Source organism: Nicotiana sylvestris, chromosome 10 (genome assembly GCF_000393655.2).
Source record: "Nicotiana sylvestris chromosome 10, ASM39365v2, whole genome shotgun sequence".
NCBI lineage: Eukaryota > Viridiplantae > Streptophyta > Magnoliopsida > Solanales > Solanaceae > Nicotiana > Nicotiana sylvestris.
Genome location: NC_091066.1, coordinates 140,747,921 through 140,820,009, shown reverse-complemented (window position 1 = coordinate 140,820,009; position 72,089 = coordinate 140,747,921). Strand labels below are relative to the sequence as shown.

The 72,089-nt window shown below is 37.1% G+C and overlaps 4 protein-coding genes and 1 non-coding gene across 7 annotated transcripts; 4 read left to right on the top strand and 1 right to left on the bottom strand.

Moving 5' to 3' along the window:
- The first annotated feature begins 35,708 nt into the window (after positions 1-35,708).
- On the top strand, positions 35,709-40,461 carry LOC104217356 (protein TWIN LOV 1). 3 transcript variants are annotated; one of them, XM_009767581.2, is made up of 8 exons: positions 35,709-35,944; positions 36,098-36,800; positions 37,396-37,603; positions 37,715-37,779; positions 37,955-38,034; positions 38,197-38,252; positions 38,345-38,408; positions 40,166-40,461. In XM_009767581.2, the coding sequence occupies exons 2-8, from the start codon at positions 36,221-36,223 to the stop codon at positions 40,310-40,312; spliced, it is 1,200 nt and encodes a 399-aa protein (XP_009765883.1). In that variant the 5' UTR covers positions 35,709-35,944; positions 36,098-36,220; the 3' UTR covers positions 40,313-40,461. The 3 variants fall into 3 exon arrangements, with proteins under 3 accessions (XP_009765883.1, XP_070016256.1, XP_070016255.1); XM_070160155.1 differs by lacking the exon at positions 38,197-38,252 and having other exon boundaries at positions 35,820-35,944; positions 38,308-38,408; XM_070160154.1 differs by lacking the exon at positions 35,709-35,944 and having other exon boundaries at positions 36,095-36,800.
- An 8,321-nt stretch (positions 40,462-48,782) lies between these two features.
- Positions 48,783-54,608, top strand: LOC138880049 (uncharacterized). The gene is made up of 5 exons (XM_070159700.1): positions 48,783-49,712; positions 51,825-52,092; positions 52,954-53,127; positions 53,493-53,693; positions 54,565-54,608. The coding sequence occupies exons 1-5, from the start codon at positions 48,783-48,785 to the stop codon at positions 54,606-54,608; spliced, it is 1,617 nt and encodes a 538-aa protein (XP_070015801.1).
- Positions 54,609-55,203: 595 nt separating this feature from the next.
- On the top strand, positions 55,204-55,893 carry LOC138880048 (secreted RxLR effector protein 161-like). Its single transcript, XM_070159699.1, has one exon. The coding sequence runs from the start codon at positions 55,204-55,206 to the stop codon at positions 55,891-55,893; it is 690 nt and encodes a 229-aa protein (XP_070015800.1).
- Positions 55,894-59,111: 3,218 nt separating this feature from the next.
- Positions 59,112-61,746, top strand: LOC104228416 (aldehyde oxidase GLOX-like). The gene is made up of 2 exons (XM_009780880.2): positions 59,112-59,568; positions 59,932-61,746. Exons 1-2 carry the CDS (start codon positions 59,195-59,197, stop codon positions 61,346-61,348), a joined length of 1,791 nt encoding a protein of 596 aa, XP_009779182.1. The 5' UTR covers positions 59,112-59,194; the 3' UTR covers positions 61,349-61,746.
- Positions 61,747-69,046: 7,300 nt separating this feature from the next.
- Positions 69,047-69,119, bottom strand: TRNAA-AGC (transfer RNA alanine (anticodon AGC)). Its single transcript has one exon. It is a non-coding gene; the product is annotated as a tRNA-Ala (tRNA).
- Between the last annotated feature and the right edge of the window lie 2,970 nt (positions 69,120-72,089).

Here is a 72,089-nt window from a genome sequence, read left to right as displayed (position 1 = left end):
CTACGAACAATCTCATCCAACCCCTCCCAAAATTGCCTTTTAATATCCTCATCCAAGCCTGCTTGTGGTGCGTACGCGCTAACGACATTTAAAGTACCCTCACCCACCACCAACTTTATAGTCATTAGCCTATCATTCACCCGCCTGACCTCTACCACAGACTCCCTAAGATGGCTATCTACCAGGATACCCACTCCATTCTTACCCCTCAGGACACCAGAGTACCACAACTTATACCCATCCACGTTTTTCGCCCTCGATCCGACCCACCTAGTTTCCTGGACACACGCTATATTAATCTTCCTCTTCTGCAGGATTTTCGCCAACTCTATGGATTTACTCGTTAGTGAACCTATGTTCCATGACCCGATTCTCAACCTATATGCTCCCTTGCCCCCTCTACCTACCCTGCTACCCGACCCACCCCCTGAACCCCACCCCACACTCTGCCCCACCCGAGGACATGCCCTTATTCTATCATCCCAGACTGCAGCCACTACACCTACAACAATCTAGAGAAGTCTCGCTAGTGTACAACGTACACAAATCAAACTTGAAGGAAACACGTGGTAGCTAGTATCCTAGTTCAAAGGTTTAACTATTGCGAAGTAAAATAACAGTAATTTAGCTAACACCAAAAGGGAAACAGTAAAACAGGAGGTACCAATTCCCGATAACAAAACCTGTGGCTGATTTGCTGTGCTCGATGTAGTTGTACGCTCCCGCCCACTTGCTGACACTCGCCCAGGTTGCTCTCCTTTGCCAGTGCTCGTGCGCCCAACTTGTCTCCAATACTCCGAGAATTCCTGAAAATACAGAAAATACCACGACCAAAAAACCAGAAGGAGCTATCACCGCTACCTCTTTGCATTAATGAATCAAGGACGGAGTCGAAATGTCGGCCGGAACAATTGAACAACGATCGGAAACTCGGAATCACCACCTTGAGGGAATGAAAATAGTTCCCGTTTTTTAAACACAGGTGGTTATAAGATAAGATAAACAGAAAAAAGGTTCACCGTCATTTAACACTTCACTGTCGGATCACATCAAACAGATCTCTATCCAAAATAGTCAAAAAAGTATCGCACATACAGAAACAGCTGATAGAGATGAGGAAAAGATGAGAGGAATAGCAATGAGAGAGTTGAAAGGAGAAGTGGGTAAAAGCGATTGGAAGTGCGGAGACAAAACTCAGACTGATATATGAAGTGAAGCAGCCGTAGATCAGCAAAAAGCTGTGGATCCCAAAATTCGAAGCAGATCTTGACCAAGTCAAAATCACTAATGTGAAATGACAAACTCAAAAAACAAGTACGGAATTAAACTTTTACAAAAATTAAGGTTCAAAACGATTTATAAGAAAATGAGTGAGTTTTTTGAGTAGAAGATTGTGGCGGCTGACGGCGGCGTAACGGCGGAAGATACTGCCGGAAACACCAAAGAGTAGAAGAGGGTGGTAGATCTATCACAAGGAATACAGCTAGTGAAGCCACTCAAAAACTTCAAATCACAAGGAAACGGTATAACCAGTTCACAAGAATAACCACAGTAAGGGAATGAAAGGCATAAAGGGAACAGTTCAACAAAAGAGAAAACTAACATGTAGTGACGATCCCACAATATACAAGGAAATCAACACGAGCCTAGTAGTCCCAAATAAAGGCAAGTCAACAAGATATAGGTTATCTAAACTCCGTTTAAGGTTGGGAAGTTATGAGAATATTCGACAATTCAATTAAGGAAAGGTGATCTTAGCTGCACTTAAGACTAGGCAATTATAGGAGGGATGATAATAAATCTCAATAACAAAGGCAGTTATGAGAAGGTAGCATGATAATAAGAGAGACGAAATTCTACAGTTAAATCAAATAGGTTGACAATTAGGCGATAAGAGTGAATCATGAAGCAATTAATTTCAATTAAGCATGTAGAGACGAAACTAATAAGCAGGAACTCGGTTATATCAAGAATAACTCCATACATAGTGAATATAAGAACCTAAGAACCCTAAAAGGCCAACTATCCATAATTAAGTTCGAGCACGAACTCGTCCCCTCGCGTACACGGATTGCAATCAATATAGAAGACTCAATCCTAATGGGAAGTCCTCCCCCACAAGGTTAGGCAATATACTTACTTCAAAGACGACAAACCGATACTCTAAAATGCACTTATCGGGTGAAAAGACTTCCGGACGGCTCAAATCTAACCAAAATAACTTCAAAGCACAAACAAAACACATAAGAAGCTATTCCGGATCATAAAATCTCAATTTTTAACAAAATCCAAAAATCGATCTACAAGTAGACCCCCGGGACCGCACCTCGGAACCCGACAAATTTTACAAAATCCGAATATCCTTTCCCATATAAGTTCAACCATACAAAAATGATCAATTTCCGACACCATTTGGTCCTTCAAATCATGATTTTTTATTTTAGAAATTTTCTTCAAAAACCCACATTTCCCTCAACCCAAAACACAAATTAAAAGATAAAAATGAAGGTAGATTCATGGAATATGTTAGATTCTAGGTGAAGAATAATTACTCAATCGATTTGCTTGAAAACCTCCAAAAGAAGCTCCCAAATCCGAAGTTTAAAACTCAAAATATGAAGAAAATGGCTAACCCTCGATATAAAAGGATTCTGCCAGGACTTCCGCATCTGCGATCAAGAAACCGCATCTTCAGGACCATATTTGCGAGAAAGAATCCGCATCTCCGAACTTTGGCTACTTGGCTTGGGACCGCATATGCGGAAATTCAACTGCACCAGCAGCATTACAGGAGCAAAAAGTGGAGCCGCAGAAGCGAGAAATTACCCAGGCCTGCATGACCACAGAAGCGGCCGGGCTTACGCAGAAGCGGAGTTGCACCTACGCTCCAAGGTCGCAGGTGCAAAAACACCAGAACCAGACCTGTTTAAAACTATGCAAAACATTCGAACCTCGTCCGAAACACACCCGAGGCCCCCCGGGTCTCATCTAAACACACAAGCAAGTCCTATAACCTAAAACAGACTCGCTAGAGGTCTCAAATCATATCAAAAAATGCCGAAAATACACATCGCGCCAAGAATCGAACTATGAACTTCCAAATCTTCCAACTTTGAAAACTCGTGCCGAAACCAATTAAATCAACTCGGAATGACGCCAAATTTTGCAGACAAGTACAAAATGACATAACGGAGCTGATCCAACTCTCAGAATTGCATTCTGACCCTGATATCACAAAAGTCAACTATGGATCAAACTTCTCCATTTTCCAAACTTCAACTTTTCCAACTTTCACCGAAACGCCTCAATTTAACCTAGGACCTCCAAATCTGAATTCGGACGCACACCTAAGATCCAAATCACGATACGAAGCTATTGAAATCACCCAAAACCCATTCCGGAGTCATTACTCAAATGTCCAATTCCGGTCAAATTCTCACCGCTTAAGCTTCCGAAACTAGATTTCTTCTCCCAATTCGACTCTGAATCATCCGTTAACTGAATTCAACCATGCACGCAAGTCGATATCTATATTATGAAGTTGTTCGGGACCTTACACCGTTGAACGGAGCTTAAATTCCCAAAACAACCGGTCGGGTCGTTACATCCTTCCCTTCTTAAAACCAACGTTCGTCCTCCAACGTGCCAAGATTCGCCTCGAAGTCCTCAAGTAGCTGAATGCACACTTCCAACATTCACCCGTGGTTGATCCCACATCACCCCAATACACATAAACCTGTCAACACCATCACAACTGAATTTAGCCTTTCTAGCAATACCCAATAAGCCTTAGAGCTAGAATTCTCACATTCCATCCATTTCCAAAAGACTCGATCCTAAATCCACATCCGATATCAGTCTCAACCAGCTGCATCAACTAATACCAACACCCACAGAGTACAACCACACAACATGACACATCACACCTAGGATCACAGGAACATTTCTGATCACAATATCCGCTTGAAATCTAATCTATCACCGGCCATAAGCCTCATATTCAATAGGAACCCGTTTCAAACCTTCATAGCACTAACGGTGATACAAGAACCACAAAAACCGCATAACTAACATCCGAACCAACAAGCCACAACTAACACCATTGAGCACACACCTTGCAAAGCTAAAATTTAAGAGCACAAAACGAAAATGATTGGATATGAAAAGAGAAACACATAAAGGGACATCAACAAGCCCGACATGCAAAATTTTCTATCAGTACTAACCTACAAAGCAATATAACAAGAAAGAATTAAAGCATATAAACAAATCACAAGGATCTCATACTAATATAACTTCCACCGCGGTTCACAGCCCGGTCTCAACCCATCAAATCACATGAAATCACAAGGGTTACGCCCTCAACTCTGAATCACAAGTAGGGTACACATCAACTAGCTGGAAACTCTCACCAGATCAATTCCGTCAATAACAATACAACATGTACTGGCTCCCACACTGGTGGAGCATACCTAAATAACTTCACCTGGCATAGCGGCCTTAAGCCTACTATATGAAACACATTAATAGGCCGGGCCTCCCCCTCTTGGGCACCCTATATTCCCCTTAATACCTCACGGTGACATATCGGCCTGAAGTCTGGATCAATCTCTCACCATATGGCTAATATCTCCACACTCGAAGCAACCTCGCTGTTGATGTGGCGACGTGGTTGTGGGAACTATGCGGTATGGGTACTCTGAGATCTATGAACACCTGAATCACTATGCGAAGCCTGTATCGCGAACTGAACTGGCTCACCCACAACCTCTACCATGACGTACCCTGCCTCTAAAATAAGGACCAGCAGATCTCCCCGGTCTACAGGGCCTCCTCGCCTCCTTTTACTCTCTCTCCTAATCTCGTCCGCCCTCTCTCTCACAACCTGCATCTCCTCTCTCTCCTGGACTCGCCTAACCTCTCTCTCCTTTCTCTCTCTCGTGCCAGCATGCCCTCCACCCTCTTAGCAATACTCACGGTCTGCTGATACAAATTATCTATCTCTAACTCCCGGGCCATGCTAGTCTTGATGTTGGGATGTAGTCCCTCAATAAACCGACGGACCCTCTCCCGAACAGTAGAAATCAAGGTTGGTGCATGTTTGGTGTTCACAGCCTACTCCGCACCACTAAAAAGTAGTGAGAGAGGGTCGCAATAACTTTTACCCGATTTTGGGTTGGGATCGATTTCCACAGAGAGCTAGAAAGGGAGTTGAGTATCTATTTAGGTTGGGATTGCGTATTGGTTCCAAATTGCACTTCTATTCATTTTTGGGTTTTCGTTTATAATTCTACTATTATCAAACTACAAATTATAATTGCAATTAGATTAAGCTAAGAGTAAAATGCTACAAGTTGTTCAAATTTTCTAAAAGGCACTAGGGTAGTGACTTTCACCTAGGTGACCAATTGACGGTTAATTGCGTCTAAGACACGACTGATATAATTGGGGAATATGTTATAACCGTTGCTCGATATTACCCATTCTCACACCTTTCGGTAAAAAGAATGATTTTGCCCAATTGACTTTCTCAAAACCAATTGGGTATGCATATTTGCTCAAGCAACTAAGGTTCAAGTCGGTTATTACTCTCTCAAGGTTTAACCCTTTAATTGGGACTATCAATTCTCTTGAGTCCATCCCAATTCCTTGTTGGATCAATTTCGGAGACTTAGGCTCTCTTTCTCAAGAAGAGCCCAAGTCAACTTAGCACAAACTAGTGTTTGCAACCACTAATTCAGTAATTAAACCATGAAATTGACCCATATAGCAAACACCCATAGTCAATCTAGCCCTAAATTGCAACACCCATCAATTACCCACACTATAGTTGAGCCACAACCCTAGCTAATGGTTCTAGCTACTCATACTTGAAGAGAAAAACAGAGAAATAGATGAAGATGAACACATATTAATTAATTGCTAAGATAAATACAAAGATTCAATGACAAAAAATAAGTAAAAATACCCAAAATGGCTACAAGATACGTTCTCACGAGCGCAACAACTATTCTAAAATGTCTGATGCCCTAAAAATGGAAAAAGGATCTATTTATACTAAGCTGAAAAAAACTGAACAAAAATGCCCCTACGGGGTTAGTGCGGACTGCACAAAATGGTGTGCGGCCGCACTGGGCTCTTGAACTTGAAAACTTGGGTCTCTAAACTCATGCTCCGCGGACCACACAGAATGGACTGTGGCCGTGGAGGATTTTAGTGTGGTCCGCACAAACTGGATCGTGGACCGCACAGGCTTGAAAGCTCCACTTCACCCTCTCTGAACCTTGACTCTGCGGATCGCACAAAATGGTAGTGCGGTCGTATTGCCTTCAGTGTGGACCGCACAAAACCTTCTGCGGCTGCACTGCCTTGATGCCTGAAGTACCAACTCTATGAATCTCCCTAGTGCGGCCGCACTAGGCCTGTTTTTCCTGAGTTTGTCTTGTCTTTGGTACTTGTGCAAGTTTCGCTCCTTTTGAGCTGATCTTTGACATCTTGTCACTTTATTGATCAAACCTACAATCAAGCACAACTTATGAGCCTGTTGGGACTATTTTGTATGAATTTATAATCAAAGCGTAAGCAAGAAGGAGTATAAAATGCATCAAAATCCCTAGTTATCATATGGCCAAATCACTACATCTGACGGCGTACTCTGATACTGACATAGTGCCCTGGCACAGCTGCTCAAACTCCACGCGCCATACATCCCAAAGAAACTGAGGTACGAACTCTCTCAGGAACATCTCTGAAAATTGAACCCATGTAAGTGAAACTGACTCGACCGGGCTACCCGACTCATATGCCCGCCACCACTGATAAGCCACTCCCCTAAGCTGGAACGCAGTAAAAACAACCCCACTTAACTCAACAATACCCATAGTGCGGAGAATGCGATGGCATTCCATCCAGAAAACCCTATGCACTCTCTGAAGCCAAACCACTGAACGTAGGAGGGTCGTACTTCTTGTACCTCTCAAGCCTAAGTTGCTCTTATTCAGATGCTACTTCCCTGACTACAGGATGAGCTGGAACCACAGGCTATGCCACCCTGATGCCTGGAACCTGACCAACATGAACTTGCTGCTCTGGAGTGTGGGCGGCGGGAGTTTGAGTCCCTCCCCTGGTTTGTGAAGTAGCTGGTGCAACCAGAATCACCCCCGCCTGAGTCAATGTACCAAACATGCTCAGGAACTCTGCTAAGGTCTCCATAAGTCCGGGGGTAATAGCAGGCGCCTCCGGTACCTGCCCCCCAACTGGAGCTACTGGCGGCTTCTAAACAGCTGTTTTGGTAAGTGATCTAGTTGTGGAACGTACTCTTCGTTGACCTCTGTATCTGCCTCCAGCGACCCCTGCTCTAGGAGCAGCATTATCAGTAACTGCAGCGTGTGTCCTCACCATTTGTGAGAGAATGGAATGATAATAGTTCAGACACCGAGATCAATAAGCTCGGACGATAGGAATGAAAGAAGTGAGATTGTCCTAATAGTTCTGTAGCCTCTCGAAGATAAGTACAGACGTCTCTGTACTGATCCTCAAGACTCTACTAAACTCGCTTATGACTCGTAGTACCTATGAACCTAAAGCTCTGATACCAAATTGTCATGACCCAATTTCCCCTCCTTTGGGTTTCATGACGGCACCTACTCTTAAGGACTAGGTAAGCCTAATATTTATGGAAGAACAACAATAATGAATAGCATAATCAAATTCTTCTGGAATGAATCCTTTATACAATGAACATATTCCAAAAAAAACTGGTAGTACAAGTCATAAGCTGTAAAGAGTTAACTAGCACTTCTATATAAAATGTTTGGAAAAGAGTGAAAACAGTTGAATACAAGTAAGAAGGTGACTCCGAAGCCTTCGAACGCATCAATAGATTTACCTTGAGTCTCCTCAGCTATGATTCTCACAACTACGAACGATAGATACCTAAGATCTGCACAACAAAAATGTGCAGAAGAGTAGCATGAGCACACCACGGTGGTGCCCAGTAAGTGTCAAGACTAACCTCAGTGGAGCAGTGACGAGGAACAATCAAGACACCTACCTGTCTAATAAACTGTACAAATATACGCATAGGAACAACGAAACATGATGTATATATAAAGACTGCACGATATGGCTAACAATACAACAATCACAATGAGGGAAAAAACATCAAGTAATAGCGGAAATACCATAATAATGACATAGAAGAGCGAGCGAAATCACAAACCTAAATCCTAATTCACAAATGCGGTAAAGGTAAGCAATAACTCAGAACCTACGGTAGTGTTCACATCAGGTCTTAGCCAACAAACTCCACGAAGTACCGAACCTCGGACAAACTTACAGCTCACGGGTCCCAATACCCGAACCCTAATACCTAGCATCATGTGCCCCCATCACACCCCACGGTCACGCTGACAACTCACTTGCTAACTAGAGCTACTCTCACATATATGACAAGTAAACGAGGGTGTACATCTATACTCAGCAATATTAGGAGAACTTCATATCCAATGGTAGTGTTCAACTACGTGTATGCTTGTGCAAGTGCTCTAACATAGTTCCCACTAGCTAATAAGCATAAGGAAAAGAATGGACAACATGTAAGATGTTTTCTCACAACTTCCACGAGATAAAACTCATACAGGTAAGCATACCACAACACAATATCAAACAGCAAGAATGCCCCCAGACCATACAAATCATCACAATCAATCACTGACATAGACCACCTTGTCTCGCCATGTGTGCAAATAATTACATAATAAGTGCCCGCCTTGTTTTGCCACACGTGCATCATAATGTTCCCACCTTGTCTCGCCACATGTGCAACCCACATATAGGTTATCTAAACTCCCAGATATACAAGTCAATAACAAGGAAATCAACACAAGCATAGTAGTCCCAAATAAAGGCAAATCAACAAGATATAGGTTATCTAAACTCCGTTTAAGGTTGGGAAGTTACGAGAATATTCGACAATTCAATTAAGAAAAGGTTATCTTAGCTGCAGTTAAGACTAGGTGATTATAGGAGGGATGATAATAAATCTCAATAACACAGGCAATTATAAAAAGGTAGCATGACAATAAGAGAGACGAAATTCTACAGTTAAATCAAATAGGATGACAATTAGGCAATAAGAGTGAATCATGAAGTAATTAATTCCAATTAAGCATGTAGAGATGAAACTAATAAGCAAGAACTCAGTCCTATCAAGAATAACTCCATACATAGTGAATATAAGAACCTAAGAACCCTAAAAGGCCAACTATCCACAATTAAGTCCGAGCACGCACTCGTCACCTCACGTACACGAATTACAATTAACATAGAAGACTCAATCCTAAGGGGAAGTCCCCCACACAAGGTTAGGCAAGATACTTACCTCAAAGACGACAAACCGATACTCTAAAATGCACTTCTCAGGCGAAAAGACTTCCGGACGGCTCAAATCTAACCAAAATAACTTCAAAGCACAAACAAAACACATAAGAAGCTATTCTAGATCATAGAATCTCAATCTTTAACAAAATCCAAAAATCGGTCCAAAAGTTGATCCTCGGGACAACACCTCGGAACCCGACAAATTTTAAAAAATCCGAATACCCATTCCCATATGAGTTCAACCATACAAAAATTATCAATTTCCGACACCATTTGGTCCTTCATATCATGATTTTTCATTTTAGAAATTTTCTTCAAAAATCCACATTTCCCTCAACCCAAAACACAAATTAAAAGATAAAAATGAAGATAGATTCTCGGAAAATGTTAGATTCTAGGTGAAGAATACTTACCCAATCGATTTGCTTGAAAACCCCCAAAAGAAGCTCCCAAATCCCAAATTTAAAACTCAAAATATGAAGAAAATGGATAACCCTCGATATGAAAGGATTCTGCCAGGACTTCCGCATCTGCGGTCAAGAAACCGCATCTGCGGGACCGCATTTGCGAGAAAGAGTCCGCATCTTCGAACTTTGGCTACTTGGCCTGGGACCGTATTTGCGGAAATTCAACTACACCAGCGGCACCGCATGAGCGAAAAGTGGAGCCGCAGAAGCGAGAAATTACCCAGGCCTGCATGACCGCAGAAGCGGCCGGGTTCACGCAGAAGCGGAGCCGCACCTGCGCTCCAAGGTCGCAGGTACGAAAACACCAGAACCAAACCTGTTTAAAACTATGCAAAACATCCGAACCTCGTCCGAAACACACTCGAGGCCCTCTGGGACACCGTCTAAACACACAAGCAAGTCCTATAACCTAAAACATACTCGCTCGAGATCTCAAATCATATCAAACAACGTCGGAAATACACATCGCGCCAAGAATCAAACTATGAACTTCCAAATCTTCCAACTTTGAAAACTCGTGCCGAAACCAATCAAATCAACTCGGAATGACGCCAAATTTTGCAGACAAGTACAAAATGACATAACAGAGCTGCTCCAACTCTCGAAATCACATTCCGACCCTAATATCACAAAAGTCAACTATGGGTCAAACATCTCCATTTTCCAAAATTCAACTTTTCCAACTTTCACTGAAACGCCTCAATTTACCCTACGGACCTCCAAATCCGAATCCGGACACACACCTAAGATCCAAATCATAATACGAAGCTGTTGAAATCACCCAAAACCAATTCCGTAGCCGTTTACTCAAAAGTCGAATTCCGGTCAAATTCTCATCGCTTAAGCTTCCGAAACTAGATTTCTTCTCCCAATTCGACTCTGAATCATCCGTTAACTGAATTCAACCATGCACACAAGTCAATACTATGAATCTGTTTGGGACCTTACACCACTTAATGGAGCTTAAATTACCAAAACGACCAACCGAATCATTACATCCTTCCTTTCTTAAAACCAACGTTCGTCCTCGAACGTGCCAAGATTCGCCTCGAAGTCCTCAAGTTGCTGAATGCACACTTCCAACATACACCCGCGGGTGATCCCACGTCACCCCAATCCACATAAACCCGTCGACACCATCTCAACTAAATTTAGCCTTTCTAGCAATACCTAATAAGCTATAGAGCCAAAATTCTCACCTTCCATCCATTTCCAAAAGACTCGATCCAAAATCCACATCCGATATCAGCTTCAACTAGCTGCATCAGCTCATGCGAACACCCACAGAGTACAACCACACAACATGACACATCACACCTAGGCCCACAGGAACATTTCTAATCACAATATCCGCCTGAAATCAAATCTGACACCAGCCATAAGCCTCATATTCAATAGGAACCCGTTTCAAACCTCCATAGCACTAACGATGATACAAGAACCACGAAAAACGCATAACTAACACTCGAACCAACAAGCCACAACTAACACCATTGAGCACACACCCCGCAAAGCTAAAATTTAAGAGCACAAAACGAAAATGACTGGATATGAAAAGAGAAACACATAAAGGGATATCAACAAGCCCGACAGACAAAATTTTCTATCAGTACTAACCTACAAAGCAATATAACTAGAAAGAATTAAAGCATATAAACAAATCACAAGGATCTCATACTGATATAACTTCCATTGTGGTTCACAACTTGGTCTCAACACATCAAATCATATGAAATCACGAGGGTTCCTCCCTCAACTATGAATCACAAGTAGGGTACACATCAACTACCTGGAAACTCTCACTAGATCAATTCCGTCAACAACATTACAACACGTACTGGATCCCATACCGGTGGAGCATAAAATTACAACTTTTAACCAAAAATACTAAGAATCATATCAAGCCTACCATAATGGACAATAGGAATTTACTACTAGTCTCATAACTCTCAACAATGAATAAAACCGACAATAGACACGGCCTATCACTATAAACTCTCCCAATAGCGAAACACATAAAAGAAGTGCTATTCATGAAACGTGCCCATAAGCGGAACAACAAATAGGGAAACTCGCCGCGATAAGCAGAACTGCAATGAACTATGGATATTGCTCCTCTATATCAAACTAAAATCATACTTGAATGATTTCACCTGGCGTCGCGTCCTTAATCCTACTATCTAAATCATCTGTTATCTAAATTCAACCATGCACGCAAGTCAATATCCATATTATAAAGCTGTTCGGGACCTTACGCCGCTGAATGGAGCTTAAATTCCCAAAATGTCCAGCCGGGTCGTTACAGCTTTTGATTAGGAGACAAATATTTTTTGTCTTAGAATTTTTAGTTATGCGATATATGTTTTACTTGCTCCACCAACGTACAAAGATGGGTCCCCAAAGAAGGTTGAAGATATATATTGTGTATGAATCTCCTTCTATTATAAAATATTTGGAACCTATGACTGGAGATTTATTTCCGACAAGATTTGCTAATTTCCATTTGATGAATCAGTGGGGAGAAAATAAGCAACCGAAAAAGGAGAAAGATTGGAATGCATTATCACTATTTCATTTAGATTCTCAAACAAATCACTGTAAACAAGAGGTTAAAAAGATAATTTATTTGCAAAATATTACGAATCAGCTAGTAGATGCATTCACTGACCTACCAAGAGTGACTAAGTCACATGTTCCAACTGCTAATGCTATAATTCGAGTTCATGTCCCTACAGGACAATCAGTTAATGCAAACGAGTCTAAGCCACACTTGAAACGTGCTAGATCAATCGGTTCTAAAGATAAAAATCCGCAAAGAAGGAAATGAACAAATGATTAAGGTAATCATAATACAGAGGTAGTGGCTCAAAAAGAGCCTCGAGATATAACAAATAATAAGATTCTAGGGGAGGTCCAGGTACTTGAAAATAATGAGAATGAAGAGATCTCAATATGTTATATTTCTACGGAAAAAAGATGGAATTGAGATGATATTGTTGTTGATAATATTTTACGTATAATGTTGTTGTTGAAATAATGCAACAAGATGAGGATCTCAAACCAAAATCTGTCGATGAATGTAGACAAAGAAATGATTGGCCAAAACGAAAAGAAGCTATCCAGGCAGAATCAACTTCACTTGAAAAACGTGAAGTCTTCGGACTTATAGTTCGACCACCTGAAGGTATAAAGTCAATAGGGTACAAATGAGTTTTTGTGCGAAAACAAAATGATAAAAATAAAGTCGTTCGATATAAAGTGTGACTTATGGCACAAGGGTTTTCACAAAGAGCTAGAATTGATTATATGCAGACATATTCTCATGTGGTGGATGTTATCACCTTCAGGTATCTCATAAATATGGCGATGCATGAACTTGATATATGTCTAATGAATATTATCACAACCTATTTGTATGGATCATTAGATAATAAAATTTTTATAAAAATACCTGAGAGATTTAAAGTGCCTGAAGCATATAGAAATTTTCATGAAACTTGTTCAATAAAGCTTCAGAAATTCTTATACGGATTGAAACAATCAGGTCGTATGTAGTACAATCGCCTGAGTGAATACCTATTGAAAGAAGGGTACAGGAATGATCCAATTTGTCCTTGTGTCTTTATAAAAAGGCCTGGATCTGAATTTGTTATAATCATTGTGTATGCTGCTGATTTAAATATCATTGGAACTCTTGGGGAGCTTCTGAAAGCATTAGACGGTTTGAAGAAAGAATTTGAAATAAAAGATCTTGGAAAGACAAGATTTTGTTTTGGTTTTGAGTATGTGAAAGATGGAATATTTATCCATTAATCAACATACAATGAAAATATCTTAAAACGATTCTATATGGATAAAACATATCCATTGAGTACCCCGATGGTTGTGAGATCACTTGATATAAAGAAAGATTCATTTCGACCTCATAAAAATGATAAAGAGCTTTTTGGTACCGAAATATCATATCTTAGTGCAATTGGGGTATTAATGTATCTTGCCAATAATTTTCGACCAAATATAGCTTTCTCAATAAGCTTGTTGGAAAGATTTAGTTCTTTCCCAACACAAAGACACTTGAATGGTATTAAACATATATTCAGATACCTCCGAGGGACCATTGATATGGGCTTATTTTATTCAAATAAATCCAAGTCATCATTGGTCGGTTTTGCAAATGCAGGATATTTGTCCGATCCACATAAAGGTCGATCTCAGACAGGCTATTTATTTACATGTGGGGGTGCAGCCATAACATGGCGTTCAACGAAACAAACTATGGTTGCTACTTCTTCAAATCATGCAGAGATTATAGCCATTCACGAAGCGAGCGGAGAATGCGTTTGGTTGAGATCGATAACTCAACACATTTAGGAAATATGTGGTCTTTCTTCGAAAGTGAATATTCCAATAATATCGTATGAAGAAAATGTTGCATGCATAGCTTAACTGAAAGGAGAATACATCAAATGAGATAGAACAAAACACATTTCACCGAAATGTTTTTCACTCATGATCTTAAAAAAAAATGGTGAAATAGATGTTCAACAAATTCGTTCAAGTGATAATTTGGCGGATATGTTCACTAAGGTATTGTCACACCTCCTTTTTCTGACCCCGCGAAGGGCGAAGGAGTTTTTTCCAATTAAAGGACAGTCGAAACGGGATTTGTTTATTTATTTCAGAGTCGCCACTTGGGAGATTTAGGGTGTCCCAAGTCACCAGTTTAATCCCGAATCGAGGAAAAGAATGACTCCATATTACAGTCCGCGAACCAGAAATCCGGATAAGGAATTCTGTTAACCCGGGAGAAGGTGTTAGGCATTCCCGAGTTCCGTGGTTCTAGCACGGTCGCTCAATTGTCATATTTGGCTTATTTATCTGATTTTAATACAATTATGAACCGATGTGCCAATTTTAACTCTTTACCACTTTATTATTATTATTATTATTTTTTTAAAAAAATTGTGAACATCGTTTAAAACATGTCTTTGGATTACGTCACATGAAATGCACCCGCAATCCGGAACACATTTTTATTCAATGTTTTAGGATTTAGATTTGGGTCGCATGAAATGCGCATCCGAGTTTAAGAAGGTAAAATTAATTAAATCGCGCCTAAAGAGTCTAGCGTATCATTATTTTGGGTAGGGCCGTGAAATTTGCTAAAACGGCTCCTCCCTAATTCTAAGCGATTAAATGTACATTTATTGAGGGCCCCGCAATCTATACATTTCATTAAGCGAGGCTCATCTCATTTATTTGGACAAATCTTAAAACGACTACATTTTTCTATAAAAATGAGTCTCTAAAATAAAGAAAGAAAATCCTAATTTATTACTAGCTTTTATTATTTTAAGAAGACATGACATGCTAATTGCTTGATTAATACAAATATTGATGAAAAAGGAATTTCACTCTTAATTTCGAAATTATAAATAAAATAAAAATTCAACAACTAATATTCAAAATAAACAAATATAGCTAGATTAAAACTCAGCATTGTTATTTTTTTTAAAAAAAATTATTGAGATTAATTATTCACAATCATTTGAAACTAGATTTAACCATAATTACTAAAGCTTATTAGAAAGTTTATTAGACTTAAACGTTCTCTTAATCTTGCTTAAGCTCAAGTCATGCCTTAATGCCTAATTTACGATGTTTAATTTAAATTCGTGTCTTAGCTAAATTTAGCTACTTGTTCATGATCAACCTATAATCTTGAAGCCTTCATAACTAGTGAATTAACCTATTTTGCCGAACTGATTTATTACAGACTAACTTATGATATTATTTTCTTATTCCAGTTATTATTTAGTAATTCATGAAATAGCTTAAATACAATCAACAAAAGGAACAAAGAAATAAAAACGAAATTAAAACTTCAAATTTTCATTCTTCATATGTATTCACGCTTCATATTTCGGATTACAATAAACAGCTTTTCAGTTGTGTACCTGATATTGGAAGCAAAGAAAATGAATATGAGAATCAGCAACAACAGTAAAATCAGTACAACACAGCAACAATAGCCCAGCAATAGTAACAACCCAGTAACAGACCGGTGGAGTAGTAATCCAAAAAAAAAAAAGCTTCCAACTTTTATGAAACAACAATTAATTCTGATTTCAAACAACAAAAGAAAACAGAATATTTTTTTTAGTTTTTTTTTATATTTGAAAGCTTAAATATTTTTCGGAATTTTCTATCTCTTAAATGTTCAGCCCTTTTCTCTCTCTTATTTTCAGATTTGTTTCTCTCTCTCGTATCTGTGTATTTTTTCTCTATCTCTCTGTCTATATTTTTTGATTTCAAGACCTCACATATATAACCCATCCCATAAACCTTTCAATTAATTAAAATCCATACTTTTCTCTACCCAACCCATTATCTTTCCACTCATCCCCATTACATTAAATAAACATATCACACCACCCCATTTCATTTTGTCCCCCATGCTTCATTTAAAATAATGCAAGATTCCCCTTTAAATTAAATCTTGTCCCCCCTTTATATTAAATAATCATATCACAACCCACCCCATTTCATTTTGTCCCCCATGCTTCAAATAAACAATTTCAAAATGTACAATTCCTAAACTACCCCTTCCGACCTTACTGAAATTACCAAACTACCCTTGAACGTATTACAAATTTACCAAACTACCCATCAGCTATAACACATCAATTAATCAAACTTAACCAAAATATAGACAATATGATCAATTTCTAACAATGTTCAAACAACAATATGAACACGGATGAACATCATAACAACAATATCACATGAACATGATTTTAACAACATTTCAACAACAAATCACATGAACACAAATTGAACAACCAAGAACAACTAAAATTTGATTGAACAATATTTTAGCAACAAACAATCCTATTTTCGGATTCAACAACAACAACAAACAAAGTATGAAGATTTCTAAATTCAATCATATTGAACTTAAAATCAACTCTAACAACATTACAACAAACAATTCTTATATTAAACTTTAAACAAGATTATGATAACAATTCAAGCAATAATCATAAATGGTAAACAAGAAATCAAACTATACAAAATTCGGATTCAAGATCATCCAAACAAAGTATGAACATGAATGAATCTATTTTAAGACAACAAACATGACGGATTAAACGATTAAAACAATATATTCCTTTAATACAACTAAATTCTTTAAACAAATAACAAGATCGACGAAGAAACAATTATGAACTTAAACTTGAACTTAACAATATTAACAATTTCTAACAATACATAAACACATGAAATAAATTGAAGAAATAGTTGATTAAATTTCAATTTGAATCTAACAAACATCAAACTAACAAATACTTACTTAAACAATAATACAAACATGAAATAAACATGAAAACAACTAATTAAACTTCTATTTTGAAATCTGAAAATTAATTTTAACAAAGCACATGAACATGAACAAACTAGAAAAATAATTTCAACGATGAACAACGAACAAAACAAGAATTGAATTCTTTAACGATTTTGGATCCGGAAAATATCAAACAAAAATATGGACAAAAATAAAACTCAAAAACAACTAACCGGAGATGAATCAATGACGAACTTTGATTGTAAACAAATCTGTCCGAGAACGAATCTCGCACCAAGATAACTTGACGTCGAAGACGACTACGAACGGACGACCAAAGAAGGTGGTCGTTTGGCATTGTTTAAAACGAAGAATGGCAGCCCGCCACAAGCAGAAGGCAGCAGCAGCAACACTGCTGGAGCAGCAGCACGAAACAGTAGCAGCAGCGGTGTCGGAGAAGATGCAACGGCAGCCATGGGAGCTCGAGTTCGAGCTCGATGAAGCTCGTCCATGGCTGGACGCGGCGGGCAGCAGTTGTGGTGGTTTGTTTGGACGACACAGCAGCAACATGAAGGATGAAAAACGCAGCAGCAGCAGTGTTGGAGAAGAAGAAAACGCAACAGCAGGAGGAGAAGCAACTACGGGCAACAATGGTGGCGTAGAAGTTGCTCGACGAACTTGAAAAACGCAGCCATGGCAGCGAGGGGATGTCGTGGGGGTGAGAGTGGTTGTGTTGTGTGTGTGTTGACGTGAGGGGGGCAGGGGTGTGAGGGGGGAAGGTCTGCCATGGGAGGAAGGGATGTGAGCTTGAGGAAGAAGAAGAAGATAGGAGAGGGGGGGGGCGGATGGTTTAGATTTTTAGGGTTTTCTTCTCTTATTTTTTTTTGTTTTGTTTTTGTTTTGTAAAAATGAAAGACAAATGGGGTTTGAGTCTTTTGGGTTATGGACTGGGTCGACCCAGTTCGAAATGGACTGGGTCGTAGGGAAGATTGGGCCAATTTTTGGGCCTGTGGCTTGAAATTGAAGAAGAGGCCTAATTCCGACTTTCTTTATATTTTTGCTTTCTTTTCTTCTTTTATTTCTCTAAAACTAAATTATAAAAATACTTAAACTATTATTAAGAATTAAATTAAGTTATAAAAGCGCAAATTAACTCCCAATAACAATTAACGCACAATTAAGTATTAATTAAGCATAAAATTGTATATTTGGACATTAAATGCTAAAAATGCAAACGATGCTTATTTTTGTAATTTTTAAATTTTTGTAAAACAAATTTAATTACTAACAACTATAGAATTAAATCCTACATGCAAAATGCGACATATTTTTGTATTTTTTATTAATTTATCAAATAAACACGCACAGACAAATACAAATAATTATTCAAAATATCACAAAATATCAAAAAATTGCACACCAAAGAAAAATCATTTTATTTTTGGATTTTTTTGGGAGTAATTCTCATATAGGGCAAAAATCACGTGCTTACAGCTGCCCCTCTTTGCCCGGATACACGAAGGGTTTTCGTGCAAAGATAAAGCGAGCGATTTTTGCCCATCCGAGTACTCCGTGTGAAGCATTTTTTGAAAAAGATTTGACCGAACCTTTGCTTCAAAGGTTTCCTACATATCCTGGGCTAAACAGGAATCAGGTCAATGTAGTTCGGGAAGTTTTTGGTAGCTGGGACTACCGTGAGACTGCGATGTTACTGCTGTTGCATGCTGTTATCACTGCTTACCGATCTCCTTGTTACACCGTGCTTAAAAGAAAACAAGAAGCTAGGCTAGACTAAAATTTGTTCTTGTTGCCTTGCTTTCTTGTCGGCTTGTGTTTCCTCCGGTGCTTTTCTTCCGATGCTTTTCTTCCTTTTGACACATGGACTTGAGTTTATGCTGGGACCTCTTGTTGCAACCTTCTGCTTCCCGGTGCTGGGGATTTTATTGTTTACTGCTGGGGATTCCTGTTGTAACCTTCCGCCTTCTGGTGGGGTTACTGATTCCAAACTCTGTAATACAAGACTAAAAAGTTGCTTCAATGCAAAATTATGAAATGTATGCCCGCATTATACTGGTGGGCGACCTAGAGCTGAAAGTATTCCCGCATTTTACTGGTGGGCGACCTAGAACATGAATGTATTCCCGCATTTTACTGGTGGACGACCTAGAACTGAAATGTATTCCCACATTTTACTGGTGGGCGACCTAGAACTGAAATGTATTCCCGCATTTTACTGGTGGGCGACCTAGAACAGAAAGTATTCCCGCATTTTACTGGTGGGCGACCTAGAACTGAAATGTATTCCCGCATTATACTGGTGGGCGACCTAGAACTTAAAAGTATTCCCGCATTCTACTGGTGGGCGACCTAGAACTGAAATGTATTCCCGCATTTTACTGGTGGGCGACCTAGAACTGAAATGTATTCCCGCATTTTACTGGTGGGCGACCTAGAACAGAAAGTATTCCCGCATTTTACTGGTGGGCGACCTAGAACTGAAATGTATTCCCGCATTTTACTGGTGGGCGACCTAGAACAGAAAGTATTCCCGCATTATACTGGTGGGCGACCTAGAACTTAAAAGTATTCCCGCATTTTACTGGTGGGCGACCTAGAACTGAAATGTATTCCCGCATTTTACTGGTGGGCGACCTAGAACTTAAATGTATTCCCGCATTTTACTGGTGGGCGACCTAGAACAGAAAGTATTCCCGCATTTTACTGGTGGGCGACCTAGAACAGAAAGTATTCCCGCATTTTACTGGTGGGCGACCTAGAACTGAAATGTATTCCCGCATTTTACTGGTGGGCGACCTAGAACTGAAATGTATTCCCGCATTTTACTGGTGGGCGACCTAGAACTGAAATGTATTCCCGCATTTTACTGGTGGGCGACCTAGAACTGAAATGTATTCCCGCATTCTACTGGTGGGCGACCTAGAACTTAAAAGTATTCCCGCATTCTACTGGTGGGCGACCTAGAACTGAAATGTATTCCCGCATTTTACTGGTGGGCGACCTAGAACAGAAAGTATTCCCGCATTTTACTGGTGGGCGACCTAGAACTGAAATGTATTCCCGCATTTTACTGGTGGGCGACCTAGAACTGAAATGTATTCCCGCATTCTACTGGTGGGCGACCTAGAACTGAAATGTATTCCCGCATTTTACTGGTGGGCGACCTAGAACTGAAATGTATTCCCGCATTCTACTGGTGGGCGACCTAGAACTGAAATGTATTCCCGCATTTTACTGGTGGGCGACCTAGAACAGAAAGTATTCCCGCATTTTACTGGTGGGCGACCTAGAACTGAAATGTATTCCCGCATTCTACTGGTGGGCGACCTAGAACTGAAATGTATTCCCGCATTTTACTGGTGGGCGACCTAGAACTGAAAGTAAAAGGACAGAAATGTATGCCTCTATTATATGGGCGGGCTCCCAACTTCAATGCTAACTTAGGAGGAAATGCGTCTCCTATGGGTAAACTAAACTTAGGAGGAAATGCGTCTCCTATGGGTAAAAGTAAATTTAGGAGGAAATACGTCTCCTATGGGTAAACTAAACTTAGGAGGAAATGCGTCTCCTATGGGTAAACTAAACTTAGGAGGAAATGCGTCTCCTATGGGTAAAACTAAACTTAGGAGGAAATGCGTCTCCTATGGGTAAAACTAAACTTAGGAGGAAATGCGTCTCCTGTGGGTAAAACTAAACTTAGGAGGAAATGCGTCTCCTGTGGGTAAAAGTAAATTTAGGAGGAAATGCGTCTCCTATGGGTAAACTAAACTTAGGAGGAAATGCGTCTCCTATGGGTAAACTAAACTTAGGAGGAAATGCGTCTCCTATGGGTAAAAGTAAATTTAGGAGGAAATGCGTCTCCTATGGGTAAACTAAACTTAGGAGGAAATGCGTCTCCTATGGGTAAACTAAACTTAGGAGGAAATGCGTCTCCTATGGGTAAAACTAAACTTAGGAGGAAATGCGTCTCCTATGGGTGAAACTAACTTAGGAAGTGCGTCTCCTATTGGCAGAACTAGACTTAGGAAGTGCGTCTCCTATTGGCAAAGGCGTGGAATGTATTCCCTTGTTATACAGGTGGGCGCCTAAAATATGCAATGGACAGACAAGAAAAGTATTCCTCTCGTTATTCAGGTGGGCGCCTGGCTTCAACAACAACTTTGAAAATAAAATCCTATTCGAGGGCGGATGAACCCAAAATATCCTATTCGAGGGCGGATGAACCCAAAATATCCTATTCGAGGGCGGATGAACCCACAATATCCTATTCGAGGGCGGATGAACCCAAAATATCCTATTCGAGGGCGGATGAACCCAAAATATCCTATTCGAGGGCGGATGAACCCAAAATATCCTTAAGACTTGAAAATGTCTTTCCTCGAATACTTGCTGGGGATAACACTGTTGGGGAATTATTTACTTACCTGTTGGGGGGGTAAAATGTTATCAGCTGGGGATAACGCTGTCGAGGCTAACACTGTTGGGGGATTCTGATTCTTTCAGAACTAGTGCTTCACTGAGCTCAAGTTTCATCCCTTTGCTGGGGAACAACTTCCTCCATAGAACTTATTATGTTGGGGGCAACACTGGTTCTAAGACCACTTCCCTTGAGACTGGCGTTATCTTTATTCTTTCCCGCATGGGTACCTGACTTCCAGAAAATTTTCTAAGCGGAAGGAAAATTTTCTGCCCCAGTTTGATAATATCCCTTGCGGCATGCATTTCTGGCATCAATGCCATTTCCTTTACCTGTTTCAAATCAAACAAAATTTGTTAGTTTAAAACATGGTGGTTGGTTGTGATACCCCTACTGGGATGGCTTTTCCCTTTCTCCTTCCTTGCTCTGCGTTCCACAGCTTGTTGGGGATGATATTATGTGCTGGGGATAATCCCTTCCTGCTGGGGATATCCGTCTTCTTTTGTGACATAACTCGGAAGCTGGCATTTCCCCGACCTTTTAGTCCTAGTATGAATTTCCCAAATCATGCTCATTGCTCTCCTTGATTTGCCCACTGGCTTTGGCCTTGAGGTTTATAACTTTGGTTTTGGCAAGGATATCCCTTTTGACACTCGTCAATCCTTTTGTCAATTCCCTTTTGCTGGGGATATTTTCTTGACACTGGCCTCGCGCTTGTTCCTCGCTGACTACACCATTTGGATGCACTAGTCAGATCTCATTTTGTATAATTGGGAAGCTGATGACATATTTTGAAGTCATTTCATACTTGTTCTGACCGGACAGACTCTATTGGGGAAAATTTTTTATGAAAGGAGAAAGATAAAAGATACAAAACAAAAGACAAAGGAAATGATGACTCTTTTACAAAAGAAACTATAAATAAAAACCTATCAAACGCAGATACCGACTCTAATGGCCATGACATGCGTATGTGGCCTATCCTCTACCGTCAATCATCTTTCAAGATCTTCAATTGGCGATTCCCCATTGGATTCTTAATCTTATTCGACTTGTAGTGCCCAAAGGGTTTTCACTATCAAGTCTCTCTCATTTTTTGTTCTTCTCTCAGCTTTCATCGCCTTATGGTGCCTGTGAAGGTTTTCACCGATATGACTCTCTCATTTGTATCACTTTCCAGCTGGGGATTTGGAGTGTTGCCGGTATGACTCTCTCTGCTGGAGATTAGAGTCCTTTCTGCTGTGGAACAGAATGTTATGTTCGCCGGTAAGACTCTCATTTGTCTGACTTGGCATCTTTTGAAGACTGGTCAGAAGGTCTTTCTTTGGACCGTAATGTGGGTTTTGGATAGGGCTAGAAAAAAAAGGTATTAAAGGCTCAAAAATGCATTAATTCTGGGTTATTAGTTACAACTTTCGGAACTAGATTTATTTACCACAAACGCAACTTTTGCCCCAGTTTCTTGCTTGGGGATATTTTACTTGATTGATTTATATTTTTTCAAAACTATGACCGAGCCGTGAAGCGCCTACGTATCCTCTTTGAGGAATCAGGTCAAACGTAGTTCCCAATTCCTCTTTTTTCATTTGACTTTTTTTTTTTTTTGTTACCATTTTTCTTTTCTTTTCTTTTTCGTTTTGTTGTTTTTTTTTTTTTTTCATGTTTTCATGCCATGCTCGCGTTTTCTAGTCGTTTTTACTGATTCCGAACGAGGGGTATGAAAGAAAAATAAGTAAGGCTCAAAAAGGGGTAACGAAGGATAAAGTGTTTAGGTAGCAGAACAAAATGCCTTCGTCATTCCAGTCTTCAAAACATGCCAAATGCAAACAACACAACAAACAATAGATTTATAGTCTCTTCCGACGGTGCTGGGCTTGACAATTATGTTAAACATATGTTTGTTCATTTGTCACTTCTAAAGCACCGTTGGGCGACACTCTCATTCTCTTTTATTATGAACGACCCTCATGCCAATTTAGGCGAATCTTTATTTAACGGTTTTCTTTGTGTTTGCCCCAGTTCCACATGACTCGGGCTCCAAATAATCTCAAACCGTTCTTATTTCCTTTAAATGCTTTGATCACCTTCTCAGGGTTTTATGATTAACTTTTAAGACTAGGCCCAAACTGGGTGCGCATGTCATGTCCCTAGAATCGGCATTGAACAAAAATGATAAAAGGACTAAACAAAAAGATGACTGGAAATAATAAAAGACCGGATTTTGTATTAGACTACCGGTGAAATGGTTTAAATAACAAAACAAACAAAACAATCCAGAACAAAATCCTAAAACAAACTGGACAAGACAACATCCGACTTATAACCCTAATAATCCGAACAACAGAAATGACAACAAAATGAGCCACCACAAGCTTCTCTCTTGCTGACCAAGGAACGAAACGTCCTCCCACTTTATCAAAATTGGCATTTTAGCCACTGAGCTTTGCATCAATACTGCCGAGACCATTACCAGCTTCAATCTCATCAACCTCCGTCGGCAAGTTCTCGAGGGGGTTCGAGTGCTCCATGTCACTGTTATTAATCACAACCCGCCCTTCTCGGATCATTTTCTCTACTTCCCTTCTCCAACTATGACAGCTCTCAATGTTGTGCCCTATGACATTGGAGTGGTAGGCGCATCGCGCTGCCGGATCAAAGCTCCTTGCAAGTGGATTTGGAGTACATGCGGGGAGTGGTTCAATCGAGCCAGCATGCCTTAGCCTTTCAAACAGACTGGCATAAGATACCCCGATAGGGGTGAGAGCCTTTTCTCGTTTCAGCAACCTCTTCATTCTTGCATGTTGACAGGGCCGGAAACCTGATCCAGATGGCTTTTGGTAGGCTTGTATGGGTGGGTAAGCATTTCGTAGAGTCGGGTACCTGGGAAGTGAGGTATGGCTTTTGAGGTCACGGGGAAAGAAGTGGTGTTGGGGAGCGGAGAAACATTGAAGAGTGATGGAGCTACTCGGATAGCTGGGAAAGCTGCCATAAATGGGTTGGGATGGAGAGTATGGAGAATCTTCCATTATGGTGTTGGGTGCTTGGGAAATGACCGAGTTCAAGAGGCTTGGCGGTGGAGGGGGTGGTGCTTTTCCCGTTATCCATGCCTGATACATGTCTGCCACATGCTGTCTCAGCATTTTCACTTCTTCTACCAACCTGTTGTTCTGTTCGACCAATTGTTGTCGGTCATCAGTACCGATCCACTCGGTTCTGCGGTTCTGAGCCATTGTCCTTTGATTTTGCTTTGCAGGGAGGAGTTACCACAACCAACCACTTTCTATATATGGACACATCAAAGGGAAGCCATCACGTTAGTGTTAGGGCATTAGACAGACAATCATGTATCAGAGATACAATGTACCTAAGCAGTTAGACAATTGTGCCCCCTGAAAATCTTCCACACTCTCTTTTATTTATTTATTATTATATTTTTTTATATTTTTTTTTATTTTGGTGGTGGTCGAATCTTATGGAGATTGCCTACGTATCATGACCCCGCATGAATCAGACCGAGCGTAGTTCGGACCCAATAAAAGATAAACAATGCTAAACATTTTTTTTTCAATTTTCATGTTAAAACAAACTGAGTTTCAAAGGTTTGAAGATGACCTACAAGCTGGAAAATCAAACAACCCACATATTCTAATTAAAAGATTTACAAATGGCCAATTTCTTTCCCCGTTTGACAAATGCAACCAAACGGTTATTTTTGCAAATGTGGCCCCTTCCAACTTTCACATGAATTTGAGGCCGGGGAGGATTATTTTATGACACTTTACACACTTGTCCATTCTTTTACGAAAATAACCTTTCGACAACTGACAGATACTCTAAGGTTATTTCGGCAAGAACGGTTCAAGACGCGGCCGAAGTTGGCTCGGGTTATTTTGACTAAAAAAAATCCAAACGGTATTCACCTGACCGCTGACTCTTTTTTTTTCTTTTCAAATTATACTAAAAACCTGATGTTGCAAACACGGCCCTTCAGCGCCTCGGGGACGAAGATTTATAGGGCTGTGTGGGTCAACTAGACCAAAATCCTAAACATGACCCAAAAAAAGTGGCTGTTTATGCAAAGTCAGCCTTCCGGCGTCCCTCTCGGGAACATTCGGCTATTTTTGACAAAACAGCATCACCCGACTTATTTATGACTCTTTTTATCATTTTTCGAATTAGAAAAGTCAATATTGCAAACACGGCCTTTCAACGCCTCGGGGACGAAGATTTTTAAGGCTGTGTGGGTCAACTGGTCAAAATCTTAAAAATGACCCAAAGGTGGCTGTTTATGCAAAGTCAGCCTCCCGGCGTCCCTTTCGGGAACATTCGGCTATGTCTTCATAAAACAGCGTCACCCGACTTCTCTATGACAAAATTAAAATTTTGACATGTTTTTTTTTTTGGCTATTTTAGCAAAAGGGAAGGTTGGACACCACTAGACTTATTTATGACAAAATAAAAAATTTTGACACGTTTTTTATTTATTTTTTTGGTTTTTGACTATTTTAGCAAAAAAGGGGGTTGGACCCGATGAGGGTTGCCTACGTATCTCACATCCGGTGAGAATCAAACCCGCGTAGTTCGGGCCTCGTGAATAAGTAAATGAACTAATATTTTTTTTTATTGGAACTGTGAAAGAACTGCTCAAAGGAAGTATATATTTTTTTTTGATTGATTTCTTTTTGAAAGAAAAACTTGTAAAAATTCCTTTTCTTTTGATTTGAACTTTGAGAATTTCAAAAGTAAAAGGAAGTTTTTTTTTCGAATTTCCATTTGTTTTTTTTTATTCTAAAGAAAAAAAAATATTTTTGGAATTTTACTTTTGATAAAAGAAATGCTTCTAAAAAATATTTTTTGAATTTTGAATTTTCTTTTCAATTTTGAAAGAAGAATCCAAAATATTTTCGGAATTTTTTTTTAAAAAGAATTTTTTATTTTATTTTTTGTTTTATCAACAATGGAAAATAAAGAAATTTATATTATTTTTTGCAAGACATATCTTTTGGAATTTTATTTTGAATTTTCTTGGCAAGACAAATATTCTTTGCAACAAATAAAGATATATATATCTTTTGGAAATAAAAAAAAACTTTTCGGATTTATATATATATATATATATATATATATATATATATATATTTGCGACAAATAATGAAAGATATTTTTTTTTTTTGCATTTTCATAAGCAAATAAATAATAAAAAACCATTTTAAAAATAAGACTCTTTTTTATTTTCATTTTCATGGCAAGACAAACTATATATATATATATATATTTTTTTTTTTTGAAAAACAAAAACAAAACAACGACCTTTTTTTTTCTTAGCTTTTAATAAAACAAACTAAAAAGACATTTTTTTTTTCATTTTCTTAAAATTTCGGCAGAGTTTTGACAGTATTTGGGCATTTGTTTTCTTTTCAAAAATAAACAATCAATTCCCTAACCGCTATTTCGTTTTTTTTCAATTTCAAAATATTATTCCTGATATTCACAAGTCAGTCAGCACACAAGTCCGAATCAAATAAATGCGCAAGTAGTAGCAAGTAAGATGCATCAGGATGGTCATTTTCATTTTTGGTACACCTGTCCTAGACAGACCCAACCCCTGTGTTGAGCCTCCAAAGTCAGATGCACGTGATGCAAACAAACGTTCCTACTAGGGATCCGGCATGTGGCTTTGTTATACTAGGTTCAGAACCTGGGTGTTTGTTCTAGACCTGGCTTACCCGAGCGGACAGCTCGAGCCGAGGGGGGGTAGCGTACCGGGAATACAGAAGCTTCACCGGCTTAGCAACTTGTCCGAACCTCGTTCTAAATTGGGATTTGACACTATACAGAAAAGAAGTCGTACGAAGTACACCCTTCTTCATGATTTAGAAGACTCAGAGAGGAGATGGGTTTCGGCACAGTTTATACACAGTTCACGTAATATCAAAGCGGTAAAAGCAGCATTTAGCACATTAGGCTCAAACATGTAAAAATCAGATAAAACCAAATATAACAATTTATATGAGCTCGAATTTCTAACCCTGAACCACTGGTTCTGGGCTAGTCCCCAGCAGAGTCGCCAGAGCTGTCACACCTCCTTTTTCCGACCCCGCGAAGGGCGAAGGAGTTTTTTCCAATTAAAGGACAGTCGAAACGGGATTTGTTTATTTATTTCAGAGTCGCCACTTGGGAGATTTAGGGTGTCCCAAGTCACCAGTTTAATCCCGAATCGAGGAAAAGAATGACTCCATATTACAGTCCGCGAACCAGAAATCCGGATAAGGAATTCTGTTAACCCGGGAGAAGGTGTTAGGCATTCCCGAGTTCCGTGGTTCTAGCACGGTCGCTCAATTGTCATATTTGGCTTATTTATCTGATTTTAATACAATTATGAACCGATGTGCCAATTTTAACTCTTTACCACTTTATTATTATTATTATTTTTTTTTAAAAAAATTGTGAACATCGTTTAAAACATGTCTTTGGATTACGTCACATGAAATGCACCCGCAATCCGGAACACATTTTTATTCAATGTTTTAGGATTTAGATTTGGGTCGCATGAAATGCGCATCCGAGTTTAAGAAGGTAAAATTAATTAAATCGCGCCTAAAGAGTCTAGCGTATCATTATTTTGGGTAGGGCCGTGAAATTTGCTAAAACGGCTCCTCCCTAATTCTAAGCGATTAAATGTACATTTATTGAGGGCCCCGCAATCTATACATTTCATTAAGCGAGGCTCATCTCATTTATTTGGACAAATCTTAAAACGACTACATTTTTCTATAAAAATGAGTCTCTAAAATAAAGAAAGAAAATCCTAATTTATTACTAGCTTTTATTATTTTAAGAAGACATGACATGCTAATTGCTTGATTAATACAAATATTGATGAAAAAGGAATTTCACTCTTAATTTCGAAATTATAAATAAAATAAAAATTCAACAACTAATATTCAAAATAAACAAATATAGCTAGATTAAAACTCAGCATTGTTATTTTTTTTTAAAAAAAAATTATTGAGATTAATTATTCACAATCATTTGAAACTAGATTTAACCATAATTACTAAAGCTTATTAGAAAGTTTATTAGACTTAAACGTTCTCTTAATCTTGCTTAAGCTCAAGTCATGCCTTAATGCCTAATTTACGATGTTTAATTTAAATTCGTGTCTTAGCTAAATTTAGCTACTTGTTCATGATCAACCTATAATCTTGAAGCCTTCATAACTAGTGAATTAACCTATTTTGCCGAACTGATTTATTACAGACTAACTTATGATATTATTTTCTTATTCCAGTTATTATTTAGTAATTCATGAAATAGCTTAAATACAATCAACAAAAGGAACAAAGAAATAAAAACGAAATTAAAACTTCAAATTTTCATTCTTCATATGTATTCACGCTTCATATTTCGGATTACAATAAACAGCTTTTCAGTTGTGTACCTGATATTGGAAGCAAAGAAAATGAATATGAGAATCAGCAACAGCAGTAAAATCAGTACAACACAGCAACAATAGCCCAGCAACAGTAACAACCCAGTAACAGACCGGTGGAGTAGTAATCCAAAAAAAAACAAAAGCTTCCAGCTTTTATGAAACAACAATTAATTCTGATTTCAAACAACAAAAGAAAACAGAATATTTTTTTAGTTTTTTTTTATATTTGAAAGCTTAAATATTTTTCGGAATTTTCTATCTCTTAAATATTCAGCCCTTTTCTCTCTCTTATTTTCAGATTTGTTTCTCTCTCCCGTTTTTTTCCCGTCTGTGTATTTCTCTTGTCCTCTTTTTTTTTTTGATTTCAAGACTTCACATATATAACCCATCTCATAAACCTTTCAATTAATTAAAATTAATACTTTTTCTCTACCCAACCCATTATCTTCCCACTCATTCCCATTACATTAAATAAACATATCACACCACCCCATTTCATTTTGTCCCCCATGCTTCATTTAAAATAATGCAAGATTCCCCTTTAAATTAAATCTTGTCCCCCTTTATATTAAATAATCATATCACAACCCACCCCATTTCATTTTGTCCCACATGCTTCAAATAAACAATTTCAAAATGTACAATTCCTAAACTACCCCTTCCGACCTTACTGAAATTACCAAACTACCCTTGAACGTATTACAAATTTACCAAACTACCCATCAGCTATAACACATCAATTAATCAAACTTAACCAAAATATAGACAATATGATCAATTTCTAACAATGTTCAAACAACAATATGAACACGGATGAACATCATAACAACAATATCACATGAACATGATTTTAACAACATTTCAACAACAAATCACATGAACACAAATTGAACAACCAAGAACAACTAAAATTTGATTGAACAATATTTTAGCAACAAACAATCCTATTTTCGGATTCAACAACAACAACAAACAAAGTATGAAGATTTCTAAATTCAATCATATTGAACTTAAAATCAACTCTAACAACATTACAACAAACAATTCTTATATTAAACTTTAAACAAGATTATGATAACAATTCAAGCAATAATCATAAATGGTAAACAAGAAATCAAACTATACAAAATTCGGATTCAAGATCATCCAAACAAAGTATGAACATGAATGAATCTATTTTAAGACAACAAACATGACGGATTAAACGATTAAAACAATATATTCCTTTAATACAACTAAATTCTTTAAACAAATAACAAGATCGACGAAGAAACAATTATGAACTTAAACTTGAACTTAACAATATTAACAATTTCTAACAATACATAAACACATGAAATAAATTGAAGAAATAGTTGATTAAATTTCAATTTGAATCTAACAAACATCAAACTAACAAATACTTACTTAAACAATAATACAAACATGAAATAAACATGAAAACAACTAATTAAACTTCTATTTTGAAATCTGAAAATTAATTTTAACAAAGCACATGAACATGAACAAACTAGAAAAATAATTTCAACGATGAACAACGAACAAAACAAGAATTGAATTCTTTAACGATTTTGGATCCGGAAAATATCAAACAAAAATATGGACAAAAATAAAACTCAAAAACAACTAACCGGAGATGAATCAATGACGAACTTTGATTGTAAACAAATCTGTCCGAGAACGAATTTCGCACCAAGATAACTTGACGTCGAAGACGACTACGAACGGACGACCAAAGAAGGTGGTCGTTTGGCATTGTTTAAAACGAAGAATGGCAGCCCGCCACAAGCAGAAGGCAGCAGCAGCAACACTGCTGGAGCAGCAGCACGAAACAGTAGCAGCAGCGGTGTCGGAGAAGATGCAACGACAGCCATGAGAGCTCGAGTTCGAGCTCGATGAAGCTCGTCCATGGCTGGACGCGGCGGGCAACAGTTGTGGTGGTTTGTTTGGACGACACAGCAGCAACATGAAGGATGAAAAACGCAGCAGCAGTGTTGGAGAAGAAGAAAACGCAACAGCAGGAGGAGAAGCAACTACGGGCAACAATGGTGGCGTAGAAGTTGCTCGACGAACTTGAAAAACGCAGCCATGGTAGCGAGGGGATGTCGTGGGGGTGAGAGTGGTTGTGTTGTGTGTGTGTTGACGTGAGGGGGCAGGGGTGTGAGGGGGGAAGGTCTGCCATGGGAGGAAGGGATGTGAGCTTGAGGAAGAAGAAGAAGATAGGAGAGGGGGGGGCGGATGGTTTAGATTTTTAGGGTTTTCTTCTCTTATTTTTTTTTTGTTTTGTAAAAATGAAAGACAAATGGGGCTTGAGTCTTTTGGGTTATGGACTGGGTCGACCCAGTTCGAAATGGACTGGGTTGTAGGGAAGATTGGGCCAATTTTTGGGCCTGTGGCTTGAAATTGAAGAAGAAGCCTAATTCCGACTTTCTTTATATTTTTGCTTTCTTTTCTTCTTTTATTTCTCTAAAACTAAATTATAAAAATACTTAAACTATTATTAAGAATTAAATTAAGTTATAAAAGTGCAAATTAACTCCCAATAACAATTAACGCACAATTAAGTATTAATTAAGCATAAAATTGTATATTTGGACATTAAATGCTAAAAATGCAAACGATGCTTATTTTTGTAATTTTTTAATTTTTGTAAAACAAATTTAATTACTAACAACTATAGAATTAAATCCTACATGCAAAATGCGACATATTTTTGTATTTTTTATTAATTTATCAAATAAACACGCATAGACAAATACAAATAATTATTCAAAATATCACAAAATATCAAAAAATTGCACACCAAAGAAAAATCATTTTATTTTTGGATTTTTTGGGAGTAATTCTCATATAGGGCAAAAATCACGTGCTTACAGGTATTACCAACCTCAATATTTGAGAAGCTGATATACAAGATTGGAATGCATCGTCTTCGAGACATTAAGTGACATTTTCATCAGGGGGAGTAAATACACTCTGCACTCTTTTTTCCTTAACCAAGATTTCGTCCCAAGGGTTTTCCTGATACGGTTTTTAATGAGGCAACAAGTAATGCGTATAACAAATAACTACGTGCTCTTTTCCTTTCACTTGAAATTTTTATTTGATATGGACATCCAAGGGGGAGTGTTGAAAATAATAGATAGGGATGCCCATGCTGAACCCCATTTCATTTACGGTGTAGTAGCCATTCGTCTCACTTTTTTACAATAGTGATTCTTCACTTTACATATCTATATAAAGACTTTGTAACGGATAGGTATATAAAAATACACAATTGAAGAAGAAAAACTTCTCCTCCTTTCTATCTCCATTTCTTGTTTAAGTTCTACTAAATTATTTTATTTTATAACAATCTACACCTTTTTCTACATAACTATTTTGGGTATGAAAGCTGAAGCAGCTTATATCGTGTAAAAAACAAACAGGATTGAAGTATCAAATTAGTAAAGTATCAGTTCTTTTTCAGTTAGTCATATTCTTATGAGATATTTTGTGCAGCTCAATTGTGTTTCTAAACAAGTAATTAATGAGAAATATTTAAAAGGTGCTGTTCCTTTAGTCAAAGTGCTAGTGGTCCTTAATTTAAATAAATAAATCTGTCACAAAGAGGTGGCTGTTTAAACTATCATTTCCATTCTTTTTCTTATTTTCTAAAGCAAGTTGTGCCTTGTCCTAGTTATACTTCCACCAAATACAACTAACTACAAAGCCGACAAAATTAGCTTATATTATTATTATTATTATTATTATTATTATTATTATTATTATTGTTATTTTTTGGTTGCTTTGGTAACATTCTTATCCACCCAAAAAGGTCACATCCAAAACAGTCATCACCATGTCACAAAACTAGCTGTTTTTAAACTCCTGATGGTATTAAAAATATTTGAAGGATCAAATTATTTAGTTGCTAATTGCATTTAATTTTATAAATTTGTAATAAGTATGGATATCTATCATATGATAAGTGATAAAAAATTTGTTATGATATTGATAGTGCAAATTTGTTTAAATAATTAATATATATAACTTAAATCTTTTACACTAAAATAGTCGCTTTTGGCGTGGCAATACAATAAAGACATTAAAGCAAAACGTATTCCCCACATAAATTATGTCCTGAATAAAAAATATTATCAAATCTTCCGGGAGATCAAGTATTTTTTTAATATAAAGTATACAATTTTTTTTCTCTATAATAAAAATAAAGACCATGTTCCGCATTTATTATTTCTTTATTCTTTGAAATACAATATCTTGATAATGGAAAACGATCCTTTGGAAGTTTTGAACAAGTCTAACTTCGGGTATATATTTGATTGGGTGGAAACATATATTTTAAAATATAATTTGTAATGCGTCTTTTCACTTGAATGAAAAAGCAGTTTTTGTTTGACGATTCTTTAACTTTTTTTAGTGAATTAAATTAATTATCATGAACATTTTGTTAAAAAAAACAGTAAGCTTTAACTTCTAGACTAGATTCCGCATATCTGAATCTTGTTATAGCAATATTTATAAGATGAAATAATTCATATTGATTTATGTTCAATATTTACAACAGAGAATGAATATTCATTAGGCTTATAATTGGACCACTTCTTAGGCAGATAAACCAAAAGAGAATCCAAATTAGATATACGTGTAAATGCGGCTATAAGCCACCGTTCATTTTGCATTATTGCATACTCTTCAAATACTACCTCTATTTCATTTTAACAGAGTCGTAGTTACAAAAAATAATTATCTCAAATTATTTATTATTTTAAAAGTTCAAAATAAAATTAATTATTTTTTTTATTTATTCTTAATAATAATTGTTCTTGAAGATGGAGATAACACATATATAGAATAAATATTCAATGAAAGATATTATATTTTAAGACATAAATAAAGGTAAAATAGTCCAATTCCTTTTCTAATTAATATTTCTTAAGGGATGTGTAAAAGAGAAATACGATACATAATATGAGACGGAGGGAGTATTACTTAAAATAAATTTATTGAGAAGGGTCACTGATCCAGAATGACCTTTCCTTATTTTCTTTATTTCCTTTTATCTTTCATGATTTTTTCTGGTCAAAATCTTTCATGTCACTAACCCAATTTTTTAAGATATTTATTGCGTGTTTCATTTTCAATTATAAATTCTAAATTCTAGTAATTTATGTACTATTTCCTTTATCAAACGTAGGAATACATGTTCATATCGATAAAAGTAAATTATGTTCGTTCAAGAGAATAAAGCTGTTCTAATTTCTTATATGGTTATCTCGTTCAGATATATTTTGTATTTCTCGTTTGTTTCTAAAATAAAATTCAACAATCAAAACACCAAAATTAATTCTCTCACATTTATTTCAAAATAGATACTCCGAAACTAACCTAAATACTTGCAAAAAAATAATAATATTATTTTCTAATTCAAACACAATTTAACCTTTTTTTCCCCAATAAAAGAGTGTCACAATTGGGGGGGGGGGGGGGGGTTGTTTGTTGATCACGTGGGTGGATAACTCCTACTCTATCACACCTAGACAAGTTTGGACTGTTGTATTGGCTCAGCCGAATACCACCTCTCTTCTTTTGTTGTTTTTTTAATTTGTTGCTTATTAAAGTTTGTGGACAATAATATATTTATTTATTTATTACTTGTGTTCATCACACTCCTACAGTCCTACTCTTCTTAAGTCTTATGACATCTGTCTTTAAATAATTCAGTATCAGTCTGCCAAAGAACAACACGAAATAGAGCAAAAAAAGTAGGGAGTTGTCACCTATATGTATTATTTCCATCTAGGTATTATTTCAAGAAAATTAAATTAAATTTTTCAAAAAAATATTTTAGAAAATAAAAACTATCAGAGCTCAAAAACAAAAACTAAAATGTTCTAAATGAAATTTTCTGGTAAACTAATTCAGAAACATGTTAAATTATTTCCAAAAGATTCTTTCGAAATTAACTGAATTACTGAAATTTGCCATAAATGATAGTTACATTGATACTATTGGTATTTTTTTTTTGTTGTTGCTTTGTTGCATTCTGTAATGATGTTGAGTGTACTTTTCTTTGCTAGTAAATGGTAATGAAGCCTTGTTTTGTAACTTTGTTTGGTGTTTCCTCATTCTTGTCGAAGATAAAAATTGAACAAGCACAACTCAATCAAATAGGGAAATTATTATTGAGAAAATTTGATACAGCATAGCAATAGCCAATAGTGTAGTTACTAAAATTGGTAAAAGTTAAAAGAAAGATAGTAGGCGTTCGGACATAAAAATTATTTTTAAAAAAAAAAAAATAATATTTGAAGTTAAGTTGAAAAATACTTTTTAAAATTAAAATTATGTTTGGACATGTATTTTACTTGAAAAATATTGTATTTTTATGAGTGGGGTTTAAAAATTTGATTTAAATTTATTTTTAAAAAATCTCTAAAAACTTGCAAAATTTTATGAATGTTTTAAAAAAAATCAAAAAAAAAAAATATGGACTAAGGGATCAATAGTCCTAAAAGGGCGCTATTTTTTTTTTTTTTTCATTTGGCATAAGGAAGAAAAAATAATTGGAATTGCCAAATACCAATAAAATAATTAGAGATAAGTCTTCACATTTCTAAACCACAATTGAAAATACAAAACAGTAACCATATACACTAAAAATCTGCAACATGAATGACTAGCGACTAGTTCAAGACTTGTTTGCTTCTCTCTTTCCAATCATATAGTAATATTCAATTTCTTCATGCTATGATAGTTTAGGCATCAAAAACGATTGATGGGCATATCTCAATTCTTCTTGTTCATTCAATACCTTGATATTTTTCTTCTCTGTTGATTTTGGCTCCATAATCTGCTTCTTAAATAGCCTTCACTCTAATGTAAGTTCTGTAATCTTGTGACACAAAATATTCTTTTGTTGTACTTTCTTAATACATATTTTTATTATATTATGTGTGGTTTATTGAATTCTATGTGCTTTTTCTATGGTATTCTTGTTTATTGATGACTTTTTTTTGTTCTTGTTGTTGAAGCTGAAGTTAACAAAATTGCAAGGGCATATTATTATAAGCTGAAAGTTGTTGCCACATGGGATTGGGGTTAATAATCTTAGGTGATAAAGTTACAGTCTTTGAGCCAAAACAAGTAGAATCAGTATGGAATCACAACTGGGTTTAATTGAACAATCCTTTAATGTTAGATATTCAGATGGGGTTAAAGAAGCACTTGATGAATTGCCTGATAGTTTTACCATTACTGATCCCTCTATTTGTGGTCACCCTATTGTTTATGCCTCAAGGGGTTTCTTGAAAATGTTTGGTTATAACAAGAATGAGGTGATTGGGAGGAATGGAAGGGTATTTCAGGGTCCTAAGACTAATCGAAGAGCGGTTATGGAGATTAGGGAGGCGATTCGAGAGGAGAGGGCTATAGAAATCAGTTTATTGAATTATAGGAAGGATGGGGCACCCTTTTGGATGTTGTTTCATATGTGTCCTGTTTATAGTGAAAAAGATGGGAGGGTGGTTCATTTCTTGGGAATTCAAGTGCCTATTTTGAGGAGGAGAAAGTCGTCGGGAGGTGGAATTGGGAAGAATGGAGTATGCAATGATGGAGGTGGTAATAATTGCAGGGAGTCTGCCTTTAGGTGTTGTAGGAGGGAAGTTTGCTCGAATTTGGTTATGGAAATGGATAGAGCATTATCGCTTGATTCGGTTTCAGGGTTGGATTGTACAGGTATGTGTATATTCATTATGCTTCAATTCTCAATTCTCCATTGACATTGTAGTGGATTTACTGTTTAATCTTCACAGTTGCTATACGATTGTGGAATTTGTTGCACTAATCTCCAATCATCTGAGTATTGTAGGCTTTATCTTATGGTCTTGGCTTTTTATTTTATTTTAAATGTTTTCCCTAATGCCCTTGCTCCCCTCAATATTCCAAATTGGAAAAAGCAAGCAAGAAGGGGGGGGGGGGGATAAAACCTAGAATTTACAACCTTATCTCTGCTTTGTTTTTCTGAAGCCTAAATTCATGATTTGCGTTAAATTTCTGAAGTTGCTTTCGTTAGATTGTAGGTTTCTATTATGCTTTGAGATGCAAACAGTTTTAGTGCAAATTAGCTGTCCTAGTCTGTCTATAGAAAACCTAATTTTTTCTCCAACTACTTTGTAGTGCACAAGGGCAATGCTTCACTTTGTTTCCAATTTTTGCACATTTGGATTATTTCCGTTTTATTTTCATTCTTAAATCCTAGTGTAGAGTTTCCTAGTCTTGTTGCTTGAGGTACAATCCATAGAATTCTTTTCACAAGGCTTATTTATCACAGAAGTAGATGTTGAAGGGCCCTGTGAAGCAAGTGATCACGAGAAGAGAAAAGCCAGTGTTGCGGTTAACAACATAATATCCGTGCTGGCAAACTACAGTGAGTTGACAGGCAGACTGGTTGGTGACAAGAGATGCTGTCAATCTGGAACGAGCCTGCTCAGTGCTTCCTTAAATATATCTTTTGGTAGAATAAAACAAAGCTTTGTATTGTGAGTTTTTTTGAAATTCCTAAATTTCCTGTTTTGTTGACCGTATGATCTGCTCCTGAGTAGAGTTAACACTTTCTTTCTCCATTTGGAATGTCTTTCTGAAATGTGCAGAACCGATGCGCACTTACCTGACATGCCAATTGTCTATGCAAGTGATGCCTTCCTAAGATTAACAGGTGCTGAAGCTGTAGCTAATTTACATTATTGTAATCTTTTTGTCATTTAACAGGGTTGTTCTCACTTTTGATGGATTGGGGAGGGAATAGAGAAATCTACTTGTGTTCATAAGAACGCGCATGAGGGCTCACTCTAACCAATGTTGCTAACAGGAACCATTCTTTTCTTCAATAGGCTTCTCGAGACATGAAGTATTGGGCCGTAATTGTAGGTTTTTAAGTGGGGAAGATACAGACAGAAGTACACAATTTCAGGTAATATTTTTTCTGCTGATCTGCTCTCAATTGCTTTGGGATTAAAGGCCTAGTGCCCTTCGTAAAATTAAGATTTTCTTAACTGGGGCCAGGGCTGAGGGAAGGTATGGGCTTGAGCAGACGATCTCAATCCTTTTTTGCCTTTTTTTCTTCTCTTTGCAGATAAGACATTGCATCCAAAATGAACAACCATGTACTGTACATATCTTAAATTACAGGTTGGTTCCGGTCTTTGCATGATATTCAGATAAGGATTGTTTCCTTGTTCTTTAGGCTCTCAATCTCTTGGTGGCTGCATATTTGCTTTCAGAAAAGACGGAACATCATTTTGGAATTTTCTTCACATTTCACCGGTCCGGAATGCTTCAGGCAAGGTAATATTTTTTAAACTAATAGGTACATATTTACCATCCCATAAAAAGCTTAGAAATGCCTGTTGAAAGAACGAAGCTATCTTTTAAAATATAACTTCTCTATTTTTTTGTTTAGTTTGCATGGTCATTGGACGGAGGAATAATATATTCCGTTTCTTTTGAATGAACTCTTTTATAAATTCACTTTAGTAGAGAACGTGGTTTAGATACAAGTATTCCTAATTAATTTCTTATTTTCCTTTTTTGTGTCGCGTTAAAACAAAAGAAAGTATACAGATTTTATAGTTTAAACTGGTTGAGTTGATTTATCCTTACTAAACAAGCTCACAACAAATTTTTATAGTCCACGAGTAAGTTGCCTGAAGGGCTGAGACAAGCTATTTTTGCATTAGCGGTAGTTGAGTTTATTCATATTCTCAATTCAATTGCAGGCTCACTGGTGTCATAAATTAATAACATCACCTCTCCCTTTGTCATGTTTATGATGCTCTTATGATTCCCTCAGCCTATCAAGGTGTTATATAGTCTATTAACGTAACATATCGTCATATATTCCCCAATGTAGACAACTTCTCCACAGGTTCTTTTAGGTGAATGTCATGTCCAAATGGAATGAATACATCTCCTGAGACATGTTTGTTAGTCCTTTCAGTTTAACCAATTACAGAGTTATCATTTAGGAATTTGTTAGTTACCTTTTCATACATTATGTTTGTATTGAGATATCCATTTGAAGGTTTCATGTTGCAAGAGATGCTTTATTTTAGATTCGAGATTTGAATTAGTTCTCAGGGATCAAGAGTAGCAGATGGTCTAAAATTCGTCTTTACTTTATGTTGGAGAAATAGATCCAAGAATAATTCAATGTCTCAGGGATTTGAATTAGTTCTCAGGGATCAAGAGTAGCAGATGGTCTAAAATTCGTCTTTACTTTATGTTGGAGAAATAGATCCAAGAATAATTCAATGTCTTCCTGAATAATCAGTGATTGAAAAGATTGAATTTTTGTTCCACGGATTTAACTAATAGTGATGCTCACAGTAAAAAATGAACTATCTGTAATATTCTAAAGAAGATAACCAAAAAGCTGGTATGGTTCTCATTATGTGCTCTTTATCTAGTTTGCGATGATTAGTACTAGCGTCAAAGAGATCAGAAAAAAAGAAGAAAGGATTTTATGATGTCTATCAAGTTTCTTGTACACAGTAAAGGTGGAGATAATGCTATTGTGAGTTATGTAATTTGGTGCAAGAGGCTGCGCCAAGAGACAGAGAAATTAGAAGAGACTAGCAGGATAAAATTGGAAGTAAAAAGCGAAATAAGTTTTTTGCTCTGTTTGGCTTGAAACCAAGCTGTTAGGTATGTTGGACAAAGTCAATTAATATAACTTAACCTAATGAATATCAGTCTCAATCCATTTCTAAGTATTGGATTGAGACGGGTCTAGATGGAGTGACATGGATAATAAAGATTCACATACCCGACCCTTGCTTGCGATTGAGGTTGTTGGTGCTCGGTGAACAAGTTACATTAGACATTTAAAGATTGATCTTTTCTGCATTGTTTGTCATTCTCTGTTAAAACTTAAGCTTGGAGTAGAATTCTTGATTCCAAAGGCGATCCATTTGCTGCACATATAATCAGAATAAATGCAGCCTAAATCACAAAAATATGCGCATAGCTTAGGCCGCGTTCACCTACTTGCTGCTGCTTGTTGAAAACTAAGCATTTGTTATTCTGTCCATTTGGCTGCATAGGTTGCATACTTTGTTGGCATTCAGATAGAAGATACAAGCGAGGCTGGGGGGAAACAAGGGCTAAATCCGGAGATGAGGCAGCGCAGTGTTGTAGCTGCTGTAAAGGTTGCTGTAAGAGGCTTGTCAATGGGTGCAAGCACCTCCTAGTTCTTGAACAAATTTGTTTTTCCTTTTTGTGCTAATAAACACTGAATTCTGCTAAAAAATGTATTGTTTCATAGCACATTAGCATCAGTTAAAAAAAAAAAAAACACATAAATAGTATGTTATGAAAATTTGATCTTTTCTTTGTCATATATTCAGATGCCTGAATGTTGATTGAAGTTTATACATTGCAATTCACACACCATACATCTACAACAATTAGATGCAATCACTACAATATTTAAGTCTTGTAGTTGAACTACTCATTTTATTTTTAATTTTTTATGCAGGAAGTGAGTGTCATCTAAATCTCTATTTCTTAGGGCAAGTTGCGACAAAAAATAACTACATTCGCTAGCTAAATATACAAAAATATGTATATTATTAATATATAGAAATTATATATTTTGTCGGCTATTATTTCTTGGAGCGGCTGTAGTTTAGTTTTTCCTATTTCTTACACGTAATAGTTGCTTTATTTGTCAAAACTAACTATACTCAATTGTTTTCGAGGTCAACAATATGAAAATTGATTTTAATTTTCTGAAAGGTTATTTGGTTTAAAAGAAAGATAACCTTGGTATAAAATTATGCATAAATGATGGTATAATCTTGGGTTTGAAGGGGAGCCATGACGTGATTGGTAAAGTTGTTGCCATGTGACCAGGAGGTCACGGGTTCAAGCCGTAGAAACAGCCTATTGCAGAAATGCATGGTAAGGCTGCGTACAATAGACCCTTGTAGTCCGGTCCTTTCCTGAACCCCGTACATAGCGGAAGCTTAGTGCACCGGTTGCCTTTTTCATTAGCTAATGATGCGTTTGATCTTTTGGTATAAAACTCTGTAACTAATGCAATGTTTGGTTTCCGGTATTAAATTTTTGCATTACTAATATTGGTAAATATAATGTAGAATAAGAAGACAAGTCTAAACAATATCTATTCTCAAGATAAGAGTAGCTAAAGATAAAAAAATGCTCTCCAAATATAACAATTACTGTATAATAGTATTTTCCGACCGCTGAAACAGTCGGAATGTGGTCAGAAAATGCTGATTTCCGACTACATTCAGACTGAAATAATGCGGTCGCAAAATAGCTGGTATGAAATATTTGCGACTACCGCAGTCGGAAAGTCAAAATAAAAAAAAGACTAATAAATGTAGTCAACCGTTCGACTGACGCGATCACAAACATTTACATTAAATTTCAATTATATATATATATATTCCCCACTACTTCGGTCGCAAATGTTATAAATAATTATAATTTTATTTAAACTTTCTCACTAAAGTAGTCGTAAATATTACAAAGTATTTTAATTTTATCTAAGTTTCCCACAATTGTAGTCGCAAATTTAATTTAGTATTATTATTTATTTATATATGTTTTCCACTATTGCGGTCGCAAAACTAATTTAATATTATTTATTTATTTTCCACTATAGCGGTCACTATTCCTAGATCTGGTAAATATTGAAGTAATTTGCGACTATTGTGGTCGGAAAATTGGAAATATTTTAAAGCTACATCACCTACCACTTCAAAAATACAACAACTAAACAATTAATCCACCATTCCGAACAATCAATCCACTATTCCAACCAATTAATCCACCATTTCAACTAATCAAAACCTATACAAAGCAAACTATTAAAGAAAACCCCTATTGATCAAACCCTATTTATTGTTCATCAACAATTACTATAATTTCATGTATATAACTAATCTGTGAACCAAATGACCACTTAGAGTATTTAATTTAATGGGTTGTTACAAAAATTAATCGGTTAATCCGCCATATACTACTCTGATCCCAGTTTAATAGCTGTTTACTATTTTCTTCAACATTTCGAAAGAAAAACAACAATCAATCCTCTAAAAAATTGTGGAATTTTCACCAAATTTAAATTAGGTCACTTAAAACAGAAACAAGCAGTAGCAGTAATATTTTCTGAAGATAGATATGAAGTATATTTTCTCAAACTCTTTTTCTCAGTGCCCATGAATAATTGTCTGTAATGGTCCATTGTTATTAAAAAGTAAAAATGCATTAAAATATTAACATTTTTTTCAACTCATCTTTTTTAATAAATAAATAATACAACAAACTTTAATTTGTATCTCAATAAATAATCGTGCAAGATCACAATAATTGTTGGACAGTTTTCATCTAAAATTTTGTATACGGTCAAAACCGGGCTCGCCCCTTATGTGATTAATCGAGATTGGAATATGATAGGTTAAGGTTCGACCTCGAATTATACTGAACCAAGGTGCGAGGTTATATCGTTAAGTTCGACCTCGGAAAGACGAGATCGAGGGAAATTTGCCATGCCGAATAACAGTAGGATGAAATATCGGCGATCGAGTGCAGATCACAGCGGGACTCTCGACACATATCAAGGATGGGCCGGTTAATTAGCTCGTGGGATTTTTTTACCTCATAGAGAGCTGTATCAAGAGTAGGAATCCTCTGTAAGTTATTTTTCCTATGTATATGTGGCCCAATAGGTTAAGACCCATAATTAATATTTAATTAATTATCAAATCTCATCCGTCCGATTGGTTACTTGATGGACGTACCAGATTAAGTGAGAACCTCTATAAATTGGCCCTCTCCCCACCCATTAGGGTTACCGTATTCTATTTTCTCTCTTCCATCACTAAAGTCGGCGATAACGTAAAGCTAGGACAAGGGGCGAGAAACCAATTTCAATTAATGCTTCCGCTTCACGATAATGGATTCCGCTTCAGGTATGTTTTCTATGACGATTATATGTAAGATAATCATGTTCAAGATCCTGGTATGAATTAAAGTTTATGCTTACAGAGAATGGATATTTGAACTGGTAATCTTCGTTTACTAGTACAACTGAAATCACCGTGGCTTTAGTTAAGAATAGTTTTCAGCGAAACTGTAAGAACATATTTATTTTCTCATGGTGTTTAAATCAGTACAATTGAGAATTCAATCTCTAAGCCAACGAGATTAGAAAATCTTTGACCAATGGTTTGCATTCGTTCAACACCCGTTAGCCCATCATGAAGTTAAAATCAGAGTTCTTTGAATACTGAGATATATTAATCTACTTGATTCTTAGTTCATCAATTTCAAAGAAAATATGAGTACTGGAATTTAAGTTTTGTGTGGTGGTGACTTATTTTTTGTTTACATGATGGTCGTATTACCCCTTAGTTATTAGCCATATCAGTTTCGGCCTAGATTGTTTGTAATACATTACTATTTATATTTTGTTAAGATTTTGACTACAAAAATTATTGTTACTTTCTAGATTATAAAAGTAAAGTTACTGGTATCTTAGGGACATTAAGGAAATAAAGTTTTACTCCTAAAAGATTTTCTTGAATGCTAAGCTTCACGGAGATCTCACATGATGCATTAACTATTATTTGATTCTTATACTGTGTAATGACTAATGTATGTTTTTTTAAAGTTATATAGAATGTTTAAAATATATACATACATAATATTTAATTTTTATGCATGTACCAATGTTTATATAGTTTGTTAGTCACCAAAGTGATCAAACTAGATTGTTTAAAATATTCACATGCATAAAATATTCTGATATTTATTTTATGTGTGCATTTATGTTTATATAGTTGTTAGTCGCCAAAGTGACCAAACTAGTATGTTTAAGAAATATGCATACATAAAATTATAGTTTATCCATAAAATTAATGAAACGCCTATAATTTAAAATTAGTGGATAAATTATTTTTAACTATTGCTAGAACTTAAGGATTTACCCAAAGGTGAATCAATTATTCTATGAATAGTGAATATGATGAGGTAAATTAATATTCGTAGTTAAATATATATTGTCTGTCCAAAGATGGCATATATATTTGGTTAAAAATATATAATTACCTATTAAAGACGAAGTGGCATTTAAATTATGATAGTGCATCGTAGTATTTACCCAAAGGAGAATTACGATATGCTTTAACTGTTTCAAATCCATATTGATTTGTGAGCATGTATTATCTATTTTGCAGTTATTCCTTTTCATTCGCTTGCTTCGTCTATTACTGTGTTCAACGGATTGAACTTCTCTGAATGGCGTGAACAAGTCCAGTTCCACTTAGGTGTGATAGATCTTGACTTGGCTCTGCTGAATGATAAGCCCGTTGCCATTACTGATTCGAGCAGTGCGGATGAGAAGTCTTTCCATAAAGCATGAGAACGCTCTAATAGGCTAAGCCTTATGTTTATGCGAATGAATATTGCCAACAACATTAAAAGTACTATTCCACAAACAGAAAGTGCCAGGGAATACCTGAAGTTTGTGGAAGAACATTTTTGTTCTGCAGATAAGTCTCTCGCTGGTACACTAATGGCTAAACTCACGACCATGAAGTTTGATGGGTCGCGTAGTATGCAAAACCATATCATCGAGATGACTAACATTGCAACAAGACTTCAGACCTTGGGGATGAAAGTGGATGACTCCTTCTTGGTTTAGTTTATTTTGAACTTGTTACCTCCTGAGTATGGACCTTTTAAAATTAACTATAACACTATTAAGGATAAGTAAAATGTTAGTGAATTGTCCAGTATGCTTACTTAGGAGGAGTCAAGACTTAAGAAATAAGCGAGTCATTCAATTAACCTCATGGGTCAAAGAGCTGGTAAAGGACTTAAAATGAAGGCCAACAAGTTCAAGAAGAAGAAAGCACTTGCTAAAGCTCAACAGGATGCTAACAAGGAACATAAGGCAGATACGTGTCATTTCTGTAACAAGGAAGGACACTATCAGAAAGATTTCCTGAAACGTTAAGCTTGGTTCGAAAAGAAAGGTACAACTAGTGCTTTTGTATGTTTCGAATCAAATTTAGTAGAAGTTTCTAATAATACTTGGTGGCTTGATTCTGGTGCAACTGCTCATGTATCTACTATGTTATAGGGATTCCTTACGATCCAAACTACAGATCCAAATAAGGATTTCTTGTTCATGGGAAATCGTATGAAGGCTCCAATTAAAGGCATAAGGATTTATCGTTTGATCATGGAGACTGGACGTCACCTTGATCTATTACAGACTCTTTATGTACCTTCAGTTTCTAGGAATTTGATTTCTCTTTCAAGACTTGATGTTTCTGGATTTGATTTAAAGTTTGGAAATGGATGTTTTAATTTATATAAGAATGCTATTTTTTATGGTTATGGTTTTCTTAGTGATGGTTTATATAAATTGAAACTCGATATTGGTTTTTCTGAATCCCTTCTTACTGTTCAACATAATGTTGGAATTAAACGTCGTTCACTATATGAAAGTTCTGCTTACTTGTGGCATAGACGTTTGGGTTATATATCCAAAGAAAGGTTAGAAATATTAGTAAAGAATGAGATTCTTCCGAATCTAAATTTTACTGATCTTACTATATGTTTGGATTGCATTAAAGGAAAGCAAACCAAGCATAGTAAGAAAGGTACCACAAGAAGCACCCAGCTTCTTGAAATTATACACACCGATATTTGTGGACCCTTTGATGTTCCATTTTTTGGTGGAGAGAAATATTTTATCACTTTTATCGATGATTTTTCACGTTATGGATACATCCATTTGCTGAAAGAAATATCTCAAGCAGAGATGCTCTCAAGGTGTTTGTTAATGAGGTTGAAAGGCAATTAGATAAAAAGGTAAAAATTATTAGGTCAGATAAAGGTGGTGAATATTATGAAAAATATAATGAGTCAGGACAATGTCCAGCTCCATTTGTAAAGTTCCTCGAGGAACGTGGCATATGTGCACAATATACTATGCCAGGAACACCTCAATAAAATGGTGTTGCAGAAAGGCGTAATCAAACACTTATGGATATGGTTAGGAGCATGATAAGTAACTCCTCATTACCCAAATCATTGTGGATGTATGCTCTTAAAACCGTTGTATATTTATTAAACACGGTTCCTAGTAAGGCAGTTCCAAAAACCACTTTTGAACTGTGGACATGAAGGAAACCTAGTTTAAGGCACCTGCATATTTGGGGTTGCCCAGCGGAAGCTAGAGTTTATAATCCACAAGAAAAGAAATTAGATTCTCGAACGGTAAGTGGTTACTTTATTGGTTACCCAGAGAAATCTAAAGGGTATGTGTTTTACTGTCCAAACCATAGTTCGAGAATTGTTGAAACCGGTAATGCAGATTCATTGAGAATGGTGAAGTTAGTGAGAGTGTTGAAAAGCAAAGTGTGAAAATTAAATAGGTGAAGGTTAATATTCTATTACCCAAAAATGTGCCTACTTCCACACAAATACCAAATATTGTTCCAGTTGTTGAAGAACACTTTGACAACACCGAGCAACATTTGGATGAAACACCTCATGAAGAAATTAACTCACACAAATGAACCACAAGAAATGCCATTAAGAAAATCTCAAAGAGTTAGAAAATCGACTATTTCGGATGATTACGTGGTTTATTTGCAAGAGTCAGATTTTGACATTGGTATTAATAAGGATCCAATCTTATTTTCATAAGACATAAAAAGTAATGAGTCTGACAAATGGATTGATGCCATGAAGGAAGATTTAAAATCCATGGAATACAATAAATTCTAGGATCTTGTTGAATTGCTAGAAAGTTCTAAAAGAATCAGGTGTAGATGAGTCTTTAAGACCAAACACGATTCAAATGGAAATATTGAGAGATACAAAGCTAGACTTGTTGCCAAAGGTTATACTCAGAAAGGAGGCATTGATTATAAAGAGAACTTTTCGCCGGTCTCTAAGAAAGACTCGTTAAGAATTATTATGGCTTTGGTAGCTCATTATGATTTAGAGTTACACCAAATGGATGTGAAAACTGCCTTTCTTAATGGAGACCTCAAGGAGGAAGTTTCTATGGACCAACCAGAGGGTTTGGAAACTAAAGGAAAAGGTCAAATGGTGTGTAAACTGGAGAAGTCAATATATGGACTTAAACAAGCCTCACGACAATGGTATATAAAGTTTAATGATACCATAACATCTTTTGGATTTGTGGAAAATACCGTTGATCGATGTATATACCAAAAGATCAGTGGGAGTAAGTTTATATTTTTAGTCTTATATGTTGATGATATTCTACTTGCTGCTAATGATTTAAGCATATTGCGTGAGACTAAAGATTTCCTCTCTAAGAATTTTGAAATGAAAGATATGGATGAGGCATCCTATGTGATAGGAATAGAAATATTCTGTGATAGATCACAAGGATTATTGGGATTATCTCAGAAAGGTTATATCGAAAGAATTCTAGAGAGATTTAATATGAACAATTGTTCAGTAGGAATTGTTCCAATTCAAAAAGGAGACAAATTTAGTCTCATGCTATTGGCCCAAGTAAAGGTTAGTTTTGAAGACTGACAAAGGAACTCAGGATGAACTAGGTCTATCCCTCAGGTGCACAAAAACGGGCAGATTCGAGCATGTGGGTTGCACGTGAAGGAGATAAGCTTAACTTGGTGTATTTAATATCTCCTGATCGAAAAGGTTGCATAATTGATAAGGAGAAGGACTCCTTAGTCAAAGAAAATACTATCCAAGATAGAGAATGAGTTAGAAGTTGAAATCAACTAGAACTCTTCCACCAAGGAAGAGTTGCATCAGAACTCTAGTTATTTCTTTATATACTAACTCTATAAATTGCAGGATGTTCTCACATTACAAGTGTTGCACAAAAACGCAGAAGTTAAACGTGAATTGAGAGCAAAATAGCAAGGTTTTTTGCAAGCAGTTCGTATGTGATTCAAGTGTGCAAACCTGAAGCTACATGAACCAGATTGAAGAACCAGCTCCATAAAGAGTCTTATGTGTCTTTCTTTATTTCTAGTTCAATTGTAGTAGGTGTTTTCATATTGTACCTTTCAGCTTTATCTAGAAGCAATTGTAATAGGTATTTGAGCATTCAAGTTAGAGTTAACTTGAAGTTGTCGCAACAGTTAGAGGCTGGTTGCTACAACGAGATTAAAGGTAATCCCTAGGTTTACAAAGAGTTTTTGTAAATGCTGTTTTGGCTCAGTGATTTAGTGAAGTGTTAGGAAAAATCCTACTGAGTAGTATGTCGTGGTTTTTTCACCTTTTGATCCAGGTATTTTCCACGTAAAAATCTTTGTGTTCTTTATTTTATGTACTTTTTATTCCGCAAACACTAGTAGTTAGAACACCTAGAAGAACCAGGTTCTTCTAGATCGAAAAATTGGATACCACACAAATCACCCCCCTCTTGTATGGTATTGACGTTTGAACATCAATTGGTATCAGAGCGGGTTATCCTTGAAGAGGCTAACACTTTAGGAACAGATCAAGATGAGTGCATCACCTGGAAACTGGTAAGGGCAATCCACTGATAGGCCTCCACTCTTTAATGGCCACTACTACTCTTGGTGGAAAAATCGGATGAGATATCACATCATCAGAGAAGACTATCAGCTGTGAGATATTATCACTGATAGTCCCCTAGCTACCATGAAGAAGAATGCTGAAGGAGTAGATGTGCCAAAAACAAGAGCTGACTGTAATGCCGAGGACTTGAGGAAATGGGAAAAGAATGCTAAAGCAAATAAATGGCTTGTGTGTGGACTTGGTCCAGACGAGTATAGTAGAATTCAAAGCTGTACCACTGCTAAGAAAATCTGGGATACTTTGCAAGTGGCTCATGAAGGAACACCTAAAGTGAAGAGGTCTAGAGGAACACTGCTATATTCTCAATATAAGAATTTCACCATGGAGGAAGGGGAAACCATCCAGGAGATATATACAAGGTTCACCACACTGGCAAATGAACTTAAGTCTCTTGGAAGGGTTATTCTTGAAGAGGACAAAGTTGAGAAAATTTTGACAATGGTTCTGCCAGTCACTTGGGAAAGCAAAATCACTGCCATTCAGGAATCAAAGAACATTGCCACTCTTAAGTTGGATGAGCTAATTGTAAATCTCACTGCCTATGAACTTAGAAGGCAAGCTATGAAGATGGATGCACCCAAGAAGGAAAGGAGCCTGAGATTCAAAATCACTGAAGGTGCTGATCTAGAGGAGGATAAAATCACCATGATCACAAAGAAATTCAAGAAGTACCTAATGATAGGAAAGGGTCCTTCCAGAAGTGGAAGCTACAACAAACAAAGGGTTCCTGAAAAACAAACCAATGAGGGGTGTTACAAGTGTGGGAAGACTGATCACCATATCAAAAACTGCCCTCAATGGGAAATTGAATGGAAGAAGGAAAGATCTGAACGAAGAAGCAGGAAGAAGGGACATGTTCAACCAAAAGGGAACAAAGGATCAACAAAGGCTATGGTTGCTACCTGGGGAGATACATCAGATGAGGAATCAGAAGATGAAGTTGGAGATGAACAAGCTCTTATGGCCATAGGAGAGTCAGATGATGAACAAGAGGTAAGTATTCTTCATCTCAAAGACAAGATTAAATTCCTGTCTAAAGAAAGGTTGTATGAACTATTGTGGGATTTTATTAATGAGTTTGAGATAATTAACAATGAAAAGGAAGAGCTGTCTAGGGAATGTATGATCCTAAAAGCCAAGTGCAAAAACCTGGAGTCTAGGGCTAATGAGAGTGAAAGTGAAAATACTGAGTTCAAGAACCAGGTTCTTGAACTTGACACTAGTGTCCTAGAACTTAGGTCTGGGAACTTAAAACTGAAACTAGGAACAGGAAAGAAGAAAGCTGATCATACACATCTCACCCTAGAAGAAAACTTAGGAAAAATGAAGGATGAGCTGTACATGAAAGATGAGTAGATAAGAGTATTAAAAGAAAATCTAGGGAAGGTAAAACATGAACTAGACAGAACTTGCAAATGGAACAAGGCTTCAGATGCACTCTCCTGGCTACAAGAACATCACAGTAGCAACAAAAGAGGACTTGGTTATGAGACTCAAACACCTAAGTGGGATCCCAAAAGCAAGTACCTCACACTTCCTGAGAACAAAATTTGCACACACTGTGGTAAAACTGATCACTATAAAAGTGAATGTATTGCAAAAAAAAAGGCTAGTCAAAAGAATAAAGAATTTGTTCAAGGGAAAAATAGGCTGCCAGGTTGGGCTAAAAAGAATCTGATTCACCCTTTTGCCTATAAAAAGGGACCCAAACTAGTTTGGGTTCCTAAGACTAACCTTTGATTTCCTTTTGCAGGTCCTAGTGAAGGGGAGCAGCCAAATATGGTACATGGATAGTGGCTGCTCAAAGCATTTAATAGGAAGCAAGAACCAGTTCCTTTCACTTGAGGACCTCAAATGAGGTAATGTCTCCTTTGGAAATGGGAAGATAGGTGAGATCATTGGGGTTGGAAAGGTAGGTAAGACTGATTCTCACTCTATTGAGAATGTCTACTTGATAGATTGCCTAAAGTACAGTCTAATTAGTGTATCACAATTATGTGATAGAAGTAACTTGGTAGCATTCACCTCTACCAAATGTTTTGCTATTGATCTTACCACTGACAAGATTGTTTTGCAGGTAAAAAAGAGTAAACAATATATACATTGTAGATTTGTCCACACTTTCAGAAAATGAACTCACTTGCTTAAGTATGTTGGATAATGATCCCCTTCTTTGGCACAAGAGACTTGGACATACAAGTCTGAGTCAACTCAACAAATTAGTCTCCAAGGACCTGGTGATAGGGCTGCCTAACATCAAGTTCAAGGAAGACAAAGTTTGTGAGGCTTGTGCAAGGGGGAAGCAGGTAAGATGCTCTTTTAAATGCAAGAAAGTGGTAAGCACCACCAGAACGATGGAACTGGTCCATATGGATCTCTATAGTCCAATGAGAACATTAAGCAGATGTGGTAAAAGATATGTGATGGTGCTTGTTGATGATTACTCTAGATTTTCTTAGACATTGTTTCTAACATCTAAAGATGAAGCATTTGACATATTTACTTCTTTTGTTAGAAAAACTCAGAAATAACTAGGTAACCAACTTGCATCAATTAGGTCTGACCATGGAACTGAATTTGAAAATGCTAAGTTTGCTGAATTTTTGCATTCTACGTCATAAATAGTTGCATGACTAGACCTCTTGTTAAGAAGATTCCCATGAGTCACTTAAAGGGAGAAAGCTAAATATATCCCATCTTAGGGCATTTAGATGCAAGTGCTTTGTACACAACAATGGCAAAGACTCCCTAGGTAAGTATGATCCCAGAAGTGATGAGGGAGTATTCTGGGATATTCTTCACATAGTAAAGCTTATAAGATATACAATAAAAGAACTATATGTGTAGAAAAATGTATATGTTATTTTAAAAAAAATTAACATTCTTTCTAAGAGGCAGGAACAAGATAATGAAGAGATTGGGCTGATAAGAAATTCAAATGGTGAAACCACAGTCCAACCTGAAGATGCATCGTAGGAAGGAACAAGTGATAGAATAGGTCCTTCTACCCAGGGCAACATGACAGGGGGAACTGACTAGAGAGGAACTGATCCTCAAACTTCGAGGGAACCTGTCCATAAACCTATTCCTCAGTAACAAAACTAGGAAGGAACATCCAAAGAAATTGACACTCCTATTGTAACATCCACAAAATTGGATATAGATGAACCTCGTTCATCTGTTGATCAGAAGTTGTATAGGGGAATGATTGGTTCTCTTTTGTATCTTACTGCTAACAGACCTGACATTGTTTTCAGTGTAGGGCTTTGTGCTCGATTTCAAGCAAATTCAAAGGAATCCCACTTGGCTGTTGTCAAGAGAATATTGAGATACTTGAAAGGCACTACTGATCTTTGCCTTTGGTATCCAAAAGGTAGTAACTTTAACCTAGTGGGATATGTTGACGCTGACTATGCAGGTTTTCTTGTGGATAGGAAGAGCACCTCAGGTATGGTAGACTTCCTTGGTTCATGTCTTGTGTCATGGGATACTAAAAAGCAAAATTCAGTGGCCTTATCTACTGATGAAGCTGAGTATGGTGCTGCTGCTTCATGATTGTGCTCAATTGTTGTGGATCAAGAAACAGTTGATGGATTTTGGTATTGAAGTTGGTTGCATCCTTATTTTCTGTGATAACACTAGTGCTATTAGTATGACTAAGAATCTGATTCATCATAAGAGAACTAAACACATAGATGTTAGACACCATTTTTGAGGGACAACTATGAGAAAGGCTTGATCACTGTGGAGTTTTGTGCTACTGACAAGCAAATTGCTGACATCTTCACAAAAGCCTTAAGTAGAGATCACCTTGAGAGGAACAGGTTGGAATTAGGGATGATTAAGATCACCTAAAAAGACCAGTTTAAGGTTAAACAAAAAAAACTGAAAAAATATATTTGGTTAGAAAGTCTGTAAATTGTGTATAATTATATTAAATCTTGCTCCGTCTCATACTTTCCATAGTATACTCTTGTGCCATGTGTTAAAATGACTCATTAATCTCTAATGATATTTTCTCTATTTTGGCAAATTTAGACTTACACAAGAGAATTATCAGTGAAGAACCTGGTTCATCAAGATAACACAGTATGTTTTCTACACTCTGTATAATTTAAAATAACTATATTTGGATCATGAGTAGAGTCCTACCAAATATCAAAGTTCTTTTGAACTTATCCGTTACAAGTGAACTGGTTACGTTCAAGACTCCTGACCGTATCAAACTACCTAGATTCTTTTAAATCTGCTACTCAGGGGGAAGAAAGTGGCTCTTCCGAAACTGAACAAGTATCTTCTGATTCTAAAGTTTCTCCTGAGACAATTTCTAAAGTTGCTGCAAATTTGGAAAATAGATTTGTAGGATCTATAGCAGGTGTTGAGACTACAGAATCTGGAGAAGTTGGTGGTAAAAATGAAAAAAAAGGAGAGCAAGGGTGCTAGGAGTACTGTGAGGGGAAATGGGACAAGAGTGGTTGATTCTTCACCCACTCCTGTGAGTTTAACCAAAAATGCAGGTGCAATGGTTGTTTAGGGAAATGAACCTGGTTCATATATAGATGAAACCCTCACAGACCTGCTGAAGAAAGTGACTAAAAGCTACAATCCAGCTTCTTGATAGAGTTATCGATGACACCAAAACTCATATTATTCCCTATGACTTCATTCTCACAACTGTGCTTGCACATTTCAATGTACCTATGAAAAAGTGGGAGGTCAGTACAAACATAGATCATTTTTGGGTTAATACTCTGCTTGCTTACGATCATGAAGTTAATGTCACTCCTAAAAAATCTAGTTCATCCAAAAAGATACCAGTGAATAGCAAGTCCAGAGCCTTGGTGCAAGAAAATGGGGCTAAGGATGCTGAGATTGAAAGGCCGAAGAAGAGGTTGGTTGAGGTGGAGACTAAGAGAGATGCTCTCAGAACTGAGCTGGCAAGAGAAAAAGAGAAGAATGATGGCATTCTTCAAGGTATGCTGAAACTCCTCCAAGTCAAAAACCAAGCACCTAGTTCTTCCCAACCTTAAACCTCCTAGCCTAATGTAGATAAACCAGTAACCCAAATCGGGACTTTTTGTTTCTTTTGCTCATGTTTTCAGTATTTTTATTTCTTCTTATGCTTTGTGGTAGAATCTTATCAATCATCAATGAAATTCACTGTTTTTGCTCTAACTGTTTGTTTATATTTCTTTGATGGTTAAAATTATTAGCTTGATCTATGATGATTAATCCATGATTGCATTTGAAGTAGCTTCAGTGGCCATGAGTAAGCTTTAAAATCTGGTTATCTCACATTTTTTATGCAACTTTTCGATGATGCCAAAAGGGGAAAAAAGTTGTGCTTTAAACAAGTGATGTTTACACTTTGAACAGTGATGTTTATAACCTAATGCACCTGGTCCTTGATGATAAGTGATAAAAAGGAAAAAATGTTTCTAACATTGTGTTGATGTTGAGCTGAGTTGAAACAGAGCCTAAGCTTATGAAAAGCACTGAGTTTGTCATCATCAAAAGGGGGAATTTATTGGCCCAAGTAAAGGTTAGTTTTGAAGACTGACAAAGGAACTCATGATGAACCAGGTCCATCCCTCAGGTGCACAAAAATGGGTAGATTCGAGCATGTGGGTTGCACGTGAAGGAGATAAGCTTAACTTGGTGTATTTAATATCTCCTGATCGAAAAGGTTGCATAATTGATAAGGAGAATGACTCCTTAGTCAAAGAGAACACTATCCAAGATAGGGAAGGAGTTAGAAGTTGAAATCAACTAGAACTCTTCCACCAAGGAAGAGTTGCATCAGAACTCTAGTTATTTCTTCATATACTAACTCTATAAATTGCAGGATGTTCTCACATTACAAGTGTTGCACAAAAACGCAGAAGTTAAACGTGAATTGAGAGCAAAATAACAAGGTTTTTTACAAGCAGTTCGTGTGTGATTCAAGTGTGCAAACCTGAAGCTACATGAATCAGATTGAAGAACCAGCTCCATAAAGAGTCTTATGTGTCTTTCTTTATTTCTAGTTTAATTGTAGTAGGTGTTTTCATATTGTACCTTTCAGCTTTATCTAGAAGCAATTGTAATAGGTATTTGAGCATTCAAGTTAGAGTTAACTTGAAGTTGTCGCAATAGTTAGAGGCTGGTTGCTACAACGGGATTAGAGGTAATCCTTAGGTTTACAAAGAGTTTTTGTAAATGCTGTTTTGGCTTAGTGATTTAGTGAAGTATTGAGGAAAATCCTACTGAGTAGTAGGTCGTGTTTTTTTCACCTTTTGAGCCAGGTGTTTTCCACGTAAAAATCTCTGTGTTCTTTATTTTATGTACTTTTTATTCTGCAAACAGTAGTAGTTACAACACCTCGAAGAACCAGGTTCTTCTAGATCAAAAAATTGGGTACCACACAAATCACCCCCCTCTTGTGTGGTATTGATGTTTAGAACATCACATGCAATGCCCTAAGAATGATGTAGAATGAAAGGAAATGGAATCAATTCCTTACTCTTCAATTGTTGGTAGTCTGATGTATGCTCAGACTTGCACAAGATCGGATACTAGTTTTGCGATCGGAATGCTAGGAAGATATCAGAGTAACCCAATAATTGATCACTGGAAAGCTGCAAATAAAGTTTTGAGGTACCTGAAAGGAACGAAGGATTACATGTTCATGTATAGGAGGTCCAAGCATTTGGAAGTTGTTGGATACACGAATTTAGATTTCGCTGGATGTATTGACACTAGAAAATCCACGTTTGGTTATTTGTTCCAATTAGCTGAAGGAGCAATATCGTGGAAGAGTGTCAAACAGTCTGTTATTGCTACATCCACGATGGAAGCAGAATTTGCGGCATGCTTTGAAGCCACAATTCATGCATTATGGCTGCAAAACTTTATTTTAGGACTTGGGGTTGTCGACACCATTACCAAGCCGCTGAAAATTTACTGTGATAATTCTGCAGCAGTATTCTTCTCCAAGAACGATAAGTACTCCAAAGGTGCCAAACATATGGAATTAAAGTACTTTACCGTCAAGGAGGAAGTTCAGAAACAAAGAATGTCACTTGAGCATATTAGAACTGATCTCATGATTGCAAATCCGTTAACGAAAGGTTTACAGCCGAAGATATTTAAAGAACATGTACATAGAATGGGTCTTGGCTGTATTTATGACTGATGTATTTACGATGTTTTGACACTCTGAGCTCATTTATATGTTTCTGATATACATTAGTGATTTCCTGTTTCTCATAATGGTGTACACATTATTCTTTTGAGATATTACAGAATAAGTCTCAATGAGACATTATTGTGGACCATAATATTTTATAGCTTATGGACATGGTACGATGAATTGCTAATGTTATAGTATGTGGAAGAGAGTATGTAGACATATTATATATAACCGCCATAACTCATATTTAGTAGTTTATCGTATTATGGTATTTATGATGGACATTATAGAAGAGATTTATTTATGTGCAACTAATGTTCCTATATTAAATATTAATATTATGTGATTATTGGGCCAAGTGGGAGAATGTAATTTATTTTTCCTCCGTGTATGTGGCCCAATAGGTTAAGGCCCATAATTAATATTTAATTAATTATCAAATCTCATCCGTCCGATTGGTTACTTGATGGACGTACCATATTAAGTGAGAACCTCTATAAATTGGTCCTCTCCCCACCCATTAGGGTTACCGTATTCTATTTTCTCTCTTCCATCACTAAAGTCGGCGGTAACGTAAAGCTAAGGCAAGGGGCGAGAAATCAGTTTCAATTAACGCTTCCGCTTCACGATAATGGATTCCGCTTCAGGTATTTTTTCTATGACGATTATATGTAAGATTATCATGTTCAAGATCCTGGTATGAATAAAGTTTATGCTTACATCCCCTACTATATAAAGGGGGTCTGATCATTTGTAAAAGACATCATTTTTACGCAACATAAAGCTATATACTGTCATCTTTCTAGCTTTTATTATCTTGTTACCCTATTACTCTATTCATACTTCAGTTGGAACATATTTGGTTCAAGAGTGGTCGAGCTCGAGGGCCAAGACAATTCGATTCGTGTGGTTTGTATTTATTCTTTTATCGATCTCAATATTAATCCATTCTCTTAATTTGTATTAAGTTATATCACGTACCCTTAAAACCACGTATAAATTCAATTGTTATCCGATTTTAGGGTAAACAAATTTATGCAACAAGATCGAGCTGCGGTATTTCTGCCTAATCGACAGACCATGTTAAAGATAACAGCTTAAGCCTATTTTTCGCAAATACTAGACAGGACTAACATTTTCTGTGACCATGTTGAAATAGGACACCCATAAAAAGAGTGTTAGTATTAAAAAGAAAAGGTTTAACTTTTATATACCGATAATGTAAAAATATTTTACACCATTAGATCACTCAAAAATTATGTGTAGCTGTCCGTAGTAGATGAAATCAATAACAACAAAACCCAATGTAAACCCGATGATGGGAAGATAGTGTATATGAAGACCTTACCCCTGGCTTGAGACGATAGAGAAGTTATTTCCGATAAAGGAAAGATGAAAAAAGAAGCAGTAGCATTGGACAGTAATAATAACAAGATAGCAAGAAAATTGAAGCAAAAGCAACAACAAATAGTAATACAATGATCTAAAAGTAAGAAAGTACCAGACTAACCCTAATACTACTGGTATAGACAAGGAAAACTCATGACTATCCACTAACTTTTTATCCTAATTCGGGATCTCCTACCATACCCCTTATCAAGAGTCATATCCTCGGTAAATTGAATCGTATAGTAGAAATTTATATTGAATTATTGATAGTGTGAAAAACATTTATACTATTGTTGTATATAATTTAAATTTAAAGCAACACCAATGAACATAACCGCATATGTAAAATGCATTCTTCAGATCACAAATCAGAATGGTTTTCGCTGGCTGCTATAAACTTGCATTTAATTCGAGCCGTATAATAACCCATGTTGCCCAGCAAAATATTAAAGTTGTTAGTGGACCCTTACCATATACCAATTAATTATTACTAGTTGACTTTGAATATTAATAGTGCCCTTCTGGACTTTTTAAAGCTACTTAAAAGTGTTTAACTAACGACAACAGTCGGTGAATTAAAGAAGGAAAGGTTATATACATAAGTTATGTCATCAAAGGATAAGCACAGTTAATTTATTGTTGGCAACGTTTCATGACTCTTGTGGAAAATCACCTAAAAGCAAGCTTTAGACATGTGGTTAAGCTATCGTTGTTAATTGTGTGAGCATGTGAACAAAGATCCATATATGGTTGGTTTTCATAATAATGATTTATGGTGCAAATTAAGACGAAAAAAGAAGAAGAAAATGAAGTTGATACAGACTGCAATAGGGAACCAAGAGAAATGGGGCAATTGTAGCAGCAAATTTATGTTGGCAGTATTCAATAGATTCAAAAAGGGCAGATTTGGAGTAACAATAAAGTTATCTTCGTGTGTTTAGTAGGTTATAGGTTCGAGCTGTCGAATTAGTGACACTGACGCTTGTGTTATGATATGTTATCTATATTATATTTTCTGGGTATGATTCTTTTCCGAACCTCACTTAGATGTGAGATGTTATGTAAATCGGATTGCCCAGTACAACGGGATATCTTTGAAATCGGTATATAAAAAAGAAAGATCTTTTTTTTTAGTTGAACCATATGATATCCAAAATCTACTGATCCGACTACTCCAAGAATTTCTTGAGTGTTATCTTAATTCTCACCTCCTTAGTTTAATAGGGAAAGTGAAATATACTCGATGATCGTAAATCAACAAACATAGCAATATAAGTTCTCTAACTCCTTGTTTCTTCCAAATCAAATAATATTATATTCAACTAAGAATACCACATGAAATTGGCAATAATTAAATTAAAGCTACCAACTAGAGAATCGAATGTAACTAATTACTAACATAAGCTCTACTTTTTACAACCTAAAAGTTCAATATTAATCAATTTGCACCATACTATTATTTTCTCTTCCTCCCGGCCGGTCCTATGCAAACTTCTACTTTAAAGAAGTTAATAAAAGTAAATTAGGGTTTCTATTTGAGGAAACCGAAACAATCTAAAGAAAGAAAGGGACCAAAATGCTTTTTCTTTAAATAAATATTAATTATAAATAAATAGGAGTAATAATTGTTGGTGGAAGTCAAATGATTATGGACCAATACAAGAACTTCCTCTCCGCCTATCCATATATTTAGCAACTGACTAATTTCACCCAATCCGTGCATGCATTCCCCTTACTCTCCCCTATCTATATTCTTCTCTTTCTACTTTTTTACGCCAATATTTTACTTTCACACTAATTTATTTCATTCATTTAAGAACTCTTTGCCCATCAAACTACTAATATTTCCTTTGTTACTTATCCATTTCCCATTTTTTTGATCATCTCAATCAAGAAAACATAAGAAAACTTATCAATGGAATTCAAGAATCTATCTTTTTATTTCCTTTTTGCTCTCTTCCTTCTTTTCTCAACTTTCCCTGTCTCATTTTCATCTTCATCTTCATCTTCATCCCCTAAACAAAATGGTGGCCACCGACAGAGTCCATCACTGCCTAATAGTATTATTCAATCATCATTTTCCACGTCCTTTGACTTCAAATTCTCAGGTCAAGCAGGACCATTGGATCAAAAAAACTCAGATCATAGAAATGGTAAATGGATTCTTTTACAAAAATCCATTGGTGTCTCTGCCATGCACATGCAACTTCTCCATAATAACAAGGTTGTCATCTTCGACCGTACAGATTTCGGTGCTTCTAACCTTTCCCTTCCCCAAGGCCAATGCAGGTACGTTGAATTGTGTGATTATTTCATCTCATATCTGGGCGTTTGGATATACATAGAGTAATTCACAAATAATCATATATTTTTTCGCAAATCAATATTTGTTTAAATGTTGGTCAGTATATCAATTTCAACTTGAAATGGAGAACTTTAAGTTGAAAAAACTAATTCGAAAGTTATTTCAAGTGAAATAATAGTATTTTTTTTATCGCAAAACTTCACTCCTAAGTAAAATTTAAGTTCAAACACATTTCAGTACATTAACTATTAACGTTAAATACTCATTTTTTTTTTAATTTCAACAAAATATTGAGGAAATAATACTAAGTTGTTAGAGAAATATATTTTTAATTATATTTTCAACAGGTATAATGACGAAGCCATCAGAGTAGATTGCACAGCTCATTCTATCTTGTACGATGTTGCCACCAACACTTATCGTCCTCTCATGGTTACCACCGACGTTTGGTGTTCCTCTGGTGCCGTTAACCCTAACGGCACCCTTATCCAAACCGGCGGATACCATGCGGGTGAACGTAAAATACGGTTGTTTTCACCATGTAATAACGATGAACATTGTGATTGGACGGAACTTCCACAGAATCTCACCGTTAAAAGATGGTACTCTTCAGATCATATACTTCCAGATGGACGTGTAATAATTGTTGGAGGTAGAAGAGCTTTTAGCTATGAGTTTTTCCCACAAAACTCACAAAATAATGGGATTTTTTATCTTCCTTTTTTGAAGGAAACAACTGACCCTAAAGAGGAGAACAATCTTTATCCATTTTTGTACCTTTTACCTGATGGAAATATTTACATTTTCGCTAATCAACGGTCCATAGTCTTAGATTACGTGAATAATAAAATTATTAGAGAGTTTCCACCAATTCCCGGCGAAAAAAGGACTTATCCGGCGACTGGTTCATCGGTAATGCTACCGATGAAATTAGTCGCCAGTGCTTCGTCGCCGGTGGTGGAGGTGATGGTATGTGGCGGTGCTAACGGTGGCGCGTTTTCACAAGCTGAGAAGGGTGTTTTTTTGCCTGCTTCACGTACATGTGGACGTATGAGGATTACGGATCCGGATCCTGTATGGGTCATGGAGGATATGCCAATGGGTCGGGTCATGCCCGATATGTTGTTGTTGCCTACAGGAGATGTAATTATACTAAATGGAGCTTCAAAAGGGACAGCCGGGTGGGAAAGTGCAATTGACCCGGTGTTGAACCCCGTTCTTTACAAGCCAAATGAACTCGACCTCAGTAAGAGATTTACTGTACTCAAACCAAGTAACATTCCAAGAATGTACCACTCAGCAGCTACATTATTGCCAGATGGCAGAATAGTAGTGGGTGGAAGTAATCCACACATAAGGTACAACTTTACAGGCGTACAGTACCCCACAGAGTTAAGCTTAGAAGCATTTAGGCCACCATATTTGGCCCCAGAACACTCACATCTCCGACCATCAATCTTGACCGTTGAAGGACCCGTATCATACGGTCAGAAATTCTCCATCACATTTACACTTGGTTTTTACCAGCCTGCAAAGGAGCTCATGGTAAGCATGATTCCACCCTCATTTACCACACACTCATTCGCGATGAATCAACGGTTATTAATATTGGACGTTGTGGGAGTTCAACGGCTGTCGTTGTTTGCACAAAAGATTACGGTGTGTGCACCTCCATCGCGTAATATTGCACCTCCAGGCTATTATATGGTGTTTGTCGTACACAGAGGTGTTCCTGGACACTCCTCTTGGATCAGGATGCAGTAATTTTGATAGCCTATTTTTGTTTGTTGGAATTGGCAAGAGGGAATTTAATAGGTCATTTACTTGTTCAGTGTAGGTAGTTGGAATGGAAGTTTTGGTGCAGTTGAGAAAATGTCACCATTTTTTCCCCCTATTTTTTCCAATTAGGGAAAAAAAAGGATTGGTGTAGCTTGTAGTCGGTTAAATTTTTATTTAGTGGATATTATTTTTGGCATACTTGCCTAGTTTTTACCCTAGTGGCCCAGGTGAGCAGTGAGCTAATATTTGTATTTGTAATACAAAGAATAAGGCAGGGCAGGGACTTGACCACAGTATATGAGAAGGGAAGCTCCTTTTTACCATATTGTTCTATTAAAATGTAAAGTTTTTAATATATGGTATTCTTTTGTTTATGTGCACAATTTTTATCAAAATTGGTAATGTTAAGAGAAAATGTGGAAGCATGAAAAGAACAGGATCAGCTGCAAACAAGTATGTGACACACATTTACCGCATTATGTATGAGCACAGTACTGAACTATATTTAAAGTGCACATTTATTGTCACATTTCTTTTAGGTTTTCTATTTGGTTTATTTCTTTGCTTCATTTATCTTATTATCTTATTGTTGCTCTAGCATATTGTATTGCTTTTTTTTTTTTCATATTTTTTTATTGTTATATTTCTTTTAAATAATATTGTGATTATGTTTCTCCTGAACCAAGGGACTACAGGAAACAAGCTTTTTACCTTTACAAGGTGAGGGTAAAATTTTCATATATACTGTCGTCCCCCTGACTCCACTTGTGGAATTTCACTAGATTTTTGTTGTTGTTATTAGGTTTTCTATTCGGTATCTAATATATGCTTATGGACCCCGACTAATGGGGACCCGCGCCGCATAAAAGCCCACTAAAAAGAAAATTCTCATACCATGATTTTTCTTATTCTCATAACTCAGAATCAACAACTGTGCTTGCCTAAGTTGAGAATCTCTTGGAAATATTCTCTTTACCTGCACATGGTAAGAGAGTCTGCATACATACTATCCTCCCCAGACCCTATTTGACTCAAGAGATATCGGAACCTTTTTGAATAAATTAATCAAAGAAAATGAAGGGGTAAATCTTAGTCAAACATAATAACTTCCAGATCAATGAGCTAATAGAATAGATAATATATAAGATAAAATAGATATAGTCGATCTTATTGAACTTCATTGTGACTCCCATTAATCGATGGGAGAGGTAGTATTACATGTTTTTCGGTAGATTACTTCATTCTTATGAAGATTACAAGAGGAGAACTTAGGGGAGAGAATGGGAAGGAGCTCACCTACTATCGAGGGTTTTCCCTTACTATATATAGTTAAGGAACCTTTGCCATTTACTTGGTCCGATGCTCTCTCGCTCCAAGTGTGCCTTGGTCGTCCTTTAGACATTGCTCCTTCTAACTCGACGGGTGTCGAGAATGCCGAATGTAGAGTGGGCCATGTTATCTTTTACCGCCTTATCACTTGGGCGGGACGTTGGTCAGCTCGACTGTGACGGTCAGATTTTGACCAATACAGTTAGTCCCTCTGTCTGTCGGGGTTGTCTCCTGTCGGGCCTGGTAGACGGATCATGATTGCTACGAATTCGAGCGAAAGCTGACTTCTCGTTCCTTGGTTACGTTACTTGGGTTTCAAGTGAGATGGCTGCATTCTTTCGATATCCTTGGACCATTGCGGCTGTTTCGGAACCGAAACGTCGTTTGGCATCAAAGCATTATTTCATGGTTACCGCCATTATGACACACGTTCCCGGGGAACAGAAATGTTTCATGCCCTATCAGATTCGATTAGCGACCCTTGGGTTTCGCTTGGGCGATTTATGTCTCTTATAAATAGAAGGAACTCATCATTCGATTGACACACTTCCTTGCCTTTTACTCGAAAGAATTCTGCAGATATACTTTCTTCCCGAAACTCCGAGTTTTCGTTTGCCCTCAGTTAACTGAAATTTTTCATCCTTTCTTTCCGTTGTCCTTTTGCTACATCATCTGGACAAAATGGCTGGTGATTCCTCTTGCACCGATCTCCCTGTCACAATTACGGCACCGGGAAATGTTGCTCAGGCCATTGGAGGGGCAGATGCGGTGGAAGACGAGGAGGTCCCGTCGGTAGTTGAGATTTTGCCTCGCTCTGGGCGAGAATTGACCGACTTCAGCAGCACTGGGGCGGAGCCGGAGCCTGTCCCTTCTGTTATGAGAGAAGAAGATATTGCAGAGTTGAAAGCCAGGTGGGGGATCCCCGGTTACGTCGACATGCGACCGACGATAGAAAATGACATAGTTCATTTCGACCGTCTTGGGTACTGCATATTTTACGCCTACCCCTTTCTTATTGGATACACACTTCCTCTCCCTCTCTTGGTGGTAGACTTCTGCCATTTTTATGAGGTATGCCCCGCCCAACTTTCACCGTACCTGTACAAGTTGTTCCTTATGTTGCTCAAATTTGCGGAACTCGCTGGTCGTGAGATCACTTTGGATCACATGCTCAATATCTTCGCCCCCTCAGCTTATCCGCGGCACGATGCTTCACATGCGTCCTCGGGTGTCGAAGAGTCTGGTGGTGAAAATGGACGACCGGGCTAACCGTCATTTCTATGAGAATTATTTCTATGTCCGGACTGAGCACATTGTGGCGGATCCGACGGGGTTCCATGAGAAATGGAACTTTGCACGTAAGTTCTTATGCTTTTTGTCGGAGATATATCTGATAATTTTCCGTTACAGTACTAAACCCTATTATGTCTCTGCAGCCGAGAATTTTTCTTCTCCATCTGTCGAAGGTATCCGTGAGTGGGTGAGCACCATCCTTCCCCATACGGCGGGGGTTCACACCTGGTCGGCCTTTTATGAAAAATTTGGACGCAGGCCCCTTACAGGTGAGAAGTCGTTTCTGTTTGTTACTTTTCCTCTCTTTTTACTTAGTTTTTTATATGCTATTTGTCAATGCCATAGAGTGCGGAGAGAGAGGGATCCTCCATTGGCTTTTCGTCAGCCGACATTGTCTGCTTACCTTGTTGCAGCACCTGCCGTTCGGCCTTCGTCTAGGGCCACTTCGGTCGAGTCGGCGGCTGCGGTTGTTCCTGCGGAGGCCACTTCTCAGACTGAAGTTTCAGCTCGTGTTGCTCATTAGAAGGGTGAATCTTCCTGCGTTGAGGAAGAAGAAGTGTCGTCTAAGAGGCAGCGAGTGGAATTCGAGGTAACCCCTCCGATTGTAATTCACCTGGACGACTCTCCTTTGACAGAATCTAGGGCAGGGGTTGATACCGCTCCGCTCGTAGAGATGGAGACAGTCATCACATCTTCCCCATCGATAGAGATTCCTACTGCTGTTGTTGATCAGCAACCTGTCGTGACGGGGGCCAGATGTTTGAGGCTGCCATTGTAGTTTTAAATATACCCTTGTCATCCGTACCTAGTCATGCTTCGTCCTCAACTGCTGAAAGAGGAAATGGTGTTGTGGTCGACGATTATGAATCTGAGTCGGACCTCGATCTTGATGATGTTAGGTTATTTGAGGTGGGTATTACCCACTCGATGGTTCATGCAGGAGGGCCGGCTCGTATTCTTGAAATTTCATCAGATGTTAATCTCTTGGGGGACACGGAGGATCTGGTGCCATAGTTCGACATTCTATGTTCTGCTGCCAAGAACGAGGCTCTCCGGAACGTTCCTAATGTCGATTTGATGAATGAGGTGGCTGCTATGGGTTCTAGGGTACGTTGCCCTTTTCTTTTATACTTCTCCCATTTTTCTTGTTGGTATGGTTTTAGCCCGCCTTCTCGTTTTTCAGATGTACACGGTGGAAGTGGAGAGTATGCGCAAGGACGACATTCGGGCCAAGCTTTTCTTGAAGATGTTGGAAAAGTATCGACGCTATCGCAACAAGTGCCGTGAGATGCACGGGCGACTGAGGGAGAATCCTAGTGCTCGATCACTCGGTGAGGAATTGGAGAAAAAAGATCAGCAGTTGATGGAGGCCATTCGTAGGAACAATGTGCTCGAAGAGTAGCTTCGCGCGAAGGATGAATAGCTTGAGGTGGGAAAGGGGGTGGCGGCAGAGTGTGACTATCTGCAGGGGAGGTTGAGGTCAATGCAGGCTGAAATAGACCAGAACCTTATAAAGGTCGAGGCCATGAGTGCAGAGTGGATGGGAAAGATGGCCGAGTTGGAGAGAAAGGTCGCTGGGCTAGAGAGTATCGAGAGTGCCTGGTCTGCGGCTTTAGCAAGGGCGGCAGCACTGGAGAACACTATCCGCGTCCTCCAATCCGAGCAGGAGTCGGAGAGAGCGACGACAACGCTGATGGAGGCGAGGCTTGTGGAGCGCATTGGTGAGATCGATCGGGAAGCTTCAACCTTTGGAGATCGGGTCGCCGCTCTTGAGGCTGAAAAGGAGCGACAGTTGGCTCAGATTGAGTCTTCCTCCACCGATGCTCCCCGCCGCCTACATGAGCTTTGGGTTTATGTTGAAGCTCAGCGGGATATATACAAGAGTCTATGGGAGGCGAGCAATATTACTGAGGCCGCATATGAAGAAGCACGAGCAAAGGCGCAAGAGGCCCGTGTCAAATGTGGTTATGACTCTGTGACTCCAGAGGCTGAAGAGGGCGCGGATGATGAGGGAGAGCTTCCTAGAGATGATGGTGGCGGTGATGACGCCGAGTGAAAGAATGCTGTCTTAGTCTGTTTTCTGTATATTTTTTTTATCGTCGATTGTCATTGTTCCTTTCTCTTTTTTTTAATTGTTAGCTTGGTCCGTAAGTAATCTACGACTGTTACCGTGGTGACCTTGTATAAAGAAGAATTTTTTCGTTGTTATCTACCTTGCGTTTTATCTTTGTTTTTACTTTTTTGTGACTTTGGCGCGAGATGGATTCCCGTATGGCGAGTCCTGGTCTTTTCTTCCCTTTTTGTTTATTGACGACCCTTGGCCTTAGATATATTTTGAACTTTTCCCTTTGGCGATGGCTTGTGGCCTTGAGGGTGTGATTTCGAACTTTTGTCGAAAAATCGATCCGTCACTGTTTGATTAAGATCGAACTCTTCTTTTTGGCGAATGCCCTTGGACTTAAAGAATGTTATTTTGAACTTATCGAAATAGTAACCTGTCATCGTTCGATCGAGGTCGAACTCTTCTTTTTGGCAGAGGCCCTTGGCCTTAAAGGGCGTTATTTCGAACTTATCGAAATATTAACCTATCGTTGTTCAATCGAGGTCGAACTCTTCTTTTTGGCGGAGGCCCTTGTCCTTAAAGGGCGTCATTTCAAACTTAGCGAAATAATAACCTGTCAACGTTCGATCGAGGTTGAAGTCTTCTTTTTGGCGAAGGCTCTTGGCCATAAAGGGTGTTATTTCGAACTTATCGAAATAGCAACCCATCGTCGTTCGATCGAGGTCGAACTCTTCTTTTTGGCAAAGGCCCTTGGCCTTAAAGGGTGTTATTTCGAACTTAGCGAAATAGTAACCCGTCGTCATTCGATTGAGGTCGAACTCTTCTTTTTGGCGAAGACCCTTGGCCTTAAAGGGTGTTATTTTGAACTTATCGAAATAGTAACCCATCGTCGTTCGATTGAGGTCGAACTCTTCTTTTGGCGAAGGCCCTTGGCCTTAAAGGGCGTTACTTCAAACTTATTGAAATAGTAACCCGTCGTCGTTCGATCGAGGTCGAACTCTTCTTTTTGGCGGAGGCCCTTGGCCTTAAAGGGCATTATTTTGAACATAGCAAAATAATAACCTGTCGACGTCGATCGAGGTCAAACTCTTCTTTTTGGCGAAGGCCCTTGGCCTTAAAGGGTGTTATTTCGAACTTATCGAAATAGCAACCCGTCGTCGTTCGATCGAGGTCGAACTCTTCTTTTTGGCGAAGGCCCTTGGCCTTAAAGGGTGCTATTTCAAACTTATCGAAATAGCAACCCATCGTCGTGCGATCGAGGTCAAACTCTTCTTTTTGGCGAAGGACCTTGGCCTTAAAGGGTGTTATTTCGAACATATCAAAATAGTAACCCGTCATTGTTCGATCGATGTCGAACTCTTCTTTGTGGCGAAGGCCCTTGGCATTAAAGGGTGTTATTTTGAATTTATCGAAATAGTAACCCATCATCATTCGATCGAGGTCGAACTCTTCTTTTTAGCAAAGGCCCTTGGCCTTAAAGGGTGTTATTTCGAACTTATCAAAATAGTAGCCCGTCGTCGTTCGATCGAGGTCGAACTCTTCTTTCTGCGCACACATTGTAGTTTCCTTGTCTGACTCCTGCCTTCCGGCTTGGAGGTGTCACCGGCGGGCGGTATTTCGGTTGTTTTGTATTAGTTTCTCATTCTTTAATTGAGATGTTTCTTTTCTTGCTCGCCCGCGCGACATTTGTGTTCCTGCTTGAGCATTGAGCAGAAGGTGATTTAAAATGATACTTTCCTTACCCCCATCCGATGGTCCGGCGAAGGAGAGTAGGTTTGTAATGTTGCTCGCTTTGCTTGGCATTTCGATGGTTGATGGGGCGAGAATTTCTAAATTCGGTGATTCTACTCGGCTCTCCTTCCCCTTCTGTGCTACGCCTTTGTCCCGCGTGGGTTGGGTTTTGCCTTAGCGCTCTTTTTGGTGGGTAATCATGTTTCTTGTCTTTGATCTGGGAGAGACTAGGAAATTTCACTAAAAAATCCACACAGACGACGCTAAATTGTTTGACTCAAAAGATATCAGAACCTTTTTGAATAAATCAATCAAAGAAAATGAAGGGGTAAATCTTAGTCAAACATAATAACTTCCAGATCAATGAGCTAACAGAATACATAATATATAAGATGAAATAGATATAGTCGATCTTATTGAAATTTTTCATTGTGACTCCCATTGATCGATGGGAGAGGTAGTATGACATGTTTTTCGGTAGATTACTTCCTTCTTATGAAGATTACAAGAGGAGAACTTAGGGGAGAGAATGGGAAGGAACTCCCCTTCTATCGTGGGTTTTCCCTTACTATATATAGTCAAGGCACCTTTACCATTTACTTGGTCCGATGCTCTCTCGCTCCAAGTGTGCCTTGGTCGTCCTTTAGACATTGCTCCTTCTGACTCGACGAGTGTTGAGAATGCCGGATGTAGAGTGGGCCATGTTATCTTTTACCGCCCTGTCACTTGGGCAGGACGTTGGTCAGCTTGGCCGTGATGGTCAAATTTTGACCAATACAGACCCCAAATGTTGAAATATACTAGATATGTTATTATTGTTCATAACTCGAAACCGAGAGCATTGTTTAAACATGAAGAAACACTATTCATCCAACCACATTCTTTGTAGTGTCATATAATAGTAGATGCAATAATATTCCGCTTCCATTGAATTAAAATTTATTCTGTATTACTAGAAAAAGAGTATAAGATGACAAGAACAGAAGGGTTGAGAGTGAAACATAACAGGCTGGTGAAAAGAGAGGGTGAAATAAATGAGAAGTTGTAAAGCAGGTGGGGAAGGGACCCTTGTATTAGAAACACAAAGGGGGGAGTCCCCCATCTTTGTTTGTTTGTTTGTATTGGATAGTACAATGTCAGAAGCAAGTGCCATAAATACACCGTTGTGATTGTGGGCACAAGTAATGAAAAAAGAATGAAAAGCCTATACCCCCGACGAGAAGAAAAAGAATGAAGCAAAAAATTATGTGAACGCAACAAAAAATCAATGGAGATGCGGGGTATCGATCCCCGTACCTCTCGCATGCTAAGCGAGCGCTCTACCATCTGAGCTACATCCCCTTCAGCGTGAGATACGTTTTACTGCTTCCTTTGTTCTGTTATCTTTTTCTAGGTTAGATTTAGACTTAAGAATTGTAAAATTCCGAAAAAAGTGACAAAGGTAATTGAAAATTATAGTTGTGTTTGAACATGAATATATTTGGGGTTATTTTTGCGAGTGGTCTGAGTGAAAATTTTGAAAACAACTTTTTGGAGTTTTTCAAATTTTCGAAAAATTTCAAAATTTATCTTTAAGTGAAAATTGAAAATTTTATGACTAAACATTGATTCGAAAAAAAGTGAAATTTTTTCGAAAAAAATAAATATAAGGAATCTCATAACCAAACGGGCTCTTATTCTCAAACTCAATAAATTTGGAACCATTGCATACTGTCAGAAAGTTGAAAATGAATATATTTACATAAATGATTGAAAAATCAATTGTATATTCATTACGCGAATCAAAATACATATAATCCATACTTAAATGTTGAAAACGACGAGGCAAAATGAGTTGCCTATATATGTATATTCTAGGAAAAAAAAGCACATTTTGAGATTCTTTTATTTTGTAGTTTGTAAAATTCATTGTGAGATGTTTGGTTAATCTTTTCTTGAAGTTGAAAGAAGGTTCATATTCTTTAGTCCCAAAGTATTAGTCTTTTTTTCTTCCACTATAAGTCAAAGAAAGAAATTCGAAAATGCATTCTCGTCTTCATTTTGCACTTGAGACGAAAATTGAAACTGATAATTTGTTTGGATAATATTTATTTTTTCAGAAAAATAAATTAATACTTTTCATGATAAAGAGAAAGCATTGTGTTCAACTTGTAGGCAATGTATTTTTGAGCAGAATGAAGAAGCTCTCATGTTTTTTTTTTTTTAAAAAAAAGGAAGCTCTCGTTCTGCAGAACAATTACGTTGGTTGTTTATGTGAGCCAAAATGGTCTTACAAAGACAAATGTGGGAACAAAAAACTTCTAACATTTTGTAAACTTGAAATAAAATAAATTAGTCGAGATAATATGTCAAAAGGTTGATCAAGCTTACGTTTCTTTATTTATAAAAGTGACCAAACTAATATTTGTTGTACGTAGCATTTATTATAGAGAACTATTATGGCCATCGTTATCATGTCCCTTTTGTTTTGTCCTGCTTCACATAGTTGAGTGAACTTTTTATTAAAAAGATAATATAGTGAATTTTATGATGCTTAAATAAAATAAAGTTAATTTTCTTTCAAAAAAAATGTTATAAATTTAATGTGATAAAATAAACTTTAAATAACCATAAAAAATTAACCCTAACCGTGTTGAACTTATGATTGATTACTCAAGAAATAAATTTGATCCTAAAAGTCCATTAACTTTGATCAACAACTATACTAAATGTTTATAAGATAAAAGAAAGGAGAAATCTAAAAATATATGAAACAAAACTCTTATTTACAATAACTCACAATATTATTTCACTTTCAAAATGTAGTAACAAAAATTTCTTCTTAATTTATATAACTTACAACAAAACCTACAAATTTAAGGATTTTAAAGATCTTCTCTCTTAGATTTTTCAAGCACAACTTCTATGGCTTCCTCTGTTGGGATATATACTATTAACTAGGGGTTTGGTTTAGATATATTATTTATTATGAAACAATTGTTTATTCAGCTTTAATAAAGTTTTAAATAGATCATATATTCGTCTGTGTCCTTTGCTTATATAGTAGATGATTTAGTATGTAGAGTTTAGTTTATACACGGAAGATTAAATCATCGGTTCTTATAAGTATAAACTTTGAGTTCACAATCTAATGATGGAATTGGACAAACCATGAGGAATTATTGTAGCATAAGATTAAATATAATTTATCTTGATTATGGGAATGGTTTAATTCCAACTTCTTATGCTAGTACATTTTGTATGTATTGAACGGACCAAGTAGAGATAAGTATTTTATACTGACTTAATAAAATAAACACTCTAGCCATTAAATGTACTTGTACTCTTCATCTTGATATAGTTATTATTAGTTGTGTACATTATTATTATTATTATTATTATTATTATTATTATTATTATTATTATTATTATTATTATTATTATTATTATTATTATTATTATTATTATTATTTTGATTTATCAAAAAGCGAGATTCTTTCGTGGGTCAATATGCCTGGTAAATTGGATAACAATAATGTACATTGGCGAAATAATAGTTAGTTAATGGAATCCATGTCTCGGTTTAGAGATTGATGATACACCTTTATGAAAGCTTATAAGTGTTCATGTGTAAACCCGGCCGGTGGATTTTGTATCCGACACATGAAATAAGTTAAGCGAAAGTCTAAAGGAAATGATCAATAAATTAAATTGTCAGTAATTTAATTTAATTGATTAGTATCTGAATCTTAACATGGGAAGTTAAATAAGATTTAATGGATGAATTTCGAAATTGAATAAGGAGTGCAATTACGAATTTTTAGTGAAATAATTCGCAATTAATTTAGTGGATATTAATTTCGAAAATTACAAATTAATTCCATAATTGGAAGCCTTGTTAATTAAATTCTGTGGTCCCTACTCTGCCTAAATAATAAGAAATAAAGGAATCCTTTTTCTGGTGGAAAAGAAAACCTAACAGGTTTTGGAAAAGGGTTTTAACCCGTAAAACTTGTGCTATAAATACATAAGGTTTTCCACCTAGTACAGGAGAGTAAAGGGGGCCGAAATTTTTAGCCTTTTTCCTTAGAAAATTTCGCCCGGAAGTTGCTATTTCCGGGTATTATTTGGGTAACACAGTAGAACACCGTGGAACGTTCGAAGACCGTGAGCGTGCGAGTGGTAGATGTCATGACCCAAAATCTACTAAGGATCGTGATGGCGCCGGACACCGCTGTCAGGCAAGCCAACCAAAATACTTAATTAAATTCTCGTTTTAATAACTTTTGAAAACTATGATTTTCCTTCAACTTTACCAGTAAAAGATAATTG

Bases quoted from the DNA above. Each gene is read 5' to 3' on its own strand.
- LOC104217356 (XM_009767581.2), top strand. From the start codon at position 36,221: ATGGAATCACAACTGGGTTTAATTGAACAATCCTTTAATGTTAGATAT. The intron at 37,780-37,954 runs GTGCTGAAGCTG...TTTCTTCAATAG, and splicing joins TGCCTTCCTAAGATTAACAG to GCTTCTCGAGACATGAAGTA. The intron at 38,409-40,165 runs GTAATATTTTTT...TTGGCTGCATAG, and splicing joins TCCGGAATGCTTCAGGCAAG to GTTGCATACTTTGTTGGCAT.
- LOC138880049 (XM_070159700.1), top strand. From the start codon at position 48,783: ATGAAGAAGAATGCTGAAGGAGTAGATGTGCCAAAAACAAGAGCTGAC. The intron at 49,713-51,824 runs GTAAGTATTCTT...TAACAAAACTAG, and splicing joins AGTCAGATGATGAACAAGAG to GAAGGAACATCCAAAGAAAT. The intron at 52,093-52,953 runs GTAGTAACTTTA...CAAACTACCTAG, and splicing joins TTGCCTTTGGTATCCAAAAG to ATTCTTTTAAATCTGCTACT.
- LOC138880048 (XM_070159699.1), top strand. From the start codon at position 55,204: ATGGAATCAATTCCTTACTCTTCAATTGTTGGTAGTCTGATGTATGCT.
- LOC104228416 (XM_009780880.2), top strand. From the start codon at position 59,195: ATGGAATTCAAGAATCTATCTTTTTATTTCCTTTTTGCTCTCTTCCTT. The intron at 59,569-59,931 runs GTACGTTGAATT...TATTTTCAACAG, and splicing joins CTTCCCCAAGGCCAATGCAG to GTATAATGACGAAGCCATCA.